At 42.3% G+C, this 60948-nt stretch overlaps 1 protein-coding gene across 1 annotated transcript; it reads right to left on the reverse strand.

Moving 5' to 3' along the window:
* Positions 1-6165: 6165 nt before the first annotated feature.
* On the reverse strand, positions 6166-54788 carry r3hdm2 (R3H domain containing 2). The gene is made up of 27 exons (XM_079579373.1): positions 54438-54788; positions 34631-34771; positions 34326-34470; positions 33350-33572; positions 33105-33146; positions 32803-32889; positions 32598-32721; positions 31769-31847; positions 30053-30112; positions 29412-29552; positions 28992-29100; positions 26306-26401; positions 25052-25083; positions 24523-24576; positions 19583-19818; positions 17558-17715; positions 17290-17388; positions 15227-15517; positions 11213-11348; positions 10877-11034; positions 9958-10097; positions 9115-9215; positions 8566-8735; positions 8139-8274; positions 7964-8058; positions 7809-7890; positions 6166-7589 (listed from the first exon to the last, which is right to left on the reverse strand). The coding sequence occupies exons 4-27, from the start codon at positions 33506-33508 to the stop codon at positions 7243-7245; spliced, it is 3132 nt and encodes a 1043-aa protein (XP_079435499.1). The 5' UTR covers positions 33509-33572; positions 34326-34470; positions 34631-34771; positions 54438-54788; the 3' UTR covers positions 6166-7242.
* Positions 54789-60948: the final 6160 nt, after the last annotated feature.

Consider the following 60948-nt stretch of genomic DNA (forward strand, 5'->3'; position numbering starts at 1 on the left):
ACGGATAAAAGACTCAGGTCTCCACTTTCAGAATCAGCATCCCCACTTCCCGAGACTACGCCTTCAACATCCCCTATGACGGATACAAAACTCAGATCTCCATCTCCAGAATCGGCATCTCCTGTTTCAGAGACTACTCCAACCTTTTATATGACGGACAAAGGACTCAGATCTCCACCTCAAGAAACCGCATCCACACTTTCGGTGACTACTTCTGCAATCTTACATATGGCAGATAAAAGACTAAGATCTCCACCTCAAGAAACTGCATCCACATTTTCAGAGACTGTTCCTTCAACCTCACATATGACGGATAAAAGACTCAGATCTCCACCTCCAGAAACCGCATCCCCACCTTCAAGGACTACTCCTACAACCTCACAAACGACAGCTACAAGACTCAGATCTCCACCTCAAGAAGCCGTATCCACACTTTCAGTGACTACTTCTCCAACCTCACAAATGACAGATAAAAGACTCAGGTCTCCACTTTCCGAATCAGCATCCCCACTTCCCGAGACTACACCTTCAACATCCCCTATGACGGATACAAAACTCAGATCTCCATCTCCAGAATCTGCATCTCCTGTTTCAGAGACTACTCCAACCTCACATATGACGGATGAACGGCTAAGATCTCCACCTCAAGAAAATGCGTCCCCACTTTCAGCGACAATTACTTCAACGTCGCATATGATGGATGAAAGAGTCAGATCTCCACCTCAAGAAACCGTATCCCCACTTCCAGAGACTACTCCTTCAACCTCACACATAACGGATGAAAGGCTCAGATCTCCACCTAAAAGAATGGCATCTCCACTTTCAGAGACTGCTCCTTCAACCTCATTGAAGGATAAAAGAGTGAAATCTTCACCTCCAGGAACAGCATCCCCACTTCCAGAGACTCCTCCGTCAATCTCACATATGAGGGATGAAAAACTCAAATCTCCACCTCCAGAAACCGCATCCCAACTTTCAAGGACTACTCCTACAACCTCACAAACGACAGCTACAAGACTCAGATCTCCACCTCAAGAAGCCGTATCCACACTTTCAGTGACTACTTCTCCAACCTCACAAATGACAGATAAAAGACTCAGGTCTCCACTTTCCGAATCAGCATCCCCACTTCCCGAGACTACACCTTCAACATCCCCTATGACGGATACAAAACTCAGATCTCCATCTCCAGAATCTGCATCTCCTGTTTCAGAGACTACTCCAACCTCACATATGACGGATGAACGGCTAAGATCTCCACCTCAAGAAAATGCGTCCCCACTTTCAGCGACAATTACTTCAACTTCACATATGACGGATGAAAGGCTCAGATCTCCACCTCCTGGAACGGCATCCCCACTTCCAGAGACTACTCCTTCAACGTCGCATATGATGGATGAAAGAGTCAGATCTCCACCTCAAGAAACCGTATCCCCACTTCCAGAGACTACTCCTTCAACCTCACACATAACGGATGAAAGGCTCAGATCTCCACCTAAAAGAATGGCATCTCCACTTTCAGAGACTGCTCCTTCAACCTCATTGAAGGATAAAAGAGTGAAATCTTCACCTCCAGGAACAGCATCCCCACTTCCAGAGACTCCTCCGTCAATCTCACATATGAGGGATGAAAAACTCAAATCTCCACCTCCAGAAACCGCATCCCAACTTTCAAGGACTACTCCTACAACCTCACAAATGACGGCTACAAGACTCAGATCTCCACCTCCAGAAACTGCGTCCCCACTTCCAGAGACTACTCCTTCAACCTCACATATGACGGATGAAAGGCTCAGATCTCCACCTCCAGGAACGGCATCCCCACTTCCAGAGACTCCTCCTTCAACCTCACATATGACAGATGAAAGGCTCAGATCTCCACCTCCTGGAACGGCATCCCCACTTCCAGAGACTACTCCTTCAACGTCGCATATGATGGATGAAAGAGTCAGATCTCCACCTCAAGAAACCGTATCCACACTTTCAGTGACTACTCCTTCAACCTCACATATGACGGATGAAAGGCTCAGATCTTCCCCTCCAGGAACGGCATCCCCAGTTCCAGAGACTACTCCTTCAACCTCAGATTTGACGGTGAAAAGACTCAGCTCTCCACCTCCAAGAAAGGCATTGGCACTTCCAGAGACTATTCCTTCGACCTCACACATGACGGATGAAAGGCTCGGATCTCCACCTGAAAGAACGGCCTCTCCACTTCCAGAGACTACTCCGTCAACCTCACAAATGACGGCTACAAGACTCAGATCTCCACCTCAAGAAACTGCGTTCCGTCTTTCAGTGACTGTCCCTTCACCCTCACATATGGCGGATACAAGACTCGGATCTCCACCTGAAAGAATGGCATCTCCACTTTCAGAGACTACTCCTTCAACCTCATTGAAGGATAAAAGAGTCAGATCTCCACTTCCAGGAACGGCATCCCCACTTCCAGAGATTCTTCCTTCAACCTCACAAATGACAGATGAAAGGCTCAGATCTCCACCTCCTGGAACGGCATCCCCACTTCCAGAGACTACTCCTTCAACCTCAGATTTGACGGTGAAAAGACTCAGATCTCCACCTCAAGAAACTGCGTCCCGTCTTTCAGTGACTGTCCCTTCACCCTCACATATGGCGGATACAAGACTCAGATCTCCACCTGAAAGAATGGCATCTCCACTTTCAGAGACTACTCCTTCAACCTCATTGAAGGATAAAAGAGTCAGATCTCCACCTCCAGGAACGGCATCCCCACTTCCAGAGACTCCTCCTTCAACCTCACATATGACAGATGAAAGGCTCAGATCTCCACCTCCTGGAACGGCATCCCCACTTCCTGAGACTACGCCTTCAACGTCCCCTCTGACGGATATAAAACTCAGATCTCCACCTCCTAGAAAGGTATTGACACTTCCAGAGACCACTCCTTCAACGTCGCATATGACGGAAGAAAGAATCAGATCTCCAGAAACCGTATCCCCACTTTCAAGGACTACTCCTACAACCTCACAAATGACGGCAACAAGACTCAGATCTCCACCTCAAGAAACAGCATCCACACTTTCAGTGACTATTTCTCCAACCTCACATATGGCAGATAAAAGACTCAGCTCTCTACCTCCAAAAACATCATCCCCACTTCCAGAGACACATCCTGCAACATCACATATGACGGATAAAAGACTCAGATCTCCACCTCAAGAAATTGCATCTCCACTTTCAGAGACTACTTCTCCAACCTCTCATGTGACGGATAAAAGACTCAAATCTCGACCTGCAAGAAAGGCATCTCCACTTTCAGAGGCTACCTCTCCAACCTCTCATGTGACGGATAAAAGACTCAAATCTCTACCTCCAAGAACGGCATCCCCACTTCCTGAGACTACGCCTTCGACCTCAGATTTGACAGTGAAAAGACTCAGATCTCCACTTCAAGAAACTGCGTCCCGTCTTTCAGTGACTGTCCCTTCACCCTCACATATGGCGGATACAAGACTCAGATCTCCACCTGAAAGAATGGCATCTCCACTTTCAGAGACTACTCCTTCAACCTCATTGAAGGATAAAAGAGTCAGATCTCCACTTCCAGGAACGGCATCCCCACTTCCAGAGACTCCTCCTTCGACTTCACAAATGACGGATGAAAGGCTCAGATCTCCACCTCCTGGAACGGCATCCCCACTTCCTGAGACTACGCCTTCAACGTCCCCTCTGACGGAGATAAAACTCAGATCTCCACCTCCTAGAAAGGTACTGACACTTCCAGAGACCACTCCTTCAACGTCGCATATGATGGATGAAAGAATCAGATCTCCAGAAACCGTATCCCCACTTTCAGGGCCTACTCCTTCAACTTCACAAATGACGGAATCAAGACTCAGATCTCCACCTCAAGAAACAGCATCCACACTTTCAGTGACTACTTCTCCAACCTCACATATGGCAGATAAAAGACTCAGCTCTCTACCTCCAAAAACATCATCCCCACTTCCAGAGACAAATCCTGCAACATCACATATGACGGATAAGAGACTCATATCTCCACCTCAAGAAATTGCATCTCCACTTTCAGAGACTACTTCTCCAACCTCTCATATGATGGATGAAAGGCTCAGATCTCCACCTCCTGGAACGGCATCCCCACTTCCAGAGACTACGCCTTCAACGTCCCCTCTGACGGATACAAGACTCAGATCTTCACCTCCAAGAAAGGCATCGACACTTCCAGAGACTACTTCTCCAACCTCTCATGTGACGGATAAAAGACTCAAATCTCGACCTCCAAGAACGGCATCTCCACTTTCAGAGGCTACTTCTCCAACCTCTCATGTGACGGATAAAAGACTCAAATCTCGATCTCCAAGAACGCCATCTCCACTTTCAGAGGCTACTTCTCCAACCTCTCATGTGATGGATAAAAGACTCAAATCTCGACCTGCAAGAAAGGCATCTCCACTTTCAGAGGCTACTTCTCCAACCTCTCATGTGATGGATAAAAGACTCAAATCTCGACCTCCAAGAAAGGCATCTCCACTTTCAGGGCTTGCACCTACAACATCACGTGTGACGGATAAAAGACTCAGATCTCCACCTCCAGAAATGGAATCCACACTTTCTCATTCTACCAGCTTTATAACGGACAGAAGACTAAAATCGCCGCCTCCAGTTTGTTCAAAATCTCATACAGTAAGCAACCTCAAAACCTCTCAGGAAGCTGAGGATATTTATACTCAGGAGGAGGCTGATGATGAAACCACTACTGGGTATTCCCCACAGTCTTCTGAGGATTTTGCACCAGACCCCTGGTGTGATTTCGAGAACTACTTCTGGGGTGAAATAACTGGAAAACTAAGAGAAAACTCTATCTATTATGGCAATGACATTCAAAAAATTGAGCAGCTTGCGGCTCATCACAAAGAAAGTTTGCAGATTGTTGCTGAGACAGTTGTAGACATAATCACAAAGGGGACACAACTCTCTTCAGCAAAAATCGGTGTACAAATCCATGCATCACCAAGGACGCATACTACGACACCAAATGTGGAGCTTTTAGACTTTGTAGAAAACATGGCTAACGCTATAATCAGAGCATTTAATCTTATGTTATTGAAGGGTGCCGATCCATCAGTATCAAAACACATGCATGAAGCATTCAGTTGCAAGGTACAAAAGAAAAAGACAAAGAAATGCCTTTGGTTACAATACTGGATTAAATGCAGAAAAAATAAAGTTGCACCAATGCCCGTGAGTGACGAAAGGCCATCTAACAACCAGTCCCATCATGGGAAGGAACCTAGACTAAAGAGATGTTGGTTGTGGTGGAACTTGATTAAATGCAGAAAAAATAAAGTTGCACCAATGCCCGTGAGTGACGAAAGGCCATTCAGCAACCAGCCCCATCATGGGGAGGAACCTAGACTAAAGAGATGTCGGTTGTGGTGGAAGCGATTGTTCAATTGCAGAAAAAATAAGGCTCATCCAGCTGGACTGATAACGACAGTCCAAACAATGCAGAGTGACTGTTCTCCTGCAAACTGTGCTTGCTGCCTATCATTTTGTTATGGGAGACATCGGATTGCAGTAACAGTTGAACCATCCAACAACTCAACATATCAATGTTCTGAAAACGAGCTTCAAGCACTTTTCGGCTCGAGCACCCGACTGAGAGCTTACAAAGACAACATAGATTAAATGTTTAAATGTATAATGTGTAGGCTGCATCCATGGATAGTCATGCATCCATTTACACCACATAAGGAAATCCTTTTCTTTTTGTGGGGGATGGTACAATGCATCTGTGCTTTGTGGTCAGTGTTAAAATTGTACAGTCTGTATGAATAAATAAAATATACTATACCATCACAGATTTTGTTGTCATTTGGCTCCATGTTATACCTCTACTAATAAAAGCAATTTAGCTCAAGACTATTGCTGTTATTACTGTAGGTACAAAACCAACTCAGTGATCTGTTTATTATCCGTCTAGATCATTGATGACGATTTTGTTCGCATTTGATCGAGTCTCCGATAAGCTGGCTACTGCAGTGGCTGTTTCACACCATCTGATGTCGCCATTGAGCCTTTTACCCCTCGGATTAGGCAGAGACCGTCTCCACTGCAGAGAACAACATGGAAAAACAACTCGCTCTGTAGCAACAAAGAAACGACAAAACGCGTAAAGTTTAGATATATTTTTCTCGACTTTTATATTTTTAAAAACAAACAAAAAATAACAGATTAAATAAAATTTACAGTAGACATATGCAATCATTGTGCACTTTTACTACTTTTTCTGATACGTTCTGCACAGCTGTCAACAAAAACGCAAACACAATGGGGGGGCGACCGGGGGGGGGAGCGGGGGATGAGGGACAGTTGTGGGAGAGGACAGAAAGAGTGAGGTAGAGGAGAGAGGTATGAACAGGGAAGTAGGAAAGAGAAAGGAAGGCCTAAACTTTTCACTCGGGAAAGAAAAATCACTGAATATATAGATTTCTTTTATTCCTTACATCACTTATATAAATATATTGAACCCCCCCTTCCGAGAAAAAGGAAAAAAAAGAAGAGAAAAAACGAAAAAAGAAATCTGAAAAATATCAGCGCAATACAGAGACCCACAACAGCAGTAAGGCAAACAGAAAGCTAGAGGACAGAGGGCGATGAGAAGAGAAAGGCTGAGGAACTGAGGAAGATTGGAGGCAGCGTAGGACATGGCCAAGAAGAGACAGGAAAGCGGAGAGAGTGCGCCAACTGTGCGTATGAAAAGTTTATAAATATCATGTTTTGGGTGACAGCTGAGGGAGGCAGAAAAAGATGGCGGCGTGGACCGGGCCAGGAGGAAGGGCTCTGACTGAGGTCGACTGTCCAGTGTCTGTTATGTGCTACGTGACCCTGTTGCCTGTGTGGTGTCTCTGTGCGGAGCGTCCCACGGTGGTGAAATGATGGAGGCACACATCCCACAGCAACAGTGAAACACATGCTCACGTGTCTTGTGTGCTCTTCGGCTATATAAATACTGAACAAAAATGATGATTTAAAAACAAACTAATCATATTTGGAACCAAACACCGGCCATCTCATGATTCGCACCTTCTTCCCTTTTGTACATTTGACACATCAAACTCATCAAGTTTGTTTTTTGTTTGTTTTTTTGTCGTTTTTAAATAGAACACTAAGAGCAGTCCTCCCCAGTCTTCCTTTTCGTTCCAAACACTCGTTTCAAAGAGTCTCTGTCCGTCCACCTCACTGAGAACTGGCTCTCTCCAGCACGCGCAGATCATAGTTCTTTTTGGCGGCCCGAAGTTTGAAGAGACTGGCCCCGCTGTTGTTCAGTTTGAAGGAAGCACTCTGGGCGGCCATGGTGCTAGGAAACACTGCCACTACAGTGTAGAGGTGAGCAGGGTCGCTCCCATCCACCTTCATCCCCCCGTGTCCCGCACTGGCTCCCGAAGGCCCGCCTCGACCTCCCTGGGGCTCCTTTAGCCACTGGATCTTGGCACCGCACATAGACAGCTGGTTAAAGAGCTTTTCAGCCTCTGGACGGGAAATCCCCTCGGGCAGGTCTGTTACCTCCAGGACTCGACTCAACACTAGTTAAAAAAAAAACAGGAAAAACAAACACATGCTTAGAGTTGACAATCGCAGCTGGGAATATCACTTTGTTTAGGCTTATGTCTGAGAGTGCGCTGGATCCTCTGTGCTGTGCTTACACCACAGTGGTATAATGCAAGCAATAATGTTTCATGTGATTGAATCATTGAGCACAACCAGAACAATCAATACTTAGTCGAGTGCAAAGTGTGACTCACCAACATCATTCCCGAGGTCTGTGGACGCAGACTTGAGCGTCTGTTTCTTCCCTCTTGCTCCATGTTTCATGACTCCTTGGCCCTGTATGGGACGTCATTATGGTCAGACTACTGTGTTACTGTCATGTCAATAGTTTAGGCTAGCTTTGGCTGACCTGATGGGAGCTGTAGGAGGACTGGCCATGCATTAGGGGCGGAGGACACAGACTATACTGAAGAGGCTGTCCCAACAACGAGTATCGCCCATCACCTGAAAAACAGGTAAGAAATCACACACTGCAGAAACTGACTTATTAAACTACACCATCCATGTGAACAATCCTTTTGTACCTTGAGCGGGACCCCCTGGGCGGGGAAACTGGGGTAGAAGTGGTAGTGGTCCAAGACCAGGACAGACGCTGCCAGACGGCGACGGGGTGGGAGACTGTGTGGGGGACGCCAAGGGACTGGTCAGCTGTGTAGTGGCCTACACAAGCCGTGACAGAACCACATTACAATAGACGGCAGCGATAAAGGGCAAGCACTGTTTCCATTCTAAACCACAAGATGGCCCCATTTACAAAAACATAGGGACGTGTCTTCAATCGTATAATTGAAAGATTTCATAACACACAAAAAGCCTTATGCATAATACTCAACACTATTATACTGCATTTTGTCCTGGCCTTATGGCTGTGCTAAATGTCGCAGATGTTTTACTTGTATCAACTTAAATTCTTTCAACATTGACTACATTTTGAGCACAGAGGTGTTTTACCTGTGGAGTGTTGTCTGGTTTGTAGAGCTCTCCAGGTTTACTGGGCCGCTGCTCTATGCTGTAGTATTTACACGGGTTCCACTGAACCAGAGGAGGATTCTGGGATGGCTGCGGCCCATTCGGGACACTGAGCTGCATGACCATTACCCCAGTACCAGGAGGTGGAACACCTATGGACATAAACAAGACTATTATTCAAAGATAGAAACAGATGAAGTCAGTGTGGTAGCTGTGACATGAACACAAACCATTTGTGATGAGTAACCACTGAGGGGGTCGCCTTTAAATAAACAATGAAGCAAAAAATACATATACAGATAAAAACACAACATGCCTCTTCTGATACTAGAAAACAAAAACATCTGAAAAATGGGAAAAATCTGAAATTTCTAATTACTCAGAACCTCAATCTAACCAGAGCTACTTTTCTGTAAACTGTGGCATAAATACACTCCAATTTGTGGAACATCCACTTATCAAGTAAAGGATGTGACTGTTTTGCTATGGGGACGACAGACCCCTGCAGATTAATGGGACGTAATAGCCCACCTGAATATTGCTGCTGCAACTGCTGAGGGTTACACGGGGACGGCGACGGTGTGATCTGATACTGTTCGGAGCTGGGGGGCTGCAGGTAACCCACAGAAGGGCTGAAACACAAACAACACCATTTACAAAAGATATAAATATTTATATGTTTCCTCAAACACTGTATGTACAGAACCTGTGTGTTGGCTTGTTTTTAACAACATAAATAATTGCCGTTAGTTTAGAAAGACAAAGTTTTTAAGTGAGTCTCTAAGTTTTCATTTAACAGAGCATATGAACTTTACTCTTGGGAATAGGAGATGGAAAATCTCTCACAGAGAACAGAACATTCAGAATGTTGAACATTCATTGAGAACAGAACATTCAGAATATTGCAGCCAATGTGGGGTAGTTTTTGTTTTTCTAAACTGAATTTAGCTTTTTTTTCTCTTCTTGTAAGAAGTAATATCCTGACTCTCCCACACACAAACAAAAAACAAAAAAGAAAAGCTGTAGATACCCCTGAGCACTACAATTCTGTTTTATGATATATGTTTTTTTTTTTATATATACAATGGTAAAATAGAATAATTTACAAAAAACAATTAGCTTAGCTTGCACTACAATTAACTCGTTAGTTGACTGTTTAAGTCCACAAAGGAAATTTAACAATTGCGAGTCAATGAAGACTGAGCAGCCTATATGGCCACATCGTGGAGGATTTCCTAAACCAACAGGTGATGCCATAACGTAGAATGGACTCTAGAAAAGACACTCTGAGGCGCTGAAGACAACAGTACATTTGCCGGCCAAAGCAGAACAGTTTGACTTAAATAACTGTTCTGGTCCCTGTGGCCTCCGTACCTTGTGCTGTTCTGCTGCGTGGGGGTGATAACACTGTAGTAGACGGGCATGGGGCCTTGGACAGACTGGCTGACGGGAACCATCACCTGCTGCTGGTACTGCTGCTGCACCACCGGCTGACTCTCATTCGCCACAGGGACCTGCAAGACCAGGACAACGGGGTAAGTGGCCGAGAAATCAACTGAACATGCCATAACTCGTGCAGAAGAATATAGACTTTACAAAATATCCTACAGACTCTACTAAAAATTAACCATTGCCATTCTGTTATGATACCAATATCTGAACAATACTCTTTTTCGATACCTACTGTATACTAAAATATGTGTATCTAGTTCATTTATTCTATTTTATGGTTTTTCACTTTCTGTCCCAGGACCAACAGACTTTCGAAGGCTATTTCTTCTTTCTATACTAAGGCTGCACAATATATATCACAAAAAACATCGTATCGCGATATTAGGTGATGCAATATCCGTACTGCAAGAAGCCACAATATATCGCAATATCACTTAAGTCTTCATCTGACTGTGATCGACACATTTTTTGCAAACTCAGCAGAAAACAAACAATAAACAAGACTTAAACATGTGTAAAAGTTCAGTTTCCTAACATTTCCTAATTTTGTTCAATTTTACCCTTGTTTTCATCTTGATTTTGTCTTTTTTGATGACACTTGCTTGCTATTTGTGTTTAAATAGTTAGGTAAAATGTCCCAGTATAGCACCAATGTATCCCTTGTCTGTTCAATATCGTGCAGCCCTATTCTATACTTTTATTTCTTCCATACCAGTAGCACCTAAACGTTTTTGATGCCAAAAAGTTCCCCGCCCCTCACAGTCTGCAGTTCCAGTAGCAGTGCTAAGATCGTACTTGTCCCCTAGATGGAGCTGTTGGACGACCCAGCGCTCCTCCTCACCTGGTACGAGGGCATCTGTGGATACTGGACCATAATACTCTGCATTTGTCCTGCCATGGGCGGCCTTTGGGAGTTTAGAAGTCCCGTGTTTTGAGGCTGCTGGACCCCCATCATACTCTGGTAGCTTGGCTGCTGGTTGGGCATCATCGTCTGGAGACCTAGAAATGTCAAAGAGAAGCCGTCAGAAAACAAAACAGGACAAAATTTACATAAACTCCTCTCACACAACGGTTTCATTAACTGTGTTCTGCCTCTCGCTGACACAGAATCTGGGCTCATTCTTTTCATTTGAGTTTTAAGCTTAAGTTCGTCTTCATAACGTGATGAGATGCTGACCTGACTGCTGTGTGGGCTGAGGCATAGGCTGCGTGCGCTGGGCGGGATAAGACACCTGGTGGGACATGGGCTGGGACACTCTGTACTGCTGTCCTGAGCTGGGATACTGCCCAGGGGGGTAGTAGGACACCTGGATCTGAGGAGACAAGGCACAAAGCATGGTGTTAAAACATTACAAAACAATCATAAAGAGAGAAAATGAAACATAACTTCTAAGACAATACCTTTCATCCACGAATATATTTACCACAATTAACTGTCTTACTTTTCCCCTCCCTGCTTTTTTACTTCCCCCTCCTTTTTTTTAATTTTTTTTTATTATCTCTTTTTTATTATTTAATTTTTTTCCCCTTTCTTTTCTTTTCCTCTTTTTTGTCCCTTTTTTTTAAATATATATATATTTTCATTATTATTATTTTTATCATTATTATCTTTTCCCCTCCTTTCCTTCCCTTCTTCACGGTATGTATGTGTGAGTGCATTTCTGTTTTTAACTCTATTATATCTTTTTTTGCTCTTTCCTTTATTTTACTCCTTTACTCTTTTCTCTTCTACTGTCCTTTTCTTCTCTTTTCTTTTTTCTTCCAATCTTTTTCTTTCTAAACTTATTTTCTACTGCTTCTTCTCTTTCTTCCTTTTCTCTTGACTCTTCTTGCTTTACAGGTTTTCCTTTCTTTCAGGCCCCTAGCAGATGGGGGGGGGAAGGGTTCAGTGAAGGGGTTAGAGACAGAGAGAGGATAGGAGACTTGAGTGGTGGGGACATTTTTTATTATAATTTTTTTTTTATTTCTTACTTTTTTCAGACCAATATATTGTCCTCAAATCCTGCCAGTGTGAAATTAAGAAAAAAATGCTAATAAAGAAATTTTAAGAAAACATAGAAATGTAATCTGAAGAAGAGAGTCAAAGAATACAATAGATACAAGTTCTGACACAATTATAACCTCAATAGCAAACATTTTAGTGTGAGATAGTGATGTGACGTTCATGACGGAGCGGCTCTTTTGAACAGTGCTTTAAAGTGAACGGTTCGAATCAAATCTCAATTGTGAAAAGAGCCAGATCTTTTTGTCAGTAAATTGTACTCCTCCAAACGGACATAAGAATCAGCCCAACAATGGAGAAAGCAACACAAGTGAACGCTTTTTGCACTAAAAATTATTTGTCAAACAGTCGGCCTCTTCTCATCAGTTGTGGCGCAAGATTTTAAATATGTTTTTCAAAGCGTAAATATCAGTCTCATTGTATTTTTAGATTTACATTTGAATAAAGGGCCTTTTATAAATCGTGTCTAAGATATTGCGAGTTATCTGGCTGCCGTTATTAAAATTGTACATTTTCAAGAGCCATCTCTGAAATGAACAGATCCAAAAAGACTAGGCTCCCAGAAAGAAAAGAGCCATAAATCCCGTCACTAGTGTGAGACCAGGGGCGGATCGAGAGGGGTGGCACGGGGCTCTCGCCACCACAGCTGCCACCCCATTGATGTCTAGAAGCTACTTGGGTGCTGCAGAGGCTCACTCTAAGTTAGTACTTTATGACAGGACAAAGAATTAAAACAACTTTATGGCTAAATAAGGATCCAGGTGCCAACTCCTGTGGCTCCCAAGATAATGATTTATTTTTAATCTTTTACACATTTTACCCAAGTTAGAAACCCACTATGTATATTATGGAAAATGCTATTATTTGTATATAATTTTGGGAGGCTCAGTCTGCATCTAAACGGAAAAATTGCCTTGCGATCAAGCAAAACTTGCGTACCACTGCTATAAACATTTGACATTGTAAAACATGCCACCCCTGAAATGATGCCTGACCCTGCTTGCCACCCCGTGATTTTCTTTCTAGATCCGCCCCCGTGTGAGATAGAGCAGCATTAAGGTTCCTGGACTAAATAAAGGCGTGGTTGCGGGGTAAATCTTCTGTTAAATGCACACAGTTAAATGTTTCGCAACGTAGACGCCGTAAACACGATTAGGCAGATCAGTGAATGTTTAAAATCAGATCAGTTGAAGTAAATACTATAGCTTTTAGTCTGGATTTCTTTTTTTTACTGGTGCCCCAAATGACTTTACACTCCTGAAGCAGCCCTCAGCTCTAAAAAGCTTGGTTACTTGTCTTGAGTTTATACAGTCAGATTCTAGAAGCATAATAATGCATGTTCACTTGTTTTTTTACGTATGGTCAGAAATTCGAGTATTGGTATCTATATCGGGACAGAAAAGGCCGGATCACAGCATCTCTCCCAGTACGGTTGAATGCCGGAGCCTGGGAAATGGCCTCAGCCTCTTGCACAACCACATTGGATGTCGAATAAAACGACACATCAAATGGACAAACGGAGGGAAGATCGATTTCCTCCAGCCTCCGCCTTCATCTGCATACCTGACACTCCTGTGAAGCCGCATCGCTGTCAATACTTGCACTGCTGTTTCAATGTTGACCACCCACACAGTGAACAACACAGCGCTCTGCCTGCCTGCCAATACTTTTTACACAAGTACAAAAGATCCTGGAGGGAGGGCCGTGGAGAAAGGTGCGTGGGGTCACACTGGAAATGATGCCCGTTTTAGTAAAGGAAACAGAAGTTTATAGCTGGTACCAGAAGAATTGCAGTGCACCGATACCTTCTGAAATAGATTTAGTCATGCAAGAAATGATATGTGATAGTACTTCCAATTGTAACTAAATATCATGGTTAAATAATTAAAAATCTGCTTAAAATCACCCTAAATTTGAGCCACTTTCAAAGGACTTTTTTTTGCAAATGCTTTTATCAGCTCAGGTTGAACGGGGGCGGAGAGCGTGGAGAGTAACATTAGATAAGCTACAGTGCTATTGATAAAAACCTTGAGGTCCAAGCCATACCTTACTAATATCTAAGGTGGTCTCTTGGTCATTTACAGGTCATTCAAAACAAATTATTTAAAACTAAATGCCCATAACTTTTAAATCCTGATCTCGTTTTATCTAAATTAAGGCGAGACACTGCAGGTGAATAGGGAAAAAATGTATATTTACAGATTTCAATTTGAAGCTTTTGCAGATCACTGGCATAAATGTGAGGAAAAAATACATGGCAAGTTTTCTGTTATTTTATCTTTTCATATAAGAACAAGGTGTTTTATGCCTAAAAATGCCCCAAATTTCTCATCTTTTCGGCGACGAAATCTGAATAATGGATAGAGCTACATTGAAATTTATGGTTTCATTTTATTGATGAATGAGTTACCAAGACTTTTTCACTGGGGATTTTGGATTTCTTGTTTAGTTTTAAAATAAGCTGTTTTTTAGTGGAAAAATGTGTAAAAAAAAATATTTTCGCCTAATTTTTTGACATTCAAAACTCAATAAATGGGGCTTAGGGATTAAATAATAAAAAAAACCCTCTGAAAAACATCTTCCAAATATTGTTCAGTCCAAGGCTGGAAAATGTGAAGTCTTTAGGTCCGACTGACGTGGACATAGCGTCGCCACAATGACAGAAAAATGTGTTTTGAGAAAAAGGCCCTTGAAATTGCATTGTCCCATATAAGTCTATGGGGGAACATTGAATCAGCGCAATTTTTAAACATGTTATTGTGAAGATTAGGCATATTTTCTGTTTCTGGGTGAAAGTTTATATGTTCAGAGACCAATTTGGCCCAAAACCTGAAAACTGAAAAAATTTAGTTTTGCCTGTAGTGTCTCCCCTTAAGTGACAATTTATTCAAATCAAACCAATTCTTTAGTTTATATAATTCTCTCTCTTCCACCAACACAAGCTCTACACCATTTAGGCCAGAACAATAAATTGTTGCCTCGTCCACAAAGAGAAGAAAATTAAGAGCATCCGATACTTTACAAATATCATTTATATAATAACAAAAATAACTTGGGACCCCAAACAGAGCCTTGCGGAACCCCACAATTGATTCTCTCTAAGCAGGACGCAATGAAGTTAAGTAAACGTATTGGAAACGATCTGTTAAATAATTTCCTAACCAAGTAGCCAGTAAAGAGGACTGTTACCTGCTGGGGAGGAGGCTGCATGTAGCCTTGTGGAGGGGGAGGGGCTTGTATGACGGGCTGTGATGGCGGAGGGGGCGGAGGAGGAGGGTGGGGGTGTCCGGTGGCAGGTTGGTATCCAGATGGAGGAGGCAGAGGCTGTCCCGTCGTGGCCATGATGTAGCTGGCCTGAGGAGGTGGGTGCTGGGAGAGCACGGCGGGAGCGGCCTGGTAAATCTGGGGGGGCTCAGGGTTCTCACTGGAGCCCTGCCGACTCAGCGTCATCTGACTGAACTGTGGGGCCAGCTCCTCGCCCTGACAGGAGAGCATCACAGTTAGATTGGATTAGACTTGAACGAGATGCTTTATCATAGATTTCAACTAATGAGTCAGATTCCAGTAAACGGTTACATTACGCATCAGGTCAGCACAATTAAGCTACACAACTTAATTATCATGGTAAATGAGAAATTAGAACAGAACCATTCACTGTGAACCCCCTTCCGTTTTGTGCGTAACATCAGCCTGCAAACCTGCCGCCCTGATACTTAGCAAAACAAATCTAGCCCCTTAAAGTGATAGTCTGGAAGTCTACATGTTATACAATTATTATAAAATGTGCATAATCCAGTCTTGCATTTTGATGTTAAGTAAAAATATTCTGTATGTATATTATTTTTTGTGAAGTCCCTCCTCCCGGATCTCAACAACAGAGTCTAGAATCCTCCCATGTTGACCAATGAGACAAGCTTTCCCTGCCCGGTCTGTCACGTCCAATCAGGAGGGAGGGGGAGGAGCTTGATTGTTTACTTTAAGACAATTCTGTTCCTATTCTCCTCATTTTGCAACTTTCTGGTTAAAGAGGGTAGGAACTCGATTATTAAATTTACAATTTCATTATCTCTCCTCACTTAGCAAACTTACAGACTATCACTTAAAGATAGGGCAGCGTGCACTTTCTATATATGAAAAAAAAAAAAAATCAAAGAAGTGAGAAATAGAGCGTACAATGCAGAAGATTTACAGTGAGACAAATGAAAATGAGCACCATATTATCCGGATTATAAATCGCATTTTTTTTCATAGTTTGGCTGGGGAGGCGTCTTATACTCCGGAGCAACTAATATTCAAATATATACTTTCACATGCCGCTGCAGGGTAATCGAGCAACTGGCGAGGGACTGGCGAAAAGCAGGTTACTCTTACTCTTACCATTAGTGAAGAAAACAAACAAAGCTAATCACGGGCTAAAAGCTTAATGACCACAGCTAGAGGAACGAGTTCACAAATAAAATGAGAGCTTGGAAAATGTGCTGCCGGGAGAGGTTTGTCAACGGTGCAGTTACGCCTCCGTGCCCAGGTAGTTGCCATGGCGATTGTTCAGAAGTGACACAGAGGATGGAGATTTCAATGGATTTAGATCGAAAGCTTGGCATGTTCTTTATAGTTATCTGAGGTTATAATTATCTGAACTGTTTATGTGACATTAACATACCAGACACCTGTGTAGTTCGTTGTTTATGCTTCATGTAGCTAACCATCAATGTGCTACGTTAGCATACCGTACGTACGCCTATTCAGCCTGTTCTTTCTTCAGTGGGCAATTTTTGGCTAGTGTGTCTAATACTACGGCGTGACTTATAGTCCGGAAAATACAGTACTTTGATTTCAATGCTCCGTACTCCCGAGTATGGGGTGACTGTATAATTGTCTCATGTAAAGCGCTTTGTGACCATGTCTGTGGAAGGCGCAATATAAATAAAGTTCTTCTTCTTCTTCCTCTTCAATAGTCTAATACTACTACAACTACTACATAACCATGTCACCAATGGGTTCCTGATTGAACTGGATAGAACTTGCCCCAGAGCAGGAGCTGAAACACTTGTACTGAAAAGTGGCACAAGTCCCTTTAGTGCGGAAACACCCATCATTACCACACACGGTATGTATAAAACATTGAAGCAAGATGAAAGTGTAAATGGCGATGTCATGTTACTCTGTTAGCCAACTGGTTATCAGCGTAAAAGGTGTGAGAAGTGCAGTTGAGAAAAGCGAATGAAAGTCATGGAAGTGCGAGGCGACAGTACCATTGTGTACTGCTGGGGAGGAGAGACTGGCAGGAGGACCTGGGGGCAGGAGGGACTGGAGAAGGAGACAGGCTGAGAGGGCTGCAGAGAGGCCACCGGCTGCACACCGGAGACAGGGAGCAGCACGGAGGGTAAGAGACAGACACAGGAGAGTCATTGGTTAAAACAGAGAAGGTGTTAGGCTGGTGAAACTTAGTAGCATGTAATTGAATGTTTGAATACAGGTAGCACTTTCTCTTTTCCCCGTATTACTGCGGTGGACACTTACCTGAGCGATGATGTGGTTGGTCATGGGGTGCTGTGGAGGCGTGGGGAGCAGGGCGGTCTGAGGCGGCTGTGGCGGCTGAGGCGGGCAGGGGAGCAGGCTGCGGCTGGACTGGGAGACTGTGGGTGGGGGACACACGTCAGGACTGACTAGAGGCAGGCCTAGTGATGGCACGGACACATGATGGATGTGGGGAAACAGGTCCACACGTTACAGTCCACTCCCCACTGCGGCTCCGAGACATTCTATTTTACACAAACCTTCCTCGGCCATCTTAGAAAAACGATCAGAGGCAAAACTAAAGGGTGAAGTTGCAGGTCTTTTAATTTATCTTAATGTTACAAATAAGGGCTTATTAGATTAACTGCTTGGAAATGCATTTTGAATGGTCACATCTAGCAAACCACACACAACACATTTATTTAGAGACGACAGGCTCTCATTTGTAAACAACAGAACATTCTCTCTCCACTGGGGTCCAATTATGTCTAACGCCTCCAAACCCTCTAGTTTTGAAACCTTTGAAAACATGTACTGAATAAACTGAATTACCTTTTGAGTATTTTCCTTTGTCTCTTTTCAGATGTTAATGCCCCTCATAAATTGTGAACTGAATCTGGATTTTAAAAAATAAATCGCAAATCCAATTACAATTCCTAATGGAAAAACTTTCAAAATCCATCAGAAAAGCAAAAAAAAAGTACATTCACAACTCAGCAACTTACTAGCTCCGAAGTACTTATTAAAGCAGTGCTAAGTAGCTCATGCCCTAGAGGCCATCAGCGCCACTGCAGGCGTCGTAGCGTTTTTTTTACTCATTAATTGTCCGTGAGAGTAAATACCACGCTGACAGAAAAGACAATGGGAGAGAGGAATATCATACATCCAGTTACACAATGGAGATAATTTTTTCACTCAAACTTGGCTGTAAATACTGTTTAAGTAGCGCTAGCCCGCAGATAGCTTTGCCCGCTAGCCTGATCGCTTCTTCTTCATGATTCCATTAGTGTGTATTGGTGGCTCCGACCCAGTGCTGGGACAGTTACAATTGTGGTTTTCTGGCCAGAGACACCAGGGGGAGATGAACGACCCCACAATCATCCCATTAACACTTGTATTACCCCCAGAGGGACTACGAAAAGGACTTATTAAAAAGGTAAACAAGTCACATAGTGCTGCTTTAATTCTGGCATTGAACAATCACTGAACAGATACAAATTACACTTTTCCTCAAAAACCTTTCTAATTTTTTCATGTGTTATTGTAATTAGTGTAAATAAATCATGTATATTATTTAAAGGAATAGGCCACCGTTTTTACATACTGAGATATGCTCTTACCTCACTTTAGCCGAGTTAATATATCCCCGTCTGGTCTTTGTCCGTGCGCTCTGCCAGGCAAACGGAGCACATACGCAGCCTCTCCCACATGTCATATAGCTCCAAAAAAGCTCACGATAGAAGCTACCAAGCTCTTCCACGTGTTCCCTATTTAAATAAAGTTACGTGAAGTGTTTTCATGCAAAGTATATTTACACAGAAATGTAACATGTCGATTTTATAAGCAAATACAAAGGGGGACTATATTGTGAGGCGTAATGATACGAGGAGCAAAACGTCCGCGCAGTAACTCCTAAAGACTTCCCCCGCTCACTTCCTTCAATAACCTTTACGTAACTTTATTTAAATAGGGAACACGTGGAAGAGCTTGGTAGCTTCTATCGTGAGCTTTTTTGGAGCTACGTGACATGTGGGAGAGGCTGCGTATGTGCTCCGTTTGCCTGGCAGAGCGCACGGACAAAGACCAGACGGGGATATATTAACTCGGCTAAAGTGAGGTAAGAGCATATCTCAGTATGTAAAAACGGTGGCCTATTCCTTTAAGTGCTAAACTGCCAATTAAAAAAGACGTCTGGAAACTTTCTGAAGCCACTGGGAATGAACAGCGCAGTCATTGAACACAGCATTGTGTAATTTCAAACCGTGGGAATGGAAGAAGACCTTTGCTCTAATCTCCACAAGCTCTCACCAGATCGGGATCCTTTACAGCTTCCCTGGGAGCCCTTGTTGCTGCCCAGGCTGTCCCCTCTGGTGAGGATGGAGATGCCGGAGAAGCTGCTGGCTTTGGTGACCGGGGGCCGGAGTGTTCGGTTGGAGCTGTCCGAGTCCGTGCTGCTCCAGGGCCGCGGCTCCAGACACTTCATGTCGCTGTCTGTGCTGCTCTGGCGGCTGCTGGACGCCCGGCTCGAGCTCTCGCGGTTCCCCCTGAGAGACAGCAGAATGGATAGAGAGAAGAGGAGAAAAAATGTAATGACCGAGATTTAAATGCGGAGGTGTGGGGAGGGGGGGGGGAGTAGTTGCAGTCGTAGTGAATTTAGCCATGGAGTCGAGTGCAAGAAATTGACAGAGAACAAAAGAGAATGCGAGAGAGAGAGAGAGTCAAGGTGACAGGAGAGGAAGAGGCAAAGAATTAGTGGTCATTAACAGAGGGTATGATGGACAGTGGAATGGGGAAGGTGACAAAGATGTGCATACCGACTGGCTTACAAATCAGGCACTGTATTGTGTTTTGTTTTGTTTCTTTTAACAATAGGGCTGCACAATACGTTGCCAAATCATCGTCACAATGTAGGCTGATTCAGTAACTCACCAGAGGTCGAATTTTCCCGAAAGAAAAAATATGTACAGTGTTTAGTGTGTCTAGCTAGAGCAAGGTAAAGATTGAAATATGTTATTTCCTCATCCAAATGCTTTATTTTGACAACGCTTAGTAAATCACCGGGCGCACGTTTAATTGGTATCGTTACTCTTATGACATAGGTAAAGGATTAGACAACGAGGAGCCATGCATTAGTTTGAATGCGCCATGTGCCGCAATGTATTAAACCTGTGTAATGCACGGCTCCTCGCTGTTTAATCCGCTTATACCTTGGTCCCACGCACTGAAACTGTTCATTTGGGACTGTTTTCTTTATTTGAGTCCTGGGCAGGAGCTACTGTAAACTGAAACGAGTTCCACAACAACAGTAGCTCATAGGGATGGGGAGCTTTTATCAATACCAACGCCAGTGATCATTTCTCTTATCGATCCAGTTCTTTATCGATTCTCTTATCGATTCCAAATACATAAAAATAGGCTATGATATGTGCATGCTTCTTCAGTTTTTATTTAAACATGGGGGCTATACATTGACTATTTTGAAATAAACTTCATCATACAAAGCATTTAAAAAAGCTATTGTAAAATGGTTATTAAATGTGGATGGGATTTAAAGCTGAACTTTGTATTGCAGATCGGCAGACACTCCTTTCTCTATAAAATGGACATCCTTGTCAACTCCTCGGCGCCGTTTCTGAATGATCCGAGCGACGAGTGCAGAAGTGTTAGCATGTGCGGATTGTTTTGGTTCTACATTACGCAGCTGCATGTTTATACGAGCATCGAGGGGACAGATTCATTACGTGTAGCACGGATCCTATAACAGTGTAGACTTTAGTTTGTGATTAAGTGAAAGTGGTGCGTGTATCTGCAGGCTTTATAATGTAAAGAGGCTGCGGCGCAAAGCAGCATCGATAATGAAGGAGACATACGGCTCATATGGATAGCTCCATCAGATCTCGATTCACATCCCTAGTAGCTCAGTTGTTTATCGTAACTATGGAAACAGCTGCAGTGGAGTGATATAGATATAGATAGATATTGTAGCGCAAAATATTCCTGAGAAAATGCTCATTAAACCTCGTCTTGGTCTTGACGTTGTTTGATGATGAAACAAATTGCTCTACACTTTTGGTTTTATGTATCATCTAATCTTTTTTTTTTTTGTCCTCATATTGTGCAGCCCTAGTTCACGACACACAATCACACCGACAGAAACACATACAGATCCAATCACAGGAGAGAGTTCACACATGCAGGAAAAGATGCTTCAGACGATCCACCGGGGTGCACGGCAGTGACAGCGACTCTGAATGGCACGAGATTACGTAATGGCGACACACACGCACACACACACACACACACACACACACAATCACACACTGTTTGGGAATGGAGACGACATTCACGCAGAAACGAAAGGGGGCTTTTTCTTGCATCCGTGCCGCACGTCCAATTGAGAGACAAACACCACATGCGTTCACAATGTTTCACATCAAAGAACAGTCGCCGAAAACAAAAGAAAAACAGACAAACTCGTAGATGTACATAGACGCTCAGATCGGAAAGGCAAAATGTACATCGACACACGCACACCCACTTTCTACCAAATAACCACTCTCTACCACTTGTTCACCAGCACGGTTCGTACGCTACAGCGCAGTATACACACTCTCATCCGCTTTGTGACGCGTTGTGGTGGGGAAGGCTGCCAAGAGAATCAACAGGCACACTGTAAGCCCAGCCACCGCTTAGAAAACCCCAGTGACAACGATATAAATAGAGAAAAAAAGTCAGCTGTTTTTGCATGTTTGGGAAAAAAATAAAGAAAAAAAATAAATAAGACTAAAACACTTGCATCCTCCTCATTGTGATTTGACGGGACAAAAGCGGGGGATGCGCGGAGCGATTTACAACCTTAGACATAGTAGGTGGTGTCTGAAGGTGGCTCGGGCTGATAAATATTTCACAGAGACTGTAATTATGGGCGGATCTATTTTGAGTCGCTTTCTGTGCGCGGCCTATTTTAAGGGGAGGGTGGGAGTTGACGGAGAAGGCGCGCACACTTGTTTGCTCGGCGTGCAGACAAAGATGAGAGCAGCTCGAGCGGCGGGAGGGAAGGAGGAGGAGGAACTGCGGCTGGTCACGTGGCCCCCGCTCCTCTTCCAGTCGCTCCCAACAACACTCTCGATCGTCACGTGCGCAACGCGGCACATGGAGGGGTTTCGCTTTCTGCTTTTTTTTTAGGAGTCCTCGCCGCATTTTGAGCGCGAGTTCACGCAAAACATTTTTCAGTGGAATTATAGGCGTTTAAAAATAGGAGGAACGTCCGAATGCAGGCAAACGCCACTGGATGTGAAACTGCCTGAATAATGGATGCTTGTAAGTGGTTCCGAGCACATTGTGGTGCATGTATGAACTTTGGGGTAATGTCTAGCACAAGGAGAGAATAAAGTGTATTTTAGAAATTAGAATACATTACAGCACATCCTATGCAGCATTCAAGTCGATCTTGCATTATTAATATAGGTCAAAATAGTATATATAGTCCATTAAAGGAACAGGCCACCATTTTTCCATACTGAGATATGTTCTTACCTGAGCTTAGACGAGTTGATGCGTACCTGGTCTTTGTGTGTGCCCTCAGTCACGCAAAACGACCAAAGATGTTGTTAGCATTTGGGCTCTCCCAATGTTGGCTCCAAACGGGGGGGGAAGTTGGAAGCGACCAAGCTCTTCCACGGGCACGCACAAAGACCAGACAGGTACTTATCAACTGGTCTAAGCTCAGGTAAGAACATATCTCAGTATAGAAAAACAGTGGCCATTTCCTTTAAGGTATATGAGCCTATACAGGAGATAAATGTGTTGTTTTTATGTGTGTTATTCTTTTAATATGGACCACCATTCTAGTGTCCGGAATAAAGTCAATAATAATAATAAATATGCATAAAAGACCGGATCATGTTTTGACTTTAAAAAAACGTTGATAGCTTTAAATGATTATTGCGCTGTATATTTTTTATTCAGTGTCTGTACGATATCTCACTTACCTTGCATCATAACAGTAAAAGCATGTTGTGACATTTACATTTAAATCAAATGGATTTACTCCGTTGTGAAGGGGAATAAATGGATTTAACAATTAGTCCTGACTGTTTATAAATGCTAAAGCTGGATAATGAGAAGGAGACTAACTCTAGAACAAAACGGGTCAATGGAATAACGCTGCTGCTGCTGCTGTCTGACTGAAAGTGAATTTTGATTTCACAAGTTTCTCTTAATCGCTGTGTCAGTATTTGTGACCTAACTTACTTGAAGCAGCATTATGGAACTTTGTATGCGGAAAAAATGCAGCTGTATAGGTTGTCAGCATGGTGCCTTTACTTTCCATCACAGTGGCCCCAGGACCAATGGTTTTGTAGGTTTTCTGGTGGGAGGGTCCATCGGCAAGAAAAACAACCAGAAACTCTAAAAACAATTGATCCTGGAGCGTCATAAAGGCCTCTGTGATGGAAAGTAAAGGCGCCTGCAAACCACTGGGTCAGTAAAAGGTCAAATAATATGACAAGCAATATTAAATTACTAGTCTGAAATCCCGGTGCCATCACTTTGACCAATGAGAAGAGCTTTCCTGTGAACTGGCCTCTCCGGTCCAATCAGGAGGGAAAAGGGAGGCGTTTTTGTTCTCGCTTTCCTCATTTTGCAAACTAGGAGTGGCTTTCTGGTCCAATCAGGAGGGAGGAATGTGATTGTTTACTTTAAAATTTTGCGTCATCTCTCTCCACATTTTGCAATCTTACAAACGATCACTTTAAAGTATATAATATGTTACATAGCCAGTTCTCTAATACACGGCTGAGAATAGAAAGGTCCTACGTGCATCCCACTCTCACTTTGAGGTTAAACATGAACCTGAATTAACCCCCGAGAATATGTTTGGAAAAGCAAGGGTATATCAAGATTAATTTCACAGAATTTGTTATTTTTCTCCAAGTAAAAACAAGTGACATGCTAACAAATTGCAATCCAATCACAGAAAACAAACAGGTTACTGTGGAAACAATGCAGTAGCTTCATAGAAATGTTGACAGTGGATGGGTGGAAAAAGGTAAGTAGGTCAGTCCTCGGTGAAACCACAAAGCAGCCATGCATGGGCCATGGAGAGCCCCACGGTGCAGTGCTAAGACCCATCGAGCAGCCCTCTACGCCAAGCAAAGAGAAAGACCACCACAAGTCACCACTACCATCACCAAACCACTTTCAATATGGGCATGGCAACACACAAGTCAGCAGCAGTGCCCCAGTACCTAAAGATCTGTCTCCTCTTTTGAGAGCTAGAGCAGTAGCCCTCTGTGGAAAGTCTGTTGGGTTAACATTCAAGAAAACAATGCTGGTGTTATTGGACTGAATTTGAGAACAGGAAGTAGATTGGTGAAATAACGAAGAAGGGAGGAGGAAAACTGCAAAATGAACTAACAAAATAATAAAAAAAACTGCACGCGTAGCAAAAAGTTTTGCCTGCTGAAAAGCCCACGCGTCTCCTTTCTCCATCTCTCAGCGTATTAGGTTCTAATATTTCATTTTCTGTGTCAGTGCCGGGGTGTTTGGGGAAAAGAGGCACAAAAAATAATTACAGAGCGTGATTGAACTCTCTCATAACTACAGTTACAAAATAAAAATAATAATCTGTTTCTGATGAATCTGAGAACATCTGCTTAATTTCAAAAACCTTTGAGTACACTACACTATCAGGTAACTTAAAACCTTCCCAGTGGCCTTGTAATCCATTTAAACTTTCATATTACTGACACAAACGGAAGGGACTGATAATCTTACCTGTTGTCGTTTATGTATCCATTCTGAGAGGACTGTAAAAAGAAGGAAACCTACATATTATTAAATGTGTCATTCAGCTTCCCTGTTCTGTGCTTATAGATTAAAGAGACTAGATGCAAGTTGGTTATTGTATTCTCACTACTGCCACCTCAGGTCTTAAACGTAACTGCAGTCTCTGTATTAAGCTCGTGCATGACGGCACTTGAGACCCAAAGTAACAACTTTTTAAGCGACAGTGCAGGATTTTAGAGGCAGTTTTGGTGAACAGGTCTCGGCTCATTCTACACATCAGGACAGGGCTGGAATATGTAGGGCAGGGGTGTCCAAACTTTTTTCATGGGGGGCCGCATCTTGAAGCGTACACGGGGTGAAGGGCCATAGATTGGTGGTTAGTGCCGCAAAACCTTCGACTAGCAGAGGTTTAAATTGTGCCCCATACCCCTATTTAAGCTTAAAACCTTCATGCCAGCTCTGTCTCACAGTAAAATGTTAGTTGTTCGGTTAGAATTGTATAGAATTATTACATTTCAGATAAAAAGGTCCATCTCTGGTGATGTGTACCGATACAGCAAGAGGCCGAGGGCCACCATAAATTGGTCTGAGGGCCGCACTTTGGACACCCCTGATGTAGGGGGACGGAAAAACTTAGTTTTAACATTTTTAAACTCCGTATAGTCCCTTTTGGGTTAATCTGAATGCCACTTTGTAAATTCCATCATTCTTTGTGTAGCTATATATAACCAACAACATATAATTCAAGCCAATACTGTAAGGACTATGTATTTAAAACACAATTTCTTGTCAAAATAACCTGAAAGTAAGACTTCTTAAACTGGGTGAGCTTCACTCGCTTTTTTTGTGTTTTAAAACAATTAACAGCATATAGGGCTGTCATGACAATTACTATATCGACTTATCGTTTAATAAATAACAGATTACAGATATATTTTTGGGCTTGATATTTATCGTCTTTACATTTAGTAGCATTTCCCCCCAAATTGATTTACATTATATTTCATGTTTATTGCAGCCTATGTGGTATTTTAGGATATGATTAAGCACTTTTAGAACTAGGGTTTACTGTAATTTTTTTGCCTGAGAGTTGACAGCATCGAGTATCGTTAGAGTCAATAACATCGTTTATCGCAATACTTTCCTGCCTCAATATATCGGACTTCAAATTTCTTATCGGGACAGGCCTAGTTACATCATATTTAGCAACTACCCACCGGTTTCCCAGTGGTAAAAACTTACTTCTCGGGCAAAGATCCGGTCTCGTACCCGCTGATACTCCTCCTCTCTCTCCTCGATAGATTTGCTTCGCCGCCCGTCCTGCAGTGGCACACGAATCTAATTGTGGCAGACAGGGAAAAATGATTAGCAAAGCAAAGCAGAAAACACGCACATGCACGAAGTTGATTTCCCACCCAACAAGATGCATCATCAGAGAACAAAACCGCACATTTAGTCTTGTTTCCGTGAAGGTGTCTGAGCAGAGCAGTTGTTCATTGGTAATGAGAAGAGCAGCTTATCTGCCCTGTGCGGCGCCATTACACCTCTATTCCTGTAGAGGGTGTGAATGCTGTGTGGTTGGCTTGGCAGGAGGCAGAGAGTTGTGTGCATTTGGAGTCAACTGTTTATCAAATGCACATTAACACAATTAGACGTGTTACCTCCATAAACTATGCAAAGCCGTATCAGACAGACAGAATGATCGCTAAGTTTGGTTTTACAGTTTATGTCCAGCATGAAGTCTCTGGCAAGGCTCTATTCTACTTGAAGGCATCAAGAACATGAGAAAGCGTCAAGCTGATCACTTATTACTGGGTAAGTTATCAAATTAGCTCACTGGCAGCACAATTTGTCATTGTTTTTAGCCAGCAGGAACTAGCAACAATGTTGAGCCGCATATAGATGGGAAATGGGATCGTTGGCAAGATGAATTTCTCACAATGTGCCACTGCCAAACAGAAATATATTTTTGGTTTCATCATTTCTCTTTTCTACATGCAAGTTAGGCTTGATATTGCAAACAACCTCACAAAGCAATAGGTACTTGTATCCAGAGTAGGGGCTGAATGATATGGGCAAAATAGCATATCTCGATATTCATGCCAGATATCTCGATTTCGATACGAAAAATCTAAATCTCTGTTTTATTATAATGAATAAGTCCCTGGATGCTTACAATGCAGCAGTCAAAATGTAGTTTGTATTTTTGAGCTGTCAGTATGTAACCTGTGTATATTTGGGAAACATTTTCCATCAGATCAGCGGCCTATCAGCATTTCAGGGTTTCTACAGGTGGCAGCAAGTTAAATGTAAAGCGTTATTTTTGATATTTAAGACTAAATGGTCATACCGCCTTGCTCTGCCCAATCCCGTCAGACCTTGGAAGCTAAGCAGGGAAGGGCCTGGTCGGTACTTGGATGGGAGACCGTTTGGTAACACCAGGAAGCCTAGCGAATGTAGTGAGTGAGTGAGTGGTTGGTGGTGGTCGGAGGGGCCGATGGCGCAGACTGGTTGCCTCGCTTCCGTCAGTCTACCCCAGGGCAGCTGTGGCTACAATAGTAACTTACCACCACCGAGTATGGAGTGAATGAATAGTGCAATGTAAAGCGTCTTTGAGTGTCCAGAAAAGCGCTATATAAAACCGATGCATTATTATTATTATTATTATTAAATAAGACAACAGGCAACTTTTGATAAAGAAAAGTGTACAAATTCAGTCAGAACTGAAATGATACTTTTGTTTTTGATGAATGTGTGCAGTAAAAATAGATTAATAATGTCATTGTATTGAGTTATGTCTAATGCCAGTTTGAATCAGATTAAATTACTTTTAAGGCCTTCATTTTGGCATCATTCACTGAATGACTTTTAATGCCCTGTGGAAACCCTGCATTTGTTTCCTTTTCTACATTTGCATCACCCAACACAGGAGGCTTGATACGATACTTGTAAGAGCTTGTAACAAATCCAAATATATTGGCATTATGATATATATTTAAAACAGCCAAATACATCAACAAGAGCCAATGAACCGTGTTTGCAACCTTAAAGTGTATATGACGCATCAGACACAAACAGCGTTAACACAATTATATACAAGATTTTGCTAAACATTTTTCCCAGCTTTCTTTAGTTTGACCATTTTCGTGACGTTTATAGTTTCAATTCCTTATGGGACACTGAGAGGAAGTGACAAAGCAGAGGCCAACAATTTTAAACTGTTTCCGTGCCGACCATGTTACGTCAATGGCAAATGAGTCAAATTGCACTGGAACTTTACCTATAGATACAGACGGCATCGCGTCATAGAAGAAGGCGTAGCTTTAGGGAAACACAATTTTTCACTCTTTTTAGCCATTTTATGGTGTAATATGAACTGATTTATCACACATTAAAAAAAGTCCAGTGTAACTCTGGCCCATATGGATATTTTTTCAAAGCAGATTGTTCAGTAAAAGTGAAAAAACAACAGTCGTAGCTGGCACTAGCTAGCCGTTAGCATTAGCAGGATGCTAACATGTAGCATCATGTTAGCATTATCTGTTATTTATGTGTTTATGGGCTGTTGAACCACTTTGCTCCTCTCCATGTCTGTGTATCTTTATTTAGTAGAAAACTAAATTCATAATTCATTTGTTAAAGCATTTTTTGAATAATTAGAGAAAGTTTAGATTTTACTCCTTAACTGTTTTCAAACATGACCATATATGGGTGATTCCACAGATGTCGTCTGCGTCTATATCTATGTCACTTCCTGTCAAGAGCTTAAAATTCAAATAAAAGTAACTTTTCTGCCCAACATTTCTTCATTCAAATTGCTGCTTTACTGAAATAAAATGATTTACTTACATCAGATGGTATTCATCTAAATAAGTCATATTTTCAAAAGCATTAAAACCCGTCATATGCACTTTAAATCAACACCAACCTGATTATCGTCTTTGTCCATGCTGGCGTCATCCCTTTTAAGGATGAATTTCTTCTGGAAATCCATATTCCGTTCATCTTTAATATGTTCGGAAAATCTCTGTTCAGGGCTGTGGACATAGAGACAGAGGATATTATAAGTTAGCGATTTGCAAAGGTATCAGTGATTGCTGTCTTTTAAAAATTACACATTTTGATTAGAATGACTTAATGAGAAACAATTCAGTCATGCTGTTAAAATTGAACTATACAATTACAGTAGAATTACATGTTCTGGACGCGGTAAAGAAAACTGTATATCATAGACCTTAAAACAAACTTCTGATGGTGATACCGAAGTCAGTATTGGGTCTTTTCTTCCGCATCAAACAGACTTGTTGACTGATACTATAAAAACGACACTGGCACAGACATCACTCACATTCTCGTGTTGCCGGTCTTGTTGATGATGACTGCTTTTCCAGTTTGATCCACATTGTGATCCATCCCGAAGTAAGCAGCCACGCGGTGCAGCAACATACGATGATATGACGTCATCTGAGGAAACTTCTTATACTGATTACTGCAAAAACGGTCGGAGCAAACAAAATATTTACTCAAGTGAGAGTCATGTTAGATTCACTACAAAATCAAAGCCATGTGGAAAGAGTTTAAATATTACTCAAAGTCTTGTGTGTGATTAAACTACTCCAAGAAGCACAGTTACTCCAAAAAGTTACATGTACTTAACTATAGGTCTACACATCTCTGTAAATAGTACATGGTCATAAGTAGAAGTAGCCGTAATCCCTGAGGTCGTATAAAAATAGTACAGTCAAGATTACCTCCATCTTTCATGTTTAGGTTATAATTACTGAGCAAATTATTTGAAAAACTCTATCATTTTTCTGTCCAAGACCACATGAGGAGTGGTACAAGGTCAAACTTATTATAACCATTAGCATTACACAGAACTAGCGGGAATATTTAGACCTCATTACCACCATGAACTATAAATATGGAGCTGGGAATGTGGTTGTCCTAAATTTAAATTCAAGGACTGCCTTTGAAGAATGGTCTTACTTGTCGTCATTAATGAACTCCAGGATATCTTGTTCTAGTTTGAGCAGCATCATTCGATCCCTGCGGAGGTCACGGGGGGCAGAGAGGGGAAAAAGGCGGGGTCACAGTGAGCAGATAGATAAACTTAACCATGTCTACATAGAAAGTTGTTTGAGTTCTAAGTTAGCATAACAATCAAAAGGTTAAAACACATTAGGTCTTCTTCGAAAGGCTTTCATTTGATAACCTCTGCCTAAACAGCAGTGTCGTAAACAGCGCTGGCATGTTTGTTTCCATTTTACGACAGTTCAGTTGCTCTTGTGACATGACATCATAGATCCCAGAACTAGAGATGCACCGATCCAATACCGGTATCGGATATCGGAGCCGATACTGGAAAAAATATATCTGGTATCAGCTACAAATATCACACTGGACCGATCCCCCGCTTTAAAAACACAACTTTTACCGAGTTAGTTCTACCTCGTGCAAAATGCCACAGCTAGCAACAGTATGCTAAAGCTAGTGGGAGCATGCTAATGCTAACAGCAACTAATCAAGGCTGGGTCAGAAACTATAACAGTATAGTTTAGTTTTCATTGCCATTGTCAGTTTCAGTTTATTCGGTCAAAATTATGACAAAAGATTTACATTCAGTTAAGTATACTTCTTCATAACATAACATACAAAATGACGGAAAAGGTATAGGCTGAAGGTTATACTTATTTTGCCTACCCTTGTTTTTTTTAAACTTACAGTATGTGTTTTTGTTAACTTTCTAACATAACATCAGACATTCAAAAGGATTTTATTTTATGATATATATTTTTTTTTTTAAAGTAAGTTGACAGTCTTAAACAAACTAGTAAACAGAATTAAGGTATTTTTCAAGTATAATACTTTTATACATTCTCTTCTTCCTTTTCGGTCATTTTGTATGTTATGTTATGAAGAAGTATACTTAACTGAATGTAAATCTTTAGTCATAATTTTGACCAATAAACTAAACATTGTTTGAGAACAGGTTTACAAACTAGGAATTTTTCGCGGTGCAGACGTGCAACAAAAAACATATAACACAGAATTTAGATAAATATAAGCTACAAACTTTAAACTATAAGGCTATAGGAGCATGCATAACGAATATTAAAATAAAGAAGATAAAAAAGAAAAAAATGTGGTAAGACGATGAATCTAAAGTATGAAATGCTGTTAAAGAAAAACTCAACCATTTTTAATGCACAAGTTGTAATGATCAGAGTAAACTAAATAACCTGTCATATACCCAAGGATAGTGTAGAAAATCCAGTGATCCTTGTTAAATATTTTCCATTAGCTTATAAATAGAAATATTTGATAACTGTAACATCATGACAAGAACTTTATTGAGAACTATAGAACTATATAAAGAGTTCAAAAATTTTCAAATTATGTATTTTCCTTCCCCTACATGTTCCAGTCATGTCCTAATGTGTAGAATGAGTTCAGACCTGTTCACCACAACTGCCTCTAAAATACTGCACTGTCACTTAAAAACTCATTACTTCGGGTCCAAAGTGCCGTCATGTACAAGCTTAATATAGAGACTGCAGTTACGCGTAAGACCTGTGGTGGCAGTAGTGAGTATAAAATATCCAACTTGCATCTAGTCCCTTTAAGAAAATCTCTACAGTATCGGTATCGGAGGCAAAAAAGCTGAATCGGTGCATCTCTAGTGTTATGAATGAAAGTGCGTACCTGGGATTGTTTTTCAGTGTGTTGACCAAAAACTCATGAACATCGATGCCTGTGGAGTCCGTGTATTCCTGACTGGAATCTGAATCAACGAGGGAGACACATTTTGTATTAAAAAAGTGTTAATAATAGATTAAAAAAAAAACATTTTCTTGTATTGGAATGTCACACAAGCACAATTTGAAAGCGGCAGCTCCCAAAATGGCACCCGTCACAGAGGCAGCTACGTGCCCAGTTGTTCATGGACGATAAACATAACGGAGGAGATTACAAGCAATGAGGTCCATCTTCCCCTCTCACTCCCCCCCACACACACACACACACACACACACACACACGCACACACACACACACACACGCACACACACACACGCACACACTTCAGGGGATCGTTTTCACTGTTTTCCACTCCACTAGACTGTTGGGATAGCCGTTTCATCTACGCAACGCTAGGTCTAATGACGCAGAGAGGGACCACAGGTAATTTAAGAAGACACGGGATCCCCATTTCCTTTATTAGAAATATGCTTGATGCCACCCTTGACACGTACTACAGTCTTTATAATGGTCACTAACCTGGCATTAGGCCCGCAACAGTGTGAAAGATTGCATTCACATGGAACATTCCAAAGAGGCTATAGTTTAATATTCAATGTGGTACCATTTGCCTGCCAAGTGTGGACATGTCGAGCTCGTTTGTGGTTAATAAATCAAACTTCTGGACCTTCCCATAATGTTTCGATATTTTCTGTCTTCACAAATGAACTAAGGTGAGGTAAATAAACGACAAAAATTAACGTAATCCATTGCAATGAGTTTAAAAGCATTGTACCGCGTGATAGCATCTTTCGAGGAGTTTTGTCCTTCTTTTCCTTTTCTTCATTTTCGTATTCATCCTTTGACGACTTCTCCTCCTCTTTGTCTGATGGACAGCTGATGTGCAACTGGATGATATCCTAACAGATCAAAGCGAGACATTGAGTTGAATATGCATTTTTAGCAGGGAATCAATCAAAAAAAAAAAGAAAGCCAAGCACCGATTCCAGAGGCCCATCATTGGAGAACGGACCCGAGGACTCCTCACACACTGCAAGACTTCGTACCAGCTTCACTTTGGCATTAGACTGGAAGGAAGATGCATTGACAATATAAATTCAGCATGTTAAATGCTAGCAATCAGCTTTTCCAAAGATATTGAGACATTGACATTGATGAGGATCTGCAGCCCATTTAAATAGAATGTAACAACACAAGCTAGAGCTCCAGAGTCTCTTCTAAACCTTGGACGACTGAGAGCCTAGACAAACATCTGAGGACAATTGTCAAACACATGACTTACTTTGGCCCTTTTCCTTCCATGGCTGTGGTTTGCAGCCCGTTTCTGAAAGAGATTGACAAGGTTAACTGCTGTTGAAAAGAGCGACATAACATAGAAAATAATAACAACAGAGTCAAATGCAATGTGCTGCTGCAGGATGGCCAAGGGGTTTAGCTGTTGCACAGGTGAGGCTCTGTTTTACAAATTGCCACATTAAGAACAAATCCCATCATGAAATAGCCCCACGGCGGCGGCTCCTGGCCTACCAGTGCATCCTGGGGACCCGCGTCCTCAGGTTCCTGGCTCTCTCCTGTCACCTCCTTGGTGCCCTGTGGTTGAGGGGAGGTCTTGCCTCGACTACAGGGCTCAATGAGTGGCCCGCTCTCTCCCTCCTGCTGGATGTCTGTAGTCAGGCTCACTGACATCTTCTTGTGGGAGGGGGAGAGGGTGGGAAATGGGGAGGGGGTTGGGTGGGGGACCCAGGAGTGGCTGTAAGATTAAAAGGAAAGACACACATTTTTTGTTTTTGTTGGTAACGTTTAGTGCGTTGTTTGCACCTGCGTACATTGTCGATAAAGTGCCACAACTCTGAAACAGGTTAAAGGGATATTTCAGGATTTTTAACATCAGGCCTCATTTCCTAGTTATCCAGAGTGTTGTTGATTTCAGGAGTTTTTTTTTAGTGATGCTAGGCTAGTGCTAGGCTAGCGCATGTCTATGGTAACTAGTAGCCTGCATTAAAAACAGCCTGACCCAAGCACAGTGCACCTGAGGAAAATCACTTATGACACCAGACTGCTGATATGATATGAATGTCTGTGTTGACAGAATAATTTTTGAAATATAACCATTTTGCATTTAAAAGAACTTATATTTGAGCAGCATCAGCTTCCTGGTTGTGAGCTACGCAGCGGTGGAGTGATCTGCTCGGTTTCCGGATCTACAGTAGTTTGTTTACCTGCGGCCGGCGTTACTACACGTGGAATTCACAAAGGAGCTTTTTAAAAATCAGATATGGAAACGCAGATTTTGAGGTTTTTAATGCAGGCTACTAGTTACCATAGACATGCGCTAGCCTAGCACTAGCCTAGCACCACTAAACTCTTCAAATATAAAAACTGCATGAATAAAAAATAAAAAAATCTCCAGAAATCAACAACACTCTGGATAACTAGGAAATGAGGCCCTATGTCAAAAATCTTGAAGTATCCCTTTAAAAACATGTGCTACTGTGGTGTATACCTGTAGGTGGTCTCACACCAGGGCCCTTTGCGCTGTGGCCTTTATGGGAACCACAAGCCGGAGAAAGAGGGGACAATACTATGGTACTGTACTGGGCTCAGCGGCGGCACAAGGAGAGGGACTGTCCATAGCACGCCTTCAGAGTCTGCAAGAACAAGAATACCACAAACAAAATCCTCATTTAAGTGGTTTCAAAACGATAAAACTGTCCAAGCTGTTCGATAAATCAGTGGAAAAAGTTGTGCTGCTAATGACAGTAAATGCAATTTTGTACAAACACTGTAGAAATCATGCATAATATTTACAGCAGTGAGGTGGGCGAGAGGCAGAGGCAGCAGAAGGCAGCCGGACGGGGGGGAGGGGTGAAAGGGGCCAGCCACCAGCAGCCTCTCAGAGCTCGCCCTCCAGCTCAGTGCAGCAGCATGGTCTGTGTTCAGCCGGGAGCCCTGCACAAGAGCACAAGAGGAGACACGGGTGACGTCATCTCAAACACAACCAGTGACTCATCGCTGCTGCTGCCGCTGCGATGAGGAAAGGAGGGGACACAGCAACTGAAAGCTTTGCGCACATTGAGAAACTAGGCTTACATGAGCACCAAGGTCTCATTTATTCAATCACATCAGCAAGCAACTATTATTAGGCATTTAGAGCATCAGTGTGTGAAAAACAAAATCACAAAAGCTGGAATATGTGAGGTCAATTTCATCAGTGCATTGCATTTAACATGGAGCCAGTTTCCTTATGTAAAACAATGAAGCATTTAGCTACGAATTCGGTTCACTACTTTTCATAAGGACTCGTATTTTATTCACATACATGTAACGCGTATTACTATATCTTTTTGCGCAGTACAGAATTGGAAGAGAGCTCCGGCAAACAAGGCAGGGAGTCCCGCTGAGGGGAGACCCGAGAAAGGCAAAAGAACGTCATCAGCTGCAGTATCAGCAGCGGCATTTAGGCCATTGGCTAGCTTTTCTAGCGTGAAGTTTTGTTCCAGGAAATCAGAAATACAATTTCTTTGCATATTCTGAAACTATATAAAACAAAAGGGGTCAAATAAAGTTTCCACATGCAGAAACCCTGCAGTTTTTGAGAAATTCGAGCGTGAAATGGGAACTATTTTCTTCTGGCGCGTATGATTTTAGGGTCACCTGACCTACTTCTGACCAATCGGCGCATCGCGTTGACACCGCAACCCGGAAGTAAACACGCAGCCCAGAGGAGCGCCTTCACTGACAGCGCAGCTGTTAGCTACTATCGTGAAGAAAATCCAGCTTTCTGAAGGCAAACTTTAGATCCTCTGCAGCGAGAACAACTCGAGCAGAGTGGGCAACACTCACGAAGATCGCAAACGAGTGGATTTGGACCATAGACCTGTTATACTCCCTGGACAGCGAGGAAAATGAACTGCAAACTTCTGCGAACTCTTCTTCAAAGATCGTCAGACCTACGCCAGGCAAAGACTCTTAAAACGGCAGCCAGGGGGTTGTCCTACTCGTGAGTACATTCTTATTTATTGTGTAGTATAATGCTAATACAAATAATGCCTGAGGGAGCGACACACGTGTTGTGCCTCACGTTGCATGTATGACCCGAAGAAAATTCGTAGTTTGTTCTCATTCTGGATGTAGTTCCCCATTTGTCTGATTTGCTTTAGAAATTATAATAGCAAATAACTTTACCAGTTAGTTACACCAAAAAGATGTTTAAGCATGTTGACATTTGAACCTATCAAAGTTTGTCAAATGTTGTTGCTATAATAAAGCGCAAACCAATCAAAAAAGTAAATTAAAGAGTGCCACTGTGAACAGCTCTGTTGTTTTTACAGTCTGTGGTTGTTCACTGCAGTAAACTGTGGTTAATAGTTTATTATTGCTGGAATAAGTCTCTTCGGTGTGAGTTGGAATCACTGATCCTTTCAGTCTCTTATTTCACTCCAAAGTCCAATTAAGTCCATGATAAAATGGAGAATATTAGTACAGTTACTTGTACATGATACATAAGGCTACTGATACTGATACTGCTGTAGTTATTTCTGTTGAATCTGCTTTCTTCATTTTCCAGGACAATTACGTGATGAAAACATGTTGTGGTGGAGCCTGGTCCTGTAAAGCCTCGCCTCACTTCATTTAAAGACTCAACATGAAAGAGTGAGGTATGTATTCATGGGACAATCAGAATGAATCCTCCAGGGCTCGGAACAACTGCATTCACATTGAAAAATGCTGAACATATTCTGCAAACTGCGATCCAACACTTACCTAGAGGCCTTTTTATAGCAATATTCTTAACACGTTTTGAAGACTATCTGACTGAAAATTATAGTAAATATTATATTAATCTAAGCTCTGAATTCTCAGTTTCTGTCCTTTTGGCTCCTCAGATATGGCTTTGATTCTTGACTGTACTTTTTGTTAAAAACCTAAAATGTGCTTTGTCTGTATTTTTACAGTGGGAGAACCTGCCATCTGTGGCCACATACGAGATCTCCTGTGATTGTCTGGAGGACTTTGGACAACAGAGAAATGATCCTGATGAGACTCTGCTAAAGATCATCAATGAACTGCAGAGTCGTCAGAGGCCTCAGATTAGAGGTATGTCATGTATTTTTCTGTTTATCACCGTCTTATAATCAAGTCATGCATTTAGATTTACAGGGATTTATTGGGTTGGTCTAAATTAATATCAGAGAAGTGAGATTTCTTTTTTTCCCCATCAAATTCTAACTTGGGCCTAGAACAAAATGTGTCTGACTCTGTGGCATCTGACCTTGGCCCTTTCTGAACCCGCCTCCTTCCTTTTGCTTCACACTTACACTACTTCTTTGAATTGAACATTAATTTCCTCTTAGAGTTTCAGATTCAGATTGTTCATATGTACACTATATTTTAGCTTCTTAAAACTTGCCAATATTTGGTCTCATTTCTGCTTTCTTTTTCATTATCAAATATCTATATGACTGTAAAATGTGACTCTTGTAAATAAACATGGAACATAAATAGTTTAGTGCATGAGGCTGCTCTCTGTAACACACACCTGTGAGTCGCATCGATGCTTATAAACCACTTCTCCTGCTGCGTGTTCTGCTTAGGACAGACCTTTCCTTCGAGGGAACATGCATTTCGAGTGTTAGTGAGTAGGAAAAGGAAGGAGGATGCGGTTTCAGAAAAGGCACAACAAACCACTCACAGATCCACAATCATCCATTATCATCCCAGACACTAGACTTTATTTTTTAACTAATAATCTACTCATATGGGCCCCAAAACTGTACATACAATGTAATAAAAAAAAAATTGGTATATAAGGTACCATCAACATACAATAAACTAGTTGTAAATTAAACTTAACGGTACTTTTTGATTTCAGATCGGACAGGCTGATGTCAAGGATTCGAGCTGATTTTCCTCCGATCACCGTCTAATCTGAGAAATAATAGTGAACTTTTGAAACACTGAACGAGGACAGTAATTCAGGAGTTACACTTTACATCAGAAAGAGCCTTTAAAGGACCCTAACGACAAGAACTTTTTAGCCTCCTTGCCTGGATAGAGAGTGCGTTAGAACAGTGGTTCCCAACCTGGGGAGCGGGGGCTCCTGGGACGGCAGGTGGGGCCCAGAGCTTTGTCTGGTCAGAGTGTCAGGTCATACATTTGCACAAGTTAAAATGGTTAAAAATCACAACAGGTGCATAAAACTATCTAATTTCAGAAAATGTGTTTAAAATGCATATCGGTAAATATTTTCAGGTTTTGATTTTTTTATTGTATTTGTTTCGACTGAGGGGGGGCCCCGGGCTGACTACAGCATGCACAGGAGGGGAATCAAGAACAAAGGTTGGGAACCACTGCAGTAGAAGGTCTTATATTGAATGAATTACAAGATCTAACAGGCAAGACTGAAGTCAAGCTTTCGTCCATATGCCAAGATACACTTGATCTGCTTCTGATGGTTAAAAACCCCAAAATCACAAAAAATAAAAGAATGTTTGAAACTTATCTGGAGCAATTTGTTATTTATGTTCTTAAAATCTAATTTGAAAATGTCATGGGGAAATGGTAGGTCCCATAGTGTGCTTGTTTCAATAGGACGCATATTTCAAAAAAGGCATATTTTCAAAAGTTATTTCTTAAAAACTAGCACTCCTATCCACCTTCTTTTACCACATATTGAATATTTTTAGTATTGTCTTTATGATTGTAAAATTTTAAGTCTGTGGCCTTTACACCTTTTGAAATAACCGGAGTCAAAAATGCCTATAGAGGCTAAAATGTCCATTTTTTCACAAACTTCCCCGCTTTAGGAGCCAATTTCTCATTAACTGCAGGGAGTCTGCGTGTGGAAATTTTTGTGGAAGAAGTTTAACTATTGTACTTGATAAAAATCCAAATAAAAAGTATTTCCTATTTCCTGGAACAAAAGTCATTTTCTAAGCCCTTTCTGAGAGCTAGCCGATGGCCTAATTATGCTACATCACTGACCAGGACACCCACGTGCCCCCACCCGACAGAGCTGCTTATACAACACAGCCGCGCGAGCATCCACACTCCAGTTTGTATCAGCAAAACAAAAGCCTGAGTCAGTCCCATCTCCATCCGCGTCCCCCCTTTTTCTTAAGTGTGCTGTTCAAAGCGTCAACGGCTTTTGATTAGAAACTGCGCGCGCTCTCCTCCTGCAAGAGCACACTTCCTGTCTGAAACTTAAAAGCGGAGGGTTTGTGGGCCAAATGGTGAATCACAGGCGGAAATGGGGTACAGTGAGTGAAAGTACACCCTTTTACCATTCTCCCTCCTCCTCCTCCTCTTTCCTCTTCCTCCTAGTTATGTGTTCCCTCCTCTCTCCATCCCGAACCCCCGCTCTCCGCTTCCCTCAACACACACAAACCGATCCGGAGCGTTGCCAAGGAGACTGTAACGTCACTCGGGCAACTGCTGCCATTTGTGTCGAGCGAGTGTCGGGGAGAAGGGCAGGAGGAAGAATGAAATCAAAAATAAATATGTAGATTGAAGTGTCCGCAGGAGAGGTAGGAGAAACACCGAACCGCGGAACAAACTCCTCAAGTGCTTTTCGTTTGAAGTACTAATAACACAACGGGGGAAGAGGCTCTTTCAGGTCACACCAAATCTAGCACAGACGGTCTAAGAATCAACTTCGGCTATTTAAAACCAGTCGAACGTAGCCACTTGAGAAATGGGCACCTCAGAGACCAGTCACTGCATAGATTGATGTAAAGATCGGGCTATGTTTGGAAACGTCTCACAATTAACGTCATTCAAAGGCTCGCTGGCGGAAATGTGAAAAAAAAAAAAAAGCTGTGAGTTACATCAACATCACACCTATCGACAGGAATAAGAAAAAATATGACTAAGGGAGCAATAATAGCTGCACAGGGTCGAATTAAATCAGTGCTAATTGCAATACAACTAAACAGGTAAGAGCCTGAACTGTATTAGGGCTGTGACGTTCGGAACATTTTGCTTGTTGAAACCTTTAGTAAATGTGTAGTTCAGTCATGCTTTAATGTGCTTGTAAGCTTTGTTATTGGGCCTACTCCTTTTGCGTTTATTACTATGTAATGATGTGATTGTGTAAATGAAGAATGTAAACGTTAAGAATGTAAATATTTTATCTGCACTCTTGCCTTTTACTGTAATTGATACATTTGTATGTTGATGTTTTATTGATTTTCTCTGCTTCCTTGTAGTTTTATGCAACTGTGAAGCACATTGAATTGCCTTGTGTATGAATTGTGCTCTGCAAATAAACGTGCCTTGCCTGATTTGCTAAAATAAACATTAAAAAGGGGACTATACAGAGGTGAAAAAAGTTCAACTTAAGTGTTTTCCTCCTGTGTAGAATGAGCCCAGACCTGTTCACCACAACTGCCTCTAAAATCCTGCACTGTCACTCAAAAAGTTGTTACTTCGGGTCCCAAATGCCGTCATGCACAAGCTTAATATAGAAGCTGCAGTTACGCATATGACCTGAGGTGGCAGTAGTGAGTATAAAATGGCTAACTTGCATCTAGTCCCTTTAAGCATTAATCAACATTGCATGTCCAATATGTCTTTTTCTCAAAATATCAGTTTTCATGTGCACACTGAAGGAGCAGAGTGTGGTTAGATCTTAGTTTTGTACAGTTTCCCCCCAAGTGACCAACCACTAAATCCTCCATAAACCTGGAAAATTACAAAGTGAAAGTATTTCATAGTCTTAAAGGGACAGTATCTGAGTTTCTCGTAATAGATCATTTCGCTCCTTGCAACACAAACATCTGTGGCCAAGATGTCTGAGTGCGTGAGTGAACGGTGGCGGTCACAGATGTTTGCAGCCGCGCTTATATCGCTCTGCCCCAAAAGGCAGCCGTGGCTTCATTAATGGCTTACTACCACCGTGTGTGGGGTGAATGAATATAATCCCTCCCCGTGTGACACGCTTTAAAGTGACAACCGGTAAACTTAAGCGTTAAACAAATTTCTAAAGTCCTTTCCTTTGCTGATATATGATTATTCAGCAAATAATTTTTCGCAATCGCAAACCCATATACAATGCTAAAACTTGTGTGCTACTTAATTAATCCACGTTGCGTTAAAGGACCAGCAATTGCACCTTACCGCACCAGAACATTAAAATCAGGGCCTCACAAACGGAAGAAGCAGAAGATCATAATGAAGATTTTGGTTGCATAGAAGAAAGTGGAAACACAACCAATCATATAATGTAGTTGGATAACAAGGAGAGAGTGAAGAACAGGTTGCTCTGACCCAGGCTTTTAAAACATGGGCCGCTTGATGACAGCACACCAGCTGAGACACAGAAGCCACACGCAGCCTTGCCCACTGTGTCGGGTTACTGCACCCAACACTGTGAATGGAAGGGTGCCCAGTCAGACAGCAGTCGGCGGGGTCAGTGAGTGAAAGACGGCCATCTCGCACAGGCGCAAAAAAAAGACACATGTGCTTCAGACAGAGCTCCCCACAGACCGTTGTGCAGGTATGGAGTTCAGAGTCAAATTTAGCAGCGCAGGGTCAAGCTGGGTCAGGGTCTCAGCAATAGTTAGCAGTGGGGCAGGTCAGTCTGACTACAGGCCCACACACACGGAGCAAGATTTGTGTTTGCTGCTAAGTTGGCGGAAGAACGGAAGGGAATAAGTGAAGTAGTGAGTCTATTGAGGCGATTTCTTCTCAAAAGGAACAGGCCACCATTTTGAATTCATGTTCTTGCCTGAGCTTGGACGAGTTGATGCGTACCTGTCTGGTCTTTACGCATGCTCTCAATCACACAAAACGACCAAAGACGTTGTTAGCATTTGGCATCTCCCAATGTATTCCTATGGCTCCAAAAGGGGGGGTGAAGTTGGAAGCTACCATGCTCTTCCACGGGCACGCACAAAGACCAGACAGGTGCGCATCAACTTAGCTCAGGTAAGAACATTTCTCAGTATGGAAAAACGGTGGCCTGTCCCTTTAAAAGCATCATGTGTTCTAGGGAAAATAGTCTAATGTCCAGGAGAATACAATCCTCCAATAATAACAAAATTGAGTTTTGATATACTGTTTTACTATACAACAAACTAGGGCTGTGCAATTAATCGAAATTAATTACAATTTCGATTATTACACTAAAGGATTACAAAATTGGCATAATCGAAAAATAACCTTTTTTTTCCACTTTTTTCCCCAATTTATTTATTTATATTTTTGCAAAGCAGACTTGCATTATTTCATGGCGCTGGGATTATTTTCCCTTCGCATCTCATGTGCCATGGCTCATGCTTTTGCCTGACATAAAAACAAACAGCGCTGTGTGATGATGTCATCAGGCCGCGCTGCTCAGTTTGCTTGCGCAGGTGTGAGGGCTGGCCAGGAGGGGGCAGGAGTGAAACAGAGACCTCTCCTTAATCAGGGCATACTTGAAATCATTTGTACTTTTATGATTGTTCAGAAAACAGAAAATATTCAGCATAGTCTTTTTATAAATAAATATAAAAATAAAATAAATCGTATTCGTTTGAATATCGTGATTTCAAGTATGACAAAAATAATCGTAATTATTATTTTTTCAATAATCGAGCAGCCCTACAACAAAGATAGTTTTCCCATAAACAGGCATAGCTCAATCTTTTTTGCAAATCAAGCCACAAACATGCATCCTTCTCTTTGCATTGCTTTCACTTTGCCTTTCAAGTGGAGTCAGAACTCAGGCAGAATCTAATCCTACAGCTGTGACCGAGAGCACTCCCTTATGTACTTGTTTTTACGCTAGATTATCGTTCATCGTCTTTTACAGTCCCTACAAAAGGTCTCGGTAAATAAAGTCCTGTTTTGCATAGAACTACAGCGATGGACGAAGCCTAATGGTTTGAAATTCTTGTGCCACGGCGGGTGTCCTTCGTCTTACTGCGTGGACCGTGTGAGGAGACTTCAATTCATTCATCGCATCTCCCTCCGTTTTCAGAATGAAGAGACATGCGCGCCGCGGACGTGCCTCTCCATTTTCTCTGCCGAGGCTGAATGAAAACTGCAGGTGAATGAAAGGCGGCGAGGAGAAGCCGAGCACATTCAAAAAAAAAAAAAAAAAAACCGCAGCGGGAGAGAGACGGGGCATTCCGATTCATTCTCCAAAACTGTATCAGACCTCACCCCTTTGACGTCAGAGGCAGCTTGGTTATGAACGCTCTCGTATACGCATGGCTGCCATTACACATGAGCTGCATTCATCTGTGTGCACAAAACATCGTGTGTGTGTGTGTTTGTGTCAGAGAGGATTCCCCTTTGCGTTCGTGTGGTACGAGCTCAAACGGGAGGGGAGCAGAAAGGGCCTGGCAGTGTGCTTGACGAGGGGGAACCGTTTAGGAACGTGCAAAACTGCAGCGTCAGTGAGTTTCACTGAGGGAAGCAGGGCCATTTAAAAACAACCGAGATACTTAAACAAACACCTCCATTCCCGTTTTTGTTCGAGAAGTAAACGTTCCCATTCACAAGCTCACAAGCTTTTCGGAAAATTAAGCACAATGGAGGCCATCATCTACTGACCAGCTGGCGTTTTCCAAGAAAGTGCCGTTACAAAATGCTTGAAAATGTGGTGAATTGCTTAATGTCTTTCCAGCTTATGCGTTTAAGATAGACCTTTCAATGTGTTTTACGCCCATGAGTTACAAAATAGCCTTACTGCCACCTTTACTGGGGATTTCTGAATAGGATTTTACTTATGAAACACTTAAGTGGGTGAGGCTGCTCATCATAGCTACGGTTTAAAAAAGGCTTTTATATTTTCAGTCATCTGTCCACAGCAAAATGAGTATAAATACTTTCATGTCATGTCGTGGGGTGGGTCAGGGTGGGTGGAGGAATATGCCGGATTACAAAACCTTAAAGCCAATAAAAAAAAAACACATCGGGAAATGTACTAATGGTGGAATACCAACTTGCTGCTCGAATGAAACATAAAACCAAAGCACATGGCTAATTTCGTACGCACACGACACTCCTGTTGGATCACTTGATCTGAGTGCATATATTGGACATAAGGGGTGGGCCATATTGAATCGCGGTATCATTTTTTGATATCGTTGTAATTTCATACATCGCTGTGGACACGATATAATTTATGTTACGCTCGGCTCCATCAGGGCAGCACAAACACTGACAAACACTGTAGAGCACGGGGACAGGTGCTTAAAAAGCAAAATGAAATGAAAAATGGAAACTGCTTCAGTAGATCAGATTTGTGAGGAAATTAGTACACTGTAAAAAAAAAAATATATATATCACTGAATAAATCTTCCCAAAAGGCGTGAGGCTGGGATTTTGAATTTGTCCATTGTCAAATATGTCAAATATATCAAATATATCGTTATCGTGATATTCTTTTTTATATCGTGATATATATTTTAGGCCATATCGCCCTGCCCTATTGCACATTGCTTGTTACTTGTCTTAACTCTGATAAATAGACTTACTTAATGTCACGTCCCCCTCGAGCCTTTCGTTGGAACTCCAAGTACCCCACACCTCAAGGGTGCAGCCAATCATTTAGGAAAACTACGACTCAAAAGAAACCTTTAAAGCCCATCGAATCAATAAAAATCAACTTTTGGATTGTGTTTTCTTTTTTTTTTTAATCCAAAAATAATCCCAAGTGCTCGCCAAGTGCTAAAGTGCCCCCGGTCGCAGAACGCTGAAGTTGTCAAAGGAGACTGAATGAGAGCAAACGGGCGTCAACGCAACTACTCAATGAGTGAACCGGAACGAAGCGGAAGCCAGGATTTCTCTCATCACCATGTACGTATCTGTCCGCCTCCCTGCCACCGCCACCTCCGCTCCATTTACCTTCAGTGCAGCGAGGATACCCCTCCTTGTCTTTCCTCCCCCCCCCCCCCCCCCCCCTCCGCCGACCCCTCCCATCTCTGTACATCCGCCCACTGTCACAGTTCACTCCTTTCTTTCTTTCTCTCCCTCCCCGCTCTTCCTTTTTCTTCCTCTTTTTTTAATGTGTCTTCTTAAATTGTCAGGCCTGCTGCTGACGCCATCCTCCTCCACTCCGCCAGCCCACTCAGTCCTGTGGGACGCGCTATGAGTCATTCGCTCCCCTCCTTCCCTCCCCTCTCTCCTGAGTTACCTACCTACCTTTCCTATAGTTCTCCGCGAGTCTGCCGCTGTGGCCGCTTTAAGCCTGTGCACAGTCTCCGTGGCCATGGGACGGGTGGAGGAAGCCGGGAAGATGTGCAAATGTTACACAAGGAGAACGTGGGTGATGCGGAGACGGGAGGCTGGTCACGTCAGAGGGGATTCCTGCTTCTGAGCGCAGCGTTTATGAAAGTGGCAGCATTGGAAATGGTGCCCGACGAATTACGAAATGCATCCGACTGACATTTTCTATACAAAGTCCAGCGTTCAGCAGAAGACTGAAATATAAACGGCAAAAACTAATACAGGAATCGCGTGCAATCCAACGTTGTAGATCGCATAAACCACCGAGTTGGATTGAGAGCATTGATCTTGTTTTGAGCGGTTTTAAAGCAGCACTAAGTAACTTGTGTAGCTTAATAAATCCTTTTTTTAGTACCTTTGGGGGTGATACAAGTGCTAATGAGATGATTGGGGGGGGGGGGGGGGGGGTTTCATCTCCCCTTAGTTTCTCTGCCCAGAAAACCATGCTTGCAACTTCACTGCCGCCGGGTAGGAGCCACCAATACACACTAATGGAATCACCAAGAAGCTAACAGGATAACGGGCAAAGCTAACTGCGGGCTATGGCGCCACTTATACAGTATTTACAGCCAAGCTTGAGTGAAAAAAAATATCTCCATTGTGAAAGTGGATGTACGATATCCCTCTCTCCCTTTGTCTTTTCTGTCAGCGTAGCATTTACTCCCACAAACAATTAATGAGTAAAAAAACGTAACTTGCTACTACCCCTGCAGTGGTGCTTATGGCCTCTAGGGGCAGGGGTTACTTAGTACTGCTTTAACTCATTTAGACTTTTTTCCCTGATCGGACCAAGAACACTTTTGTTTGATGACATTTAAGACTTGTTCGAAGGTATTCTCTCTTGAAATAAAAAAGTAAAACTGCCAACGGGACAAGAGCTATTTTCTTACCCCATTGGCAAAGAAATTAATCAAGACAAAATGTAGTGAAACGAGTCAAAAACATCGCAAAACAAATGAAATAATCTAGTGAAAATGCCTAATGATACTGAACTCAAATTGAAAATATTATGCTCAAATTGAAACATTTAAACTAATCTAGTTATTGGCCTTTTGCAGTGTAGGCCTGAGCCATCAGTTGTCCCACTCTTGCACTCTCAAACACACTCCCAACCTGGCCTATTGTACATGTTTTTAGCGATGGGGAAACCGGAGCATCTGAGAGCACATGCAAACTCCACATGATACCTGTGGGACCCTGGGGATTGAACCTGTGAAGCGCTAACTGCTGTTCCACTGTGCCATACCAAAATAGTATCCAAATATAAAGAGGTTTCTCATTGGGAAGAACTCGGCTTCAATACCCGTTTGCAAACTCTATATGACTGCAGAGGTGTGTTACATTGATTTAGAGAGACTTAAGCCAAAGACAACAATATTTTAATGTGAAAATGTCTCTGCCAACCACAAAAAGCATAATCTAGTTTGGGCCGTTTCAAAAAAACAAGAAAAAGGAAACCCTCTGTGATGTTTCTGGCTTTCCCAGAATCACAGATCAAGGTACTCTGACAATCAAGATAATCTGCTGGAGGCTTCTCAAGTGAAATGTCAACACTTTCACTCCAGTATGCAATCTAAATTCCCTGCAAACATGTTGACGCCTCAGTCCGTGACTTTACAGACAACCGGCAACCCGTCATGCTCCATGTAAAGTGCTACAGTACTGGTACAGTTAGATAAGTGCCAGAATACTGATAATACTTGTGTCAGACTGAATCTAGGAGGCAGCTTGTGCACTCAATACAAGCCTTATGCAATTTTTCAGTTTCTCTTTAAGGGAGGAGTGAGAAGAGCAATGGGCGGTTTAGCGAGACAGGAAGAGAGGAAAACTTCTCAATGATGAAACAATCTGCACTGTTAAATGATTGGCCCAGAACTCCACCAATGGGAGGGCCAGCTCCATGGCAACAGGCTCTGTCACCAAGAGAAAATCAGCTATATCCCTCTACACCTCCAGATTTTTCTCTTCTTTCCTTTCTCACGACCGGAGCCCTTTCCCCAATTATCCCGGCTGCTGTGTACCGGAGGGTTTTGGGTTCAAACTGATCGTACACATGCAGCCGGCCGTAAACGCGAAGAGCGGCGGCTGGAGAAGCAACAAACGAGCCACACGTGACCAAACAGGACATACGTGTTTCAAAGGGATCTGCATGGCACTCTCTCAAGCGGTTATTTATGTAGATATGAAAACCACTCCCTCACAACAAGAGACTTCAACAGGCTGTAGTTCGCGTTTTACCTTTGCTCATCTTTATTCCAAACAGCAACACTGCACAGAAACCAAGAATTTTGACACTACAACCCAAACTTTTATGTTTACGTTTTGTTGTTGTGCAGTTTGAGCGCAGGAGCATGTTTCCACCCACAACCAAGCGCACAGGCCGGGGAAGACTGCGAGGACAGCGGTGCAGAAGGCAGAAACAGCGTCACGAAATTTGTTCCTACCTGTGTTATCTCCAATTCCTCTCAGTGAGAAACTAGCGTATTCTCTGAAAGCCAAAGTGAAGCTCATACAGTAGCTACCACCTGCTGCTGCATGACCCCTTCCCCTCCGCTGCTCTCTGCCACACACAGCATCACTAGTAGCGTTTTATTTTGGTTTGTGTGTTTTAGAGACTCTTTTTCACAATATAGTCTGCTGAAACAAGACTCCAAAACCTGAAAAGTTTGAGAACTAACTGGCCTAGCAAATCATAAGTGTGTTTATTTCTACACACAAACATATTCCCAATTCATTGTTGCTGCAAAATACGAGCAAACTCCACTGAGGTCGATAAAGCAGAAACCCTGAGAAGTAATGATTGGTTGTGCCCCGTAAACATTTGACCATCTCCATCTGATGTGTCTGAGATACTGTGCAGTGTGGGTGAGGAGGAGACAGGGACATGTGTAGCTTCTGCCGACAAAGTTTACGAGCGCTCTGTAAGTATAATGATTAATAATGCATTAGTCTTGCATAGCGCTTTTCCGGACGCTCAAAGTCGCTTTACAAATTTGTACATTATTCATTAACACAACTTGACTAGACTGACAGAAGTGAGGCTGCCAATCCGCGCCATCGACCGCCACTCACTCAAACTTCCTTGCCGTTCCCCCAGTGGTCTCGCATCCAAGTACCAACCGGGCCCGCCCTGCTCAGCCTCCGGGATCAGAGCAAAGGCGCTCTGTAAACAACTCAAGCTTCGATCACATCAATGAGACGCCTACATAGGCACATTTGTCAGACAATTTACCGCCATTAAATCTACAGACACAAAAAAGAAATGCTGAGTATTTACCACAGTGCCCTTCAGTGACAGCTGGCGATGGCGTGACTCCACTGCCACTTCAGTTTAAGGGGTGCAAGTCAACCAGACCCACCCGGACATCCGGCAGCCTGCCAGTCCAACTGCTCGAGCGTCTGTGGGCCATTGCTGTGTTAAGGTGCTGGTCCTTTAAAACCTGCCCGTGTCCTCCAGAACAGCATGCCCAGTGGTGGCAACACAGCACACATTTGGCCCTCTGCTCCGCCAACTGAGCTTAGCTTAGTCCAGGAGCTATCCCGTCCCAACTACTGTATAGGCTCTGTCCCAAATTCAATACGACCCATGGTGCCGAGAATAGACAGAGCTTCATTTTATTTTGACAACAATAAATATTGAGCTGAACTTTGCTTCTGATTACCGTATGTTCTGGACTGTATAAGTCGTTCCAGAGTATAAAGACGCAAAAAAAATGAAGAAAAATGAAGAAAAAACAACAGGCTGAATAGGCGTACGGGATGCTAACATTAGCTACATGAAGCATAAACAACAAACTTAATAGGTGTCTGGTATGTTAACGTCACATAAACAGTTCAGATAACTAGTATAAACAACATACCAAACTCTCGATCTCACTCCAAATCACTAAATCCATTGAAATCTTCATCCTCGGCGTCACTTCTGAACAATCGCATTGGCAACGACCTGGGCAAGGAGGCGTAACTGCACCGTTGACAAGCCTCTCCCGGCAGCACATTTTTCAAGCTCTCATTTGCAGACTCGTTCCTCCAAATGTGGAGCTTTTAGCCCGTGATTAACTTTGTTTAGTTTTCTTCTCTAACCTCTGCTTCTCGTTCACTCCAAACTTTCTTTCTGCTGCTCGATTAGCCTGCAGTGCCCTCTAGCGGCATGTGAAATTATACTTTTGAGTTAAAAAAATGGGGGGTCGCACATAAGTCGTTGTGGAGTATCAGGCGACCTATGAAAAAAAGTGCGACTTATAGTCCGGAAAATAAGGTATCTCGATCAATAATGGCGGTATCAGCATGAAATAATGAAATAAAACTTGGACAGTGAGGATTAATTGACTAGCTGACTGCTTTTGGAATCCTTCTAAGACATTTAAGATGCAGTAAGTATGCAGATCAGCGCTTAAAAGGTGCATTACGCAACTTTATTTGTGCATATTTATCCTTGTAGTGACCCAGCGGCTGTATGAGTGGTCACTCAGCATGGCGCCTTTACCTTCGATCACAGTGGCCTCTTCAGCGCTCCAAGATCAATTGTTTCATAGGTTTTCTGGGGAGAGGGTCCGTCAGCAGTGAAAACCTTCCAAACAATTGATCCTGGAGCGTCCTGCAGACCACTGTGATGGAAAGTAAAATCTCCTTGCTACAGCCGCTGAGTCACTACAAAGTCCAATACAAACAAATATCACCTTTTTTTTTTTCACATAAAAATTTGCATAATGCCCCTTTTAACCATTTCCATGCTAAATATAAATGCGCTGCTGGAAGAACGACATGCGAGGATCGTTTAAAACGAGTTGCCCCGGTTCTTCACAGCGCACAAATCCACATGTTAACATTTATTGACAGGAAATGTTCCGGTCACTCAATGGCAATAAACCAGATGAATAATGCTTCATTGTTCTGTCAAAACACTCATCATTGTGCACATGACTGAAGTAAAATCACACCATAAAATTAACAGATTGATTTCTTTTTGTGTTGTTGGTCGGGCAGGAAAGAGGAAGAGTTTGTCCTCTTTAGTTCACAAACACAAAGACTACATCAGGGCAGAGATGCTACAGCAATGCTACAGCAATGCTCCAATAATGACGACACGGAGCTAAAATAGGAAAACAGAGGGTGGATGACAGGCCGAGTGCTGACTGGAGACACTTAATGACATGCAGACAGCGCAGACATATGACAGACTGGGAAAAGACTGCATTTGCATTCACTCAGAACACAATTCTATTCCGAGTTATAGCCAACATTTCACTTGTGCAAAGAGCGGTTGGTTTGCTCTGGATTCCCCTTGTTCTTCACTATAAGGAGGTCAGTGGTGACGGCGGTGGCAGTCGGAGATTGGGAGCTTGTGTTAATTAGAGGAACCTGCGCATGAAGCGACTCGCTACATCACAGAGCTGACCCGACAGAGGTGGCAAGTCAGCGGCGCAGCGGGCCATGCCATCTGTTTACCTGGAAATACACACACTACAGTACGCTGCCCTTCGAAAGGAGAGACCACTCCTCACCTCGCTTTAGCTCAGCCATTCACCACTGAGCACTTAAAGGGATGTTTCAGGATGTTTGACATAGGGCCTCATTTCCTAGTTATCCAGAGTGCTGCTGATTTCTGGAGATTTTTTTTGTGTGCAATTTATGCAGTTCTTATATTTGAAGAGTTTCGTGGCGCTAGGCTAGTGCAAGGCTAGCGCATGTCTATGGTATCAGCTAGCCTGCATTAAAAACAGTCTCACCCACTCCACAGTGCACCTGAGGCAAATCACTTATAACACGAGACTAACCACATAAATGTCTGTGTCGTTCCAATAATTTTTGGAATATAACTGATCTTGCATCACATGAATGATCGCATTTTTAGGGACTATTTTCTAGCAGATCACTCCGCTGCTGCGTAGCTTATACAACCATGAAGCTGCTCAAATATAAGTTCTTTTAAATGCAAAATGGTTAAAATTACTCTATGGACACAGACATTTATATGGTTAGTCTGGCATTAAAAGTGATTTGCCTCAGGTGCACTGTGGAGTGTGTCAGACTGTTTTTAATGCGGGCTAGCTGATATTGTTGAAATGCGCTAGCCTAGCACTAGCCTAGCGCCACGAAACTCTTCAAATATAAGAACTGCATGAATAACAAAAAAAATACATCCAGAAATCAGCAACACTCTGGATAACTAGGAAATGAAGCCCTATGTCAAAAATCCTGAAATATCCCTTTAATAGTTGAGCCAATGACCATACATATCCTAAATAGAACAACAAAAAAGGAGGAAACATAAAAAGTATGTCTCTCTTGGTACAGCTGTGTTTTTTGCCCTTTGCCCAAATGTAAAAGCTTCTTACAGCCAACAGGCCAGTGTATCCCCTCATCTGGAAGCCAAGACCAAGAAAACTGATCACTTTTTTTCTCGTTGTGTTGTTTCAATGCATTGTTGCCGTCACGTTTTGTTACGTTTTTGTTGCACTTTTTGTTGGTCTTTTTTGTCACTTTTTGTTGCATTTCTTTAACTTTTTTCATGCGTTTTTGTAACTTTGCTTTTGCTTTTTTTCTTGCTTTTTTTGTTGCATTGTTGTTGCGTTTATGTACCTTTTTTGTTGAGTCTGTTTTTTATGCTATTTTTTTTTACATTTTTGCTCTAAATTTACATCTCATTTTAGTCACTATTTTGACACTCTTTTCAACAAACATTTACATTCGGGTAATGCCTGCGATACCTGGATAATAACTGGAGAAAATGTGCCCGGTTAAGGTGGGGGTCAAGATGTTTAAATATTATATAAATTGTCCAAAGCCTCACCTCTCGGTGCAACATGTCTGAGAAGTGTCTCCAGGATCAGAGCTGCTCTAAAAGCAGTGAGGGAGCGATGCACTTTATTTGCTGATTTTTTGTGAATATAGCTTTGACTTTGTCCATCATTATTTCAGTGGTTAGAGAAGAAATCAATTTCCCTTTTAAATAAATAGAGGTTACACTCAAACGAATACGCGAGACGATGAGTTTAGTCCAGCTTGAACAGATTGGAGATTAAACCAAACTTCCATTCATTCATTCATTCCAACTTACAGGTGGAACCAGCCCTTTTGCATCAGGCTTTCGCCGTATTCATGTCAATAGAGGAATGTACCTGTATCTGCGCTGTTCCGCTTGCATATCATGTGCTGCTGGTACACGCTTTGGTCCGACATAAACAAACAGCGCTGTGTGATGATGTCGTCAGGCCGCGTGCTCGGTTTGCTTGGGCAGGTCTGGGGTGCTGGGCAGCAGGGGGCAGGTGAGCCAGGGGTGTCTCTAATAGAGGATTAGTTTACAAACGGTAGCAGCATATTCATATTTTTTTCTTTTCTTTTTTTAAATGCAATCAATTGTGATTTCAATTATTGCTAAAATAATCGGGATTACTATTTTTTCTATAATCGAGCAGCCCTAATTTTGATCATATATTTGATTTCTGATGCGTGCAATAATATCTCCCAAGTCATCTTGCTCTGGAGGGATTAAAACTTCATAAAACGGTCCATCGGGTCATGACATGGTTAGATAGATACCATATAAAAGCACAAGGGTAGCATTCAAAATGTGAACACAATCAGGATCACGATGCTGTATAATGACTGAATGGAGGTGTTTCAATACTATCTGAACTCCAGCAGCCGACGTCCCAGAGCTCTTGAGCCACAGAAAATCTCAATTCATTATCTTTCAGGACAAAAACTGAATGCTAATTAAAGCAATGATGAACTGGCCTGCACACACACACTGACAAACATGCCAAGTTGAAATGTACTAAATGAGCATACTGAATAAACAGCTCGACCACTAATAAAGCCAATACTTGCTGCAACACACAAACGAGCTCTATAGGCTCGGGATGTGACTGTTCTATACGACACTAATGGTTTAAGTTAGACTTGGGGTGGAAAAAAAGGGAAAATATGAACCCTCTGACTTGAAGGCAATTACAGCAACACTTACTCGAGGGAATCCTATTGATTTTACCCCCCTTTGACTCCCTCCTGTACTTCCACTTCTATACTGTTTCCCACGCACAGCCAGTATGCAACTAAACTGGGGACGCAATAAACTGATAGGGGCCGGGCCGTCGTATAGAAACAAACAGGACGGCTGTGAAACAACAAAACCACTCAACAAACAGCCAAAAAGTGTTCTTCGTGACTCGAGGAAAGACTTTAAACACAAACTAAAGTGACGTATGACTGAGAGCTAAGTTTAGCAAATAAACACAGCAAATAATCCTGAAGCCAGACATTTAATAAATACATATAACAGCTGAATACTTATTTTAACTTTTTAACCATTTTAACTTTACACAAGCAAAGGTAGGGCTAGCACCAAATTATCATTCCATTATCCGTAGCAATGGACTTTTACTTTCAAATGCAGTAAAACTTTAAAAATTAGCTCCCTCTTATAAGTCATTAATTTTCACACTTCTGTAAGAGACAATCAAATACATTGAGCAACTATTATAATGTCACAAAGAGCGATTCATTGTCAGAGTGTTAAACATACTCCTCAGGTTGAGTGCTGTCCGACTCATCAGAATACAGAAGAGGGAAAAAAGCAAGGTTTTCTAAACCTGAAACAGTGCTGAGGCCATGAGGATGGCATGCTATTTATAGCAACAGATTTTTTATTCAAGAGGGCTCTGCTGTTGTGCTTTCTCCCTCTTGCTTCTGCTGCTGCTTGTACATCTTCTCTACTTTGCCGCTGATTTACTGCAAACTTTAACTGCTTTCTTGCAAATAACAGAAACGAGCATATATAAATGTACAGTAAATATGCACCCTGTCTGTATCTAATGCCTCCGTCAGACACTGTCACCGTTACAAAGTACAGCTTTACCCACAGAAAGCCTTATGTACAGCCTTATGTAAGCCTTTAGGGTGTCCTTTTCCTCCCAGCTCCCCAAGGTGTGACAGTGCTGCGAAGAGACGCCTACTTCGGTGACTCTCCACCCCCACCCGGCCACCTCCACCTCCCCCTCCCACCACAGGACACACAGGGAGGGAATTCCGTATTACCTCAGCATTCGCCTCTGCACACGCACTTGTTTAGAGTGCACAGTTCACTGCACTGACCACGGGGTTCACAGCGCCTTATAGGCTACGAAGGCACTTTCAGACCAAACTCTTTGGAAAGGCAGACATCGAAATGAGGCTCTACTACACAGAAAGAGAAACACAAATGTATTGTCTCATTGAAGAAACAATGTCCTTGCAAGAGAGCTTCTAATTACAATAATTACAACAGGAGCTGTATGAAGACTAACAATGCAAGTGCCACGATGGTAGTTGTAATTGTCAGACCTATGATCTACCTAGCCCACTTAGACGCCACCTAAATTAGCAACTAACTGACAATTTAGACAAAGTGCAAGCTTACTGCATTCAGAGTTCGCTGTGAGGGTCTCCCATCCAACTTAGGTCAGGTGTGTCACAGAGAAAAGCTGCTCAAAACACCCTTTATTCCGTCTCTAAAGCTTGGAAAGTCGCAAGATATTGTGAAGAGAAGCAAGCGACCACTCTACTTTCCTCCTCTGGGCACCTGCTCTGCCGGTCTCATGTCTGTAGGTACGGGCACTTTTCCATCGCTGCTGAATTTCCGGTAAAAAAGGACGAGCCACTGACAGCCCTCCGTCTTTTTTCTGAATGGAGCCGTGACACTGGAGCCAAATGGAAAAGCGAGCTTGCCGGTTTCCTCTCTCCCCACTGCTCTTATGCATCATGCGCATAGCTTCCACCGCTCCCTGCTCTCACAACCCTCCCTCTCGCGTGCACGCTCTCCCCGACACACATTTCCTCAGCCCTCTCCATCTTTCTGTGCAACACTCAAATCTCTATGACAGCCAGCCCAGGGTCTGTGGGAAACCCAGCTGTTTAAAAGGGCGGCAACGGTGTCATTCCATACAACAGTCACCAAACAGATATAGAAAATCTAAATAGTTTGTCAATCTCTGGAATTAGGGTTGTCCCAAATCTGTTTCCAGACACTAATAAATACTTAAACTAGTATCTAATCAAGATGCTCATTTAGGTAATGATACCTGCAGTTTACCCTAAACTAGACCTTTCTGGAATAGTTTAAGAATGGTAAAAAAGAAGAAAATAAAAGTAGAAGGCATTCTGAGAAAAAGTTCCATAGCATTACCTCATCTACACAATTAGACAAGACATGGTAAAGAAAACTATACGCAATGCAAATGTAACAGTGCTCATTTTTTTCACTAGAACTGAATGTGTATTAAGTATTGAGGTGTCTCTTTGTATCAGAATCCAGTTTGAAGTATTTATTGTGACAACACTACTGCGGGCTACTTACTCAAATGTCTCTTAAGTGGAGTACAACACCTGGGCTCAAGTGGTTTGTGCTCAGCTACATGTGAACTCTCTGATTAAACCCAGAGACAATGATCCCTCTATCAATGACCGGACTGTATCTAAAAAAGTACTAAGTAACGTATTTCACTTTGTATAAAATTGTGTATAACTTATGGTTATGAGGGTAATGACCGGGACAAGAGCACAGATACAAGCGGTCGAAATGAGTTTCCTTCTCATTGTGACTGGGCACACACTCAGAGATAGGATGAGGAGCTCAGTCTAGAGCCGCTGCTCCTTCACACCGAGAGGAGCCAGCTGAGGTGGCTCCGGCATCGGTTTCAGATGCCTCCTGGTCGTCTCCCTCGGGGGGTGTTCCAGGACTGTCCCGTTGGGAGAAAGCCCCAAAGAAGACAGTGGTGCCGCCAGGGATCCCCCAAGAACAGAGGAAGTGTGCGTGGAGAGGAAAGTCTGGGCATCTCTGCTCAGACTCCTGCCTCTGTGACTCAGCCCCGGATAAAGCCGAAGAAAATGGATGGAAGGCTGAATGCATAAGGTCAAGTTAGCTAAGCATTAATAAGAAAAGCAAACATTTCTCTAAGAAACAGAGATTGGATGCTAGATTGAAATATATGTTGGGATAAGATTAGCCCTTTCTGGAGAACATAGGCTGATACCATGATGCTTTGGTGCAGGTCTGCAGCAGCATCACTTCATTGAAGGGACACTGCTGTGGCTTTAATGGCGGCGCGTGGCTGGGCCGCGTGCAGGGCCTTACTATGTTTGTATGTTCAACCCGTGTTAGCGTAGGTTTCCTTCGGGGTCTCTGGTTTCCCCTTCCACAAAAACATGCAGGTCAGGTTGGCCCATAGCAGCTCAGGACTAACCCTCCATTTGTTCTACGTAATTTAGTTATACAACTGTATACTGACAAAGGAAGCACTTCACAGTATTAGTAAAATCAACAGATACTATTCTAATCTAATTAAAATGCATATATATAATCCAAAAGGAAAAAAAGGTTATAAACCGTAGTGGACTAACCTGTATAATGCCACCACCATGACAACAGGTGCCAGTGTAAGCTAAGCCACATTTGTCCTTTTCAGAAGACGCCGTATGTGTTTATTCACAAACTTCTCAACTGTCACTACAAATAATTAGACATTTTAATTGCAAACATCTTTTGATAAAACGTGAATAGGCTGAATTTAGCTTAATACAAAGCTGAAGCATGACAACCTACTGTAAAATTTGATAAAAGAAGGAAGAGTGAAAGATAATTAAAATAGCTCATTAGATCGGACTCCCATAAGGCACACATTTGCATCTTCTCCCTCCAGCGGCTTTAATGGAAACAGAGCCTGGAAGATGCTGTGATGAGGCAGTCAAAAGTTCAGCATCAAAGACAGGCTCAGTGGGGCGCTGGAGGTAAAATATTTTGCATCCACACAGTTCTTGTGTATGACGGCAGCCTTAATAAGGATCCTTGTTTCTGACCAGTGTGCGTCAAGCAAAAATAAGGATGTTGGTTTGGATGGTGCTTCGTCAGCCCGTCTCAGCAACTACAGGCCTTACAGTGGTCATTTCAGCAGGGGAGCTTTACATATCACTCGAAATCATTTCTCTGTTGAAAAGAAATCTTTGCTACCCAGAGCTATGTTGGACTGTGTGTCAAAGCTTGGTTGGAGTGGCCTCCCCTGGCTACAGGTTGAATTACACATACTAGCAATATAAAAGGTTTCATTCATACCAAACAGCAGGCTAACAAAAAAATGGTTTGAGTGCAAAATGGCTTCACTTATGGATTCTGGGCTTTAAAAATCAAAGGACACGTTTGGAATCCACCTATAACACGACATAATCCAGAAAATACAAAACGAAGTGCATTCAGGCTTGGTGAGTAATGCAACCTCCATGTTTCTGAAGTGGGAAAAATGTTTTAACATAACGGAAAAAAAAGTTAATGTCGATTGTTATGTTCCCTTTAAGCAGAAAACATCCTGAACATGGCCACTCATTGGCAGGAGTTGATTCTGGTAAATGGTTCACCTTTGCAGGATTTATTAACCGCGCGTTTCTTCAAAAACATCTCACAGCACATGTTGAACATGGTTTGCAGCTAGATTGTGACTTTTTGATGTAAAGCACAGGGCATAAAATATGAGCATCAGAACATTTTTTAACCATATTGCAGAGTTCTAAACAACTACATGGTTAGAAGGTTTTATGCATAATAAAACCCCATGGACATGCAATATTCTACTTTAAATCAACCATTATAATTGTGATTTTGATTTGGCTGTGATCATCATGTATCATCATCTAATGTGCAATGCTAGTCCTACAGCTTGTACCATATTTACCGGACTATTAGTCGCACTTTTATTCATAATTTGGCAGTTTCCGGAGCATCTAATATGTGATTTTTTTTTAATTCAAATATATAATTTCACATGCCACTAGAGGGCACTGCAGGAAAACCAAGCAGCAGAAAGAAAGTTTGGAATGAACGAGGAAGCGGAGGTTACTTTTGGAGAAGAAAACAAAACAAAGCTAATCACGGGCTAAAAGCTCGATGGACACAGCGAGAGGAACAAGTTTGCAAATGAGAGCTTGAAAAACGAGCTGTTGCAAGAGGTTTGTAACGATGCAGTGGTTTGTTCGTTATGCTATAGTTATCTGAACTGTTTATGTGACGTGAACATACCAGGCACGTATTTAGTTCGTTGTTTATGCTTCATGAAGCTAACCATCTATGTGCTACGTTAGCACACCTATTCAACCTGTTGTTTTGTTTCTTCATTAGGCATTTTATGGCTACTCCGGAACGACGTATATATGTTTTTATCTTCTTCATTGTTCATATTTTGGCTGGTGCGTCTTATACTCCGGAGCGACTTAAAGTCCAGAAAATACAGTGGTCATTTCCAGTGCACAGTCTCTAACAAGATTCACCACAGGTTAGAAAGCAATGAGCTTAGAAGTAAAGCAGGAGGAGTGGGAAGGGCTGGGCAAGGATCAGCGGCCAAAGATACCACAGATAAACTGTTCAAGCTTTGCTCAGAGTGCAGATTTTAATGCCTTAGAGCCAGAGCGACTTCTTTCTTTTACAGAAATCATCGGCAGAAGACTGAGATTCTCCTCTACTTCACACCTGCACCTATACGACCAGTCCCGATATGGGTTTATAATGAAAAAAATCATGCCAACGCGACAGTTGAAGGACAGATATGAAGAGAGCAGATTGATAACCGCAGTGTGAATGGCAAGATAAGATGGAGCTGCACTAATGTGATAGAAGAAGAGGAGTGATTAGCCCAAGAAGACAGAAAGAGGAGTGGTGAAGGGAGGCAGAGAGAGAGGAGCAGCAGCAACAGCACCACGCTTAGTGCTCTGGCAGAGATCTATAAATAGCTCTTCAAATCTCTCTAGAAAAAGCCACTCTTCTGCTGCTGCTGCTGCAAACACACGGACAGGAGTGCTTATGGATACCTGACCGACTCAAAGCCCATGCATCATTTCTCATGCAAACATTAGGCCTGGCTGTAATCATTTGTATTGGCAGCGTTTTACGGTCTGAAACAACACATACGTCGCCCCTGTTATTTTTTTCATGAATATTTGATTACATGAAGTGAACAGGGTAAAAGTAGGCTACCTTCATCACTATATCACATACTACAGCAGTTAAGGAATAAAACATGGGTTGTCAGAATCTACCCTGAAAAATCTAATCAAAAGCTTCATATATGCTTTCAAAATCTAAATGTGTGGTGTTTGTGCTGGTAAGGGTTAAACATTGCTTGATACTGCATCGCCCTGTGCATGTTGCAGGCCATACGGAGAAGCATGTTCACAGGCAGCCTGGATACAGATTTTTTTTTTCCTTTGGTGGCCTAAGCAACAGCAGACTGTTGATTCAGTGACTCACCTGCAACAGATCCTACTATGGAGCCCGTTCTCAAAAATAGTGCTTCAAAACCAGCAGGAAAATTTCATAATTCAATTATTATTGTCAGCACGACACAAAAGGAGCACCTGCACGTAACCCACAAACTATTTTCGGCAATTAATTCACAAGCCGTGCAAGAAAAGAAAGCTTAACGTTCAAAGTAAGAATGAATTAGGTTTAAACTCGATCTTGAACTGTAAGACAATGAAAACGACACCATCTCAACCTTGCTCTCTTCACTTAAAAACAAAGGCTAAAACTGTCAATACTGAAATGTGATTGCAAGGGCAGTAAAGTGGTATGTTAAAGCCTTGACGACACAACAGGCCAAGTAAATATTCATACTTCAGACACACACGGCGTTCTCCCAGAGCAGATGTTTGAATCTCAGCTCCCACAGTCTGTGCTGTGATCCCACCTTGTTTGACACAACAGTCGTCAGTCTATTTCCAGCTCAAGTGTCACAACGTGAGCACAAGCTAAGGCGCGAACAAAGTAATGATCATTTTATTACCAGTATTCCGGATTTACTCTGAGTTTGTTCTACACCGCTACTCAAAAGCGGGTGGTGCTTACGAGTAAAACGTAAATCCTTATCGATTAAGGATTGTCCGAGCAAAACATTTAACACAACTAAAAACACAAACGCATTCACAAACGTCTGTGCTTTGTTTTTTACCTTTTACAACATCAACAGACAACCCACATCCATTTAGCAGGTCTCTGTTTTCACTATTCTCTGATGCACATGTGCAGAAAACATCTACGCATGTGCAGCTGTTACATGAAACATTCACAAGAAAAGTGTATCTGTCCAGAAGTATTTATACGTCGACTGTATAGAGTTCGGGAATGTGAGGTCATATCGCTAAGCATTATGGGATTAGCAGCAATTGTAAACTAATGGAGATTTTAAAAGTTATTGTTCACATTAAAACACTTGGACACCACAGTGAGTTAGATGTTTTTACCAGCAGTAACTCAACAGCTAACGGAGCTGTTCCACTGCTTTTCTCTCCACTTTTTATACTGTTTTTAGCTAATGTTAGTCAATGGAAATGTATGCCAACAGCTGCAAAGATGGCCGATCTCCATGGTAACTGTGGACTTTCCCGAACTCTATATGATCCAGGATAACTAATGAAAATTTACACTAATCATTTGTTATGTGTTTGTATATATGAGTTGAAATTAAAGGTAGGCTTGTAGCTTAGCTTGGCAAAATCAAGCACTGCAAGTTCCACAGTAAAGTCAACATCAAACCAAGTCTAAAGACACCACACTGTCCAGTAAATGCTCAAATGCAGAGAGTTGCAGATTTGCTACTTTTCATTCAGCTGAACAGCCCCATTGCTTCAGTCCTTCTAACTATCCTCTGCCACTAAAGATGAGCCACAGAGACCCTCACAGGGACTGGCTGCAATAAATGAACACCTCCACATCCAAACACGGTTCTTTTTGCGTTACATTTCATTTGGCACTGGGAATCATAGATAGACAATCGATTTCAAGTCATCCGAAATGATGAGTGTTGTGCTCACCTATCGCAGGCTGTGCGTCACGACTCAAGTTGAATCTTCAGGTTGTATCTGTGGGGAAAATAAATCGTTGTTGTTGTTTT

The sequence above is a fragment of the Gobius niger genome, assembly GCF_951799975.1.
Source record: "Gobius niger genome assembly, chromosome: 20".
Taxonomy (NCBI): Eukaryota; Metazoa; Chordata; class Actinopteri; order Gobiiformes; family Gobiidae; genus Gobius; species Gobius niger.

Coding starts and splice junctions, on each gene's coding strand:
- r3hdm2 (XM_079579373.1), bottom strand. CDS start 33,508: ATGTCAGTGAGCCTGACTACAGACATCCAGCAGGAGGGAGAGAGCGGG. Junction 32,722..32,802: donor ATGATGGGCCTCTGGAATCG/GTGCTTGGCTTT, acceptor TTGATCTGTTAG/GATATCATCCAGTTGCACAT. Junction 25,084..26,305: donor ACCGGATCTTTGCCCGAGAA/GTAAGTTTTTAC, acceptor TTCTTTTTACAG/TCCTCTCAGAATGGATACAT.